General features: G+C 42.2%; 1 protein-coding gene, 2 long non-coding RNA genes and 1 other non-coding gene across 8 annotated transcripts; 2 read left to right on the plus strand and 2 right to left on the minus strand.

Moving 5' to 3' along the window:
* The first annotated feature begins 840 nt into the window (after window positions 1-840).
* FSD2 (fibronectin type III and SPRY domain containing 2) lies at window positions 841-30,199 on the plus strand. 2 transcript variants are annotated; one of them, XM_049905713.1, is made up of 12 exons: window positions 841-1,485; window positions 1,629-1,724; window positions 4,291-4,521; window positions 6,061-6,083; window positions 7,220-7,341; window positions 14,321-14,476; window positions 17,239-17,373; window positions 18,525-18,675; window positions 19,917-20,050; window positions 22,675-22,807; window positions 27,233-27,409; window positions 29,910-30,199. In XM_049905713.1, the coding sequence occupies exons 1-12, from the start codon at window positions 841-843 to the stop codon at window positions 30,160-30,162; spliced, it is 2,256 nt and encodes a 751-aa protein (XP_049761670.1). In that variant the 3' UTR covers window positions 30,163-30,199. The 2 variants fall into 2 exon arrangements, with proteins under 2 accessions (XP_049761670.1, XP_049761671.1); XM_049905714.1 differs by lacking the exon at window positions 17,239-17,373.
* A 2,320-nt stretch (window positions 30,200-32,519) lies between these two features.
* Window positions 32,520-40,205, minus strand: LOC126087870 (uncharacterized). Of its 4 annotated transcripts, none has more exons than XR_007519884.1 (5): window positions 40,098-40,205; window positions 36,875-37,141; window positions 35,861-36,017; window positions 32,785-32,813; window positions 32,520-32,660 (listed from the first exon to the last, which is right to left on the minus strand). It is a non-coding gene; the product is annotated as an uncharacterized LOC126087870 (long non-coding RNA). The 4 variants fall into 4 exon arrangements; XR_007519885.1 differs by having other exon boundaries at window positions 40,093-40,205; XR_007519886.1 differs by having other exon boundaries at window positions 36,875-37,073; window positions 40,023-40,205.
* LOC126057406 (small Cajal body-specific RNA 15) lies at window positions 34,261-34,387 on the minus strand. The gene has a single exon (XR_007512496.1). It is a non-coding gene; the product is annotated as a small Cajal body-specific RNA 15 (non-coding RNA).
* Window positions 40,206-40,256: 51 nt separating the features above from the next.
* LOC126057176 (uncharacterized) lies at window positions 40,257-57,932 on the plus strand. The gene is made up of 3 exons (XR_007512443.1): window positions 40,257-40,344; window positions 50,104-50,292; window positions 57,263-57,932. It is a non-coding gene; the product is annotated as an uncharacterized LOC126057176 (long non-coding RNA).
* Window positions 57,933-72,089: the final 14,157 nt, after the last annotated feature.

Here is a 72,089-nt window from a genome sequence, read left to right on the forward strand (position 1 = left end):
CAACCAGCAACATATGAGAGTGTTCACTTCACTTAACCAGCCTTGGGTATAATTTTTCTATCTTTAAGTATGTGTTGACTGGAATGGCAAAATGGCATTTTATCTTTGTTACTTATAAGAATGAAAGTTTTCCAAATGTTTGTGCACAGTTAACATTATGTCGTGGTTAGGTGCTGTTGAGTTGATTTCGACTCATATCGACCCAATGTACAGAGTAGAACTGCACCATATATTTTCTTGGCTGTAATCTGTATGGGAGCAGATTACCAAGTCTTTCTCCTATGGAGCCTCTGGGTAGGTTCAAACCGTCAGCCTTTTAGTTACCAGCCAGGTGCTTAACCATTGTGCAACCAGGGCTCCTTACAGTTAATATTATACATGAAAGCAATTCTTTTGTGAATTGTCCTTGCACAGTAACCTACTGAGGTCTTAAATTTTTACAATTAATTTGTACAATTTGTTTAATAATAATTGCCAGGGACTCCTCCCATTATTTTGCCTTTTGAGTTATTTTTATATACAGAAGCCTTTTGTTAGTCAAATGTGATTTTCTTTTGTAACGTTTTTTGCCTTTTTAAAACTTGTACAGCCCATCCTCCTGTAGAGTGCAGACCTTGCTTTACAGAGAGTTCAAAGCCAAGCCACAACTGAGCTGCTCAAATAACATTTAAAAATTGCGAATGAGTAGAACTTAGTGTAATGACCACCTACTGCAATGACCTTCTCAGAAGCTCATTTTTATTTCTCTTTTTGTATTCTCGGACCCAGGATATTCACTATTAACTGTCTAGGAAAGATCCCTCTTGTGCAAAGGTGCTGCCCAGGGCTTCCAGAACTACAATGGAGGAGGAACCTGGGGAGAAACCTGGTCTGGATTGGTCCACTGCTCCCAGGGACTTCCAATTTTATCACATGGATCTGTATGACTCTGAAGACAGATTGCAGATCTTCCCAGAAGGAAACACTAGAATGAGAAGAGAAGTAGTTCAAGCTGAAATGACCAAGGAGCCAAGAGCAGCAGCAAAAGGTAGGGCTCAAAGAGATCTTCAAGAGGAGGTGGATGAACTTGCTCATTTATATGGACTTGAAGATGATCACGAGTTAGGAGATGAGTTTGTTGGTGAAAACACACTCAGGGCGGGTGTTTCAGAATACCCTCCTTACGTGATGAAGAGGAGAGAGTCAGCGAGGGAGCAGAGAGACTGGCGATTTGGTGGAGAGGCAACCGAGGCCGAGGACCTGAGCTTTGGAGGGTGGGGCTCGAGAGGCCAGTGCCAGGACTTGAGGGAAGCCTATAGGTACACACGTGGCCGGTCCAGTGAGGAGTATGAATGCTATGTCATCCCAGAGGAGGAGGATGAGGAAGAAGCTCCCGACATCTTTTGTGTCACTTGCAAAACTCCAATAAGAGCTTGTGAGAAGGTTTTGGATGAACACAAGGGACATGAGGTGACTCCACTCGATAAAGCACTGGAAAACGCCAAGGTAAATAGGCCTCCTTAGTTCTTCCTCTTGATAATACATTTGTATCTCAATTATATCATCAGGGGATAAATTTAATACACTTTCTATAAAAAAGAGAGAAAAAACATCGAATTAAAGACTTCTTGTGATCCTCTGTTTGATAGGATGAAATTCACAAAAACATGTTCAAATTGGAAAGGCAGATTATTGAGATGGAAAATTTTGCAAGTCATTTGGAGGAGGTTTTCATCACTGTGGAGGTAAGAGTATGCTTAATTACCTTGTCATCCACACGTTGCTGCCATCATTGGCTGAGTCGACAGCTATTTCTGTTATAGGTTGTTGTTGTTAGGTGCCATCAAGTCAATTTTTGACTCATGGTGACCCCGTGTGACTGAGTAAAACTGCCCCATGGGGTTTTCTTGGCTGTGATCTTTACAGAACCAGATCACCAGTTCTTTCTTCCCTGGAGCCAGTGAGTGGTTTTGAACTGCCAACCTTTCAGTTAGCAGTCAAGTGCTTAACCATTGCTCCAGCAGGGCTCCTTTGTTATATGTTAGAGAATCTATTTTCTTAGAACATGAGGTATCACCGGTGGGGAGCCTTTCCTGACTGCCCCATACCCACACCCCTTCTTCTGGCCTCCCATAGCACTTTGGGCATATACCTCATGGAACAAATTACCTGTTTATATTCCCTACTGAACTACGAACTCTCAGAAGTTGGAGGCTGGGTCTTCTTTGTCTTTATATCCCTAGTCCTACTACAGAGTATGTTTCAGGATAGGCATTTTATATGTTTGTTGAATGGATAATGCTGAAATTTTCCAATCACGATCCTTCACCTTCATTAGCATCTTTCTCCTCATGCTCCTTACACGCAAATCACCAATTGCACGTGGCTTAGACCCCTATTCTAACAAAGATGATTTTAAGATGGCGTTATCAAGCAGAAGCCCCTCATTTGAACTTAGGCAGTAAAGAGGCAAATGGCTTTCTTTTATCTCATTTTTTTTTGTGCTAATATCTCAATCACTGAGAGAACCCCTTGGATGCTATTTGATGCTACCGGCTTGTGTAGCTGGAGATATTGGGGTTCCATGTAGTTTCCCTGTTCTCAGGGTTAATTCTAGGCTGTTGGAGATACTTGCAGTATTCACTACATGAAGTTATGTGTGGACCATCAAGCAGTTTTCAGTTGTTTTAATAGCCAATGTACCCAATTCTGCCTGTTAATGCCACTCAAACACAAACATATTTTTAGCTGTGTATGGACTTTAAAAGATAAGTTTACATGTTGTCTTTGCCTATTTAGGAATTTCCAGACTTCCCTGAGAGATCAGTAAGAAATTTAAGAATCTAGGGTCAGAATTCCCATCCTTTGAAGGCCCCTCTCCATTGCAACCCTAACATGGGGAAGAATGTGAGCTCTTGAGTCAAGGGACAAAGTTTCAAAACTTAACTACTGAAACAGAAGCTGCTGCTCTGTCACTTATGCCCACTGGTCATTATTTGAGTCCCTGGAGTGACACAGAACAAGATGAGTCCCTTTTTCATGGACCAGCTTGGACAAAGCATTGCAAGACACCCATCCTGTCTTTGATAAGTGTTACTTATTTTTCATAAAATTAATAAGTTTCTGTGCCTGTCACCAAACATGTCAGAGTTCCCGGGTATGTCTTAGGAAGTATGTCACATACCACTATGATACCAGAACTCAGTCTAGCCTTCCAGATGAAAAAGAGCAGGGCTGAGAGCCATAGGACTCCCCTTTCCACTCCTTTCCTGTGATGCTGTACTTCTATTAATGTAGCCTCAGATTGTATCAACAGAAGCACCTCACATAGATTAACTAAGCCCCAGGACCCTTTTCCAGGAATCTAGATCTTTGTTACCCCTGATACTAAAAGGGAGAGAGCTATTACACTGTGGAAGGCACAGAGAAGGCACAGCCCTTTCCCCTCCAAGGACAAAACTCCTTACACTCTGCTCTGTCAGATCACAGATTGGAGTAAAGTGTCTTCACCATCAGGAAGGACTCTGAGGTCATCCTTTCATTTTCAACAATGGAAGGTCATCTATTGCTTTTCCCTCTTTTCCACCATTCTATCAGGTCTTATGCATATAACAGGTGCTCAGTAAATACTCCTTGAATGATTGATACAACTCCCTTCTTTGGAAATGCCCTTGTCATTTGATGAGGATGATATCAGTCAGAACCTACAGTGCTTTCCTGGGCTTCCAAGCTGAGTAATAGGGAGTCAGGATGCTCTAATTAATATTTCTCACCCACTGTGCTCCAGGATTAAGTATTGTCACAACCCTTCCTCAGCCATCCTGCATTTTCTCATCTATTAGGTAGACCCACCTGGCAATGACCCTTATTCCCTTTTGCCTTTATCTCTTCCCTGGTTGATGAGGGTCTGTGTGATCCTGGTGTTTGTATGATCCAAGCATCAGGGAACAGAGGTGAGCAACATGAGATGTCAAGGGCTCAGAAAAAAGATAGGACAAACATTTCTGATGGCAGGCTGACTCTTCACTGATAATCTCCCTGGTCCATTGTTGTGTTGATGGGAGGTGGTTAACCTGGAAGAGGATTGCCAAATGCTGCCAGGAAAGAAAGCAGGACTTCATGTTAAGATTAACCCCAGAGTACTAGGCTGAAGACTCCTGTGTCCTAGCTCCCTCAGGGTCTACCCCAGCATCCTGAAGGAGGATGATAAGGCTGAGGGGCTAAAACAGCCCTGGACAGATGCACTTTCTAATGACTGTGGCTGACACACCACATGCACAGAAATGATGACTGAGGTCAACTGTCTTGCAGGAGAATTTTGGAAGACAAGAACAAAACTTTGAGTCACATTACAATGAAATCTTAGAAACACTTGCTCAAAAATATGAAGAAAAAATACAAGCTCTGGGGGAGAAAAAGAAAGAGAAGCTGGAAGCCTTGTATGGTCAGCTGGTCAGCTGTGGAGAAAATCTTGAAACCTGTAAAGAACTGATGGAAACGGTAGAGGAGATGTGTCATGAGGAGAAGGTCGATTTCATAAAGGTCAGTAATGAAATGCAAAGAAAAGAAATGAAATAATGAACTGGAATGACAGTTAGGGCTGGGGTAGGCTAGGTTGTCCTCTTCCCACCTGGTGGTGTCAGAACTGATGTTGACAGTCAGCATCCATTTGATTCCTTTGGATGTTCATGATGGTGAAGTTGTCACCCTCTCTCTCAGCATAGCTACACCGTGAGTGGCAGAGAAGGCTCACAAGTTGCTGACCCATTCCTTCTACCGTTGCTGAGGTAACAGCAGAGTCTTTGCCCCTCTGTTCTGGTTACCCACAGACCTGTCCCCTCATCCTAGAGCTGAGCAAAGACAGCGCCCTGAGACTTTTCTGGCCACCTCAGATAGCCCTTTAGAGCTCTGAGGAGAAAGTTGTCCAGGCTAAAAAGGCACATCAAATTTCCCAGATACAAGTGTGTTGTTGTTGTCATTAGCTGCCATCAAGTTGGCCCCCATTATGGCAACCCCATGCACAACGGAATTGGACCATTGTGATCCATAGAGTTTTCACTCGCTGATTTTCAGACATAGATTGCCAGGCCTTTCTTCCCAGTTTGTCTTAGTCTGGAAGCTCCACTGAATCCTGTTCAGCATCATAGCAACACACAAGCCTCCACTGACAGGCAGGTGGTGGCTGCACTTGAGGTGCCTTGGCCGGGAATCAGACCCCGGACTCCCACATAGAAGGTGAGAATTCTACCACCGAACGACTACTGTCCTCTAGTTAAAAATGTACAAGCTCTAAGTCTTACTTCATAAACTCAGAAATGCATAAAATGCATTAATTTTCTCAAAATCACAAAGCCCTTACGCAGCTGGCTGTGGGAGTTTCAGTCTCAGAACGGGAGTCCCCTTTCTTCACGAGGTCCCACAGGAATATGGGGGCAGATGTGGTGTCAGGACGTGGGGGAGGGACCCGAAACTTCCATATTTCTGTGGCTGTCAAGTGTGGCCCCTCATTCTTCATACCTCAAAGTCCAGCAGCCTCTCCTTCCTGCCGTGCCTGGGGGGAAGGACCCATGACTAAAGCAGGAAAGAGATTTGGCACCGTTAGAGCCATACATGCCTTTTGAACCAGGTTCCACTGTAGATCAACGACATAATCCAGGATGAGGAAAAAGTAATATACATAAAGATGTTCTTCTCACCATTATTTATAATGGCGAAAAATGGAAAACAACCAAAATATCCAACAATGAAGGAACAGCTAAGTAAATGATGGAGTTTCCACTCATTGCACTGTTATGCAGTCTTTCCCGTTGATGGTCCAGAAGACCATTTGTCCTGTGGAAAGAGCTTACAAAATGTTGACGGGAAAAAGCAGCAGATATAAACTATGTGGCTGCAAGTGCAATCACATAAAATATGGAAGAAAATGCACAGGTGATGAGATATGGCTGATTACTTCAGGCTGGTTTTTTTCTTTTCCTTTAATTCTAAGTTTTAAAAACATCCTTATATTACTATCTAGTTTGAGAAAGAAATTTATTTCCAAAGACAATTTAACATGTTCTCCTTTTCTGTTCCTTTTAGGATGCAGTGATTATGGCTGACAGGTAATACTTTTGTTCTGACATGTATTTTATTTTCCACCTCTAGATATCCAGATTTGCTACATGATTTCCAGCCATAAAGGTCAGCTGTTCAAATCCACCAGCTGCTCCTTGGAAACCCTATAGGGTCACTAGGAGTTGGAACTGACTCGACGGCAATGGATTTGGTTTCAATGGATTTATATGATTACAGTTTCAGCTTTTGTGTCTGACCTTAAGAATAAAATAGTACTGGCTTTGGAATGGAGGCTTCTTAGATGGTGTGGGTTCATGAGGAGCCTCTAGTCTCAAATGTCAAAACCTCAAGGCTGGAAGAGAGTGTATGGTGAGGCCCAGCCAGCAAGCCTAAGGTCAGATCGCCTCTGCAAGTCACTTGTTTGACCTCGGAGGGAACTGAATCTGGAGAGGCTGTGACTGCCCAGACTCTTGGGGCCAGAGAAAGCACACATGTTTTTAGAGTCAGTCAGACAGGAGTTCAAATCTTGCTACCACTATGACATTGGACAAGTCAACTCCTTATCTACAAACAGGGATAGTTTTGCAATCAGTAAATAAGACAATGTTTGTAAAGCAACATGAACATAGAAGGTCAAAGATACAAGGGTTAAGAGATGAGTTTTGGCAAAAGACAGACTTGGTTTCAACTCTGCCTTTGCCCTTGCAAACCCTCTGACTGCTGGGAAGCAGGTCCATGGAGACCCAGAGCCCTATGCCACAGTCAGCAATTTCACAGCACTTGGCCATGTGAAAAGGAAGCCCCATAGAGTCTGAGCCTTAGCATGTGCCCTCTGAATGGCTTGGGGCCTGGGGTGGCGTGGGCATGGAATTTTCCATGGTCGGCACTTCAAGGATCTTCCAGAGGGTGTGGATCTGGATTCCATGGTCAGGAACCCCTCAGACACACCCCTGTCTCTGCTCCTTCCCCTGAAAGGCACAAACCAACCCCACCCACCCCTACTGATGACCTTTTAGGTCAGTCACCAAAGCAGATGGTAGAAGGCAGCCAACAACATGTTAAAATAAAGAAAACAGTTCAGCAAAGAGGCCCTCTTCCTTTATTCCTAGTGACCCAGCACTACAGACATACTCTAAGGAGAATGCCCCTCCATTCTTGTGAATCTGTCTTTTTATACCAACAGACTTGGGAAATTTCTGAAAACAAAAACAGACGTGGAACTTTCTACCCAGCCTGACTTTGAAGACCAGAACTTGGACTTCTCAGACGTGGAGCAGCTGATGGATTCCATTAACATCATCCCAGGTGCATAGCTTACATCCAAACCAAACCAATTGCCTTCAAGTTGACTCCAAGTCATGCAAACCCCATGTGTATCAGAGTAGAACTGTGCTCCGTAAGGTTTTCAATGGCTGATTTTTTCAGAGGTGCCTATGGGTAGACTTGAACCTCCAATCTTTCGGTTAGCAGCTAAATGTGTTATCTGTTTGCACCACCCAGGGATTCCACCCCTGTACATACTTCATAGCAATTTCAGATTTTTGTAAGCTCTAAGTAAAAAACTTCAAAGGCTAAAGAAATCATAAAGATTTAGAAACAGGTACTTTTTTCCCTGTAATTGTGTGGTTTTATTTTTATGTTTTGTAAGGGTTAGAACAGAGGCCATCTCCCAGAGGTAAGTGTCCACTTTCACTGTTTTAGGGCCTCAGTATTTGGCCCCAGGTACCATTAAAATGTGTTCCATTTGCAGCCCTCTCAGCTTCATAAGCACCTGCCTTCCTGCTGAATTTACACCAAGCAAGCAGCCAAATTTTTTTTCTTAAGTGTAATATTTATGTTCCTCCTGGAGAGAGGCAGGCTGATGTGTGAGAGTTTCAAAGTTGAGGTACCTAACTCCTATCAGAATGATAGGCCCAGGACTGAGCCTTGATTCCATCTTAGCTTTTACTTATTTCCCCTGTAACCCTTAAACCATTAGTCAGACTTAAGTATAAAACAAAGGTAAATTTTTTTCTCTGTGGTTAAACTAATGATGTGGAAAGAATGTTCCTGAGGGAGGGTCTTGACACAAGACCCTTATCAGGAACCCCCTCAGCAGCCATCAGAAAATGTTTTAAGATAATTACCTTGTGACCACGCTGTAAAACCCCCCTTAGTCATATATTTAAAGGAATCAATCCAAATAGCCCACATTCAATGTTTCCAACCAATCACTGTCAAGTCCCCCTACCCCCACCCCACTCCGAGTTGTCCCTCCTCCTTTTGGTTACCCAATCTCACAACTTCCAGTCAGATGTTGTATTTTATTTCATAAATATTCCTCTGTGTCTCTACCATTTTAGAGTGTTTGGTGAGATCAGACATGTCCCCCGTTCAACTGTTTTGAATCTTCAATAATCTCCTTTAACAGAGTATGATTTCTTACTTGTTGACACTGATCACATGCTTTTTGGTCACCTAGGAAGCTGTTTAGTATATAGAGCTGGGTGAGAATCCCAGTTCTGCCATTTTTAACTCTGTGACATTGAACAATTTACCTAACCTCTCTGAGCCTTGGTTTCCTCACCTGTAAAATGGACATTATAATGCCTCATGGGGACATGGTGAGACTTAAATGAAGAAATATATGTACAACACATCACACAGTAGTAGGTAACTGTTTAAAATATTACTGTGATTACTTATTTCTTACAATAATACTAGAATTCAGACTTCTTTATTCACTTTCCCTTCCTTATCAACACCCAACAATGTGATTGTAAACAATGTTGTGTATATCATTTCAATTTTTTCCTTTGCCTATATTTTTAAAATAAAAATGGGATCATGCTGGTTTTAATCTGCTTAATGAATCATGCTGTTTTATAATGTGCTTTTTTTTCAGCAATTATAATGAATATTTTCTCAAAAAGGTAAATTCTTCTCTAATATCATCTTAATGACTATATAAGAATTATATTACATGGAAGTACCTTAATTTGTTTATATTAGTCCTAAATTATTGTTGAAACATTCATTTCTAGATTTTTCATCATTACAAACCATCCTTAATAAATCTTTGGGGCCACTCTTAGACTCACTGGGTCAAAGGAAGATTTTACTGAGCTATGATGCCCATTGGATGGTCCTTTTCCCCTGTTAGGATAGTTCTCTACCACTTGTCTGTCAGTTTGTCGTACTGTGGTGGCTTGTGTGTTGCTATGATGCTGAAAGCTATGCCACCAGTATTTCAAATACCGACAGGGTCACCCATGGTGGACAGGTTTCAGCAGAGCTTCCAGATTAAGACAGATTAAGAAGGACCTGGCAGCCTACTTCTGAAAAAATTGGCCAGTAAAAACCTTATGAATAGCAAGGGAGCATTGTCTGATATACTGCCTGAAGATAAGCCCCTCAGGTTGGAAGGCACTCCAAATATGACTGGGGAAGAGCTGCCTCCTCAAAGTGGAGCCAGCCTTAATGATGTGCATGGGGTAAAGCTTTCAGGACTTTCATCTCCTGATTTGGCACAACTCAAAATGAGAAGAAACAGCTGCAAATATTCATTAATAATTGGAATGTGTAATGTACCGAGTATGAATCTAGGAAAATTGGAAGTCATCAAAAATGGGATGGAATGTATAACATTGATATACTAGGGGTTAGGGAGCTGAAATGGAATGGTATTGGCCATTTTGAATCAGAGATTCATATGGTCTACTATGCCAGGAATAACACATCAAAGAAGAATGGCATGGCATTCATCATTAAAAAGAATGTTTCAAGATCTATCCTGAAGTACAACACTGTCAGTGATAGGATAATATCCACATGCCTACAAGGAAGACCAGTTAATATGGCTATTATTCAAATTTACTTACCAACCACTAATGCCAAAGATGAAGATAATGAAGATTTTTACCAACTTATGCAGTCTGAAATTGATCGAACATGCAATCAGGATCCATTGATAATTACTGGTGATTGGAACAATAAAGTTGGAAACAAAGAAGGATCAGTAGTTGGAAAGTATGGCCTTGGTGATAGAAAGGATGACAGAGATCACATGATAGAATTTTGCAAGATCAATGACTTATTCATTGCAAATACTTGTTTTCACAACAGAAACAGTAACTATACATGTGGACCTATCAGATGGGGTACACAGAAATCAAATTGACTATGTCTGTGGAAACAGACAATGGAAAAGCTCGATATCTTCAGTCAGAAAAGGCCAGCGGCCAACTGCAGAACAGACAATTAATTGCTCATTTGCAAGTTCAAGTTGAAGCTGAAGAAAATTAGAACAAATTCATGAGAGTCAAAATATGATTGTGAGTATATCCCATCGGAATTTGGAGACTATCTCAAGAATAGATTTGACACATTGAACACTAATTACCAAAGACCAGATGAGTTGTGGAATGACATCAAGGACATCATACATGAAGAAAGCAAAAGGTCAGTAAAAAGACAGGAAAGAAAGAAAAGACCAAAACAGATGTCAGAAGAGACTCTGAAACTTGCTCTTGAATGTAAAGTAGCTAAAGCGAACAGAAGCAATGACGAAGTAAAAGAGCTGAACAGAAGATTTCCAAGGGCAGCTTGAGAAGACAAAGTAAAGTATTATCATGAAATATGCAAAGACCTGGAGTTAGAAAACCAAACGTGAAGAACACACTCAGCATTTCCCAAGCTGAAAGAACTGAAGAGAAAATTCAAGCCTGGAGTTGCAATTTCGAAGAATTCTATGGGCAAAACATTGAACAATACAGGAAGCATCAAAAGAAGATGGAAGGAATATACAATCACTGTACCAAAAAGAAATTGGTCAATATTCAACCATTTCAGGAGGTAGCATATGATCAAGAACGAATGGTATTGAAGGAAGAAGTTCAAGCTGCACTGAAGGCAATGGTGAGAAACAAGGCTCAAGGAATTGACAGAATACCAATTGAGATGTTTCAACAGACAGATGTAGCACTGGAGGTGCTCACTCGCCTATGCTAAGAAATTTGGAAGACAGCTACCTGGACAAATGACTGGAAGAGATCCATATTTGTACCCATTCCAAAGAAAAGTTATTGAACAGAATGCAGAAATTATTGAATAATATCATTAATATCACTCCTAAGTAAAATTTTGCTGAAGATAATTAACAGTTGCAGTAGTACATAGACAGGGAACTGTCAGAAAGTCAAGCCAAACTCAGAAGAGGATGTGGAATGAGGGATATCATTGCTGATGTCAGATGGATCTTGGCTGAAAGCAGAGAATACCAGAAAAATGTTTACCTGTGTATTATTGACTATGCAAAGGCATTCAGCTGTGTGAATGATAACAAATTATGGATAACATTGCGAAGAAGGGAAATTACAGAACACTTTTTTGTGCTCTTGCAGAACTGATACATAGACCAAGAGGCAGTCATTTGAACAGAACAAGGGGATACTCTGTGGTTTAAAATCCGGAGAGATGTGTGTCCAAGTTGTATCCTTTCACCATACTTACTCAATCTGTATGCTGAGCAAATAATCCAAGAAGTTGGACTCTGTGAAGAACAGGACATCTGGAATGGAGGAAGACTCGTTAACAACCTGCGATATGCAGATGACACAACCTTGCTTGCTGAAAGTGAAGAGGACTTGAAGCACTTACTGATGAAGATCAAAGACCACAGCCTTCAGTATGCATTATACGTCAATATAAAGAAAACAAAAATCCTCACAACTGGACCAATAAGCAACATCACGATAAATGGAGAAAAGCCTGATGTTGTAAAGGATTTCATTTTACTTGGATCCATAATCAGCACCCAGGGAAGTCAAGAAATCAAAGCACATATTGCATTGGGCAGATCTGCTGCAAAAGACGTCTTTGAAGTGTTGAAAAGCAGAGGTGTCACCTTGAAGACTAAGGTATGCCTGACCCAAGCCATGGTATTTTCAATTGTTTCATATGCATGTGAAAGCTGGACATTGAATAAGGCAGACCAAAAGAAGAACTGTTGCCTTTGAATTATGGTGTTGGTGAAGAATACTGAATACAGCATGGACTGCCAAAAGAATGAACAAGTATTTCTTGGAAGAAGTACAGCCAGAATGCTCCTTGGAAGTGAGGGTGGCAAGACTTTGTCTCATGTACTTTGGACATATTATCAGGACAGAGCAGTCCCTGGAAAAGGGCATCATGCTTTGTAAGGTAGAGGGTCAGTGAAAAAGAGGAGGACCTTCAAAAAGATGGATTGACACGGTGGCTGCAAATGGGCTCAAGCATAACGATTGTCAGGATGGTGCAGGACCAGGCAGTATTTCGTTCTGTTATAAATAGGGTCACTATGAGTTGGAACCAACTAGATGGCACCTAACAACAACAACAAAGATAATTCTGCCAAAATAATCAGGTCTGTTCATTTGGAGACCTCTTTCATAGCCACCACCTGTCTGTAAGTGGAGGCTTGCATTTTGCTATGATGTTGAACAGGTTTCAGAGATTTCAGACTAACACAGACGAGGAAGAGAGGCCCAGAAATCTACTTCTGAAAATTAGCCAGTGAAAACCCTATGGATCACAATGGTTTGATCCTATTGTGCACGGGGCTGCCATGAGTGGGGGCCTACTTGGCAGCAGGTAACAATAATCATTTGGAAGGAAAAGCACTATCAATCACATCAGTCCTTGAGAGACACTGACAGTTATTCTTCACCTCCTTGTGTCCAGACCCCTTGTGGACCCCCTCCCTCCTGCTTGCATCAGTTGCCTCCTGAGGGGTCTAACAACTCCCAGAGCCATCCCTCCCCTTGCACTCATCTTTTGGCGACAAGACTGTATAGAAGGGCATCTTCCATGCATCTAAAATTTGTCTTGTGGGGATATCAATTCCCTGTCTTCCTTTGTCATGTCATGGCCTTCTAGCCTGTCTTAGTCTGGGTTCTCTAATCTGTTGCCGTCAAGTCAATTCCAACTCATACTGACCCTATAGGACAGAGCAGAACTGCCCCATAGGGTTTCCAAGGAACAGCTGGTAGGTTTGAACTGCTGACCTTTTGGTTAGCAGCTGAGCTCTTAACCACTGCCCCACCAGGGCTCCATGGGTTCTCTAGAGGAGCAAAAACAGTGAAGCATATGTAAATACATAGAGAAATTTACTCGAAGGAAATGGCTCACACAGTTGTGGGGGCTGGCAAGTTCCAAATTTGTGGGTCAGTGACAAGTTGATGACCTCTGCTGGCTCAGGTGTTTGCAGGAGTTGATGAACCCAAAATCTGTAGGTCAGGCAGCAGGCCAGAGACTTCTGCAGACTTATGTCCCAAGAACCAGAGGTCAGGCAATGAGAAGAGTATGGAGTCAAGAAAGACAGCGAGTTTTGCCAGAACATTCATTTGTATACTGCGGGCAGGCCACACCCCCAAGGAAACACCCCCTTGAACTGATTGGCAGCTCACATCCGATGATCACAAAATGTAAAGTGATTACATAGTGTCTGCCAAACCACTGGGAATTATAGCCTAGCCATGTTAACAACATTAACCATCACACGGCTCCTGACCAGAAAGGAAAGGACTGAACACAGCAAAGGGAATTCCTTTAAGTTTAAGCTGTGCTCTTACTTGAACTGATTGAATTCAAGCTTTGATACTAAAGATATTCTTAAAAGCCTGGGATGGAGGGAGGTGTTTCCATGAGAAGAGAATTGTGGAGGAAAAACACTCCTTGATTTTCTTCTTGATTGTGTGTGTGTCTGTGTGGGGGTGGGGAAGGCCAAGGTATTAATCTACAGAGAAGAAAAAAATAAACTTGATAGACTCTGAAGAAGTTGGTTCTGAAAAGCACAATTGGCCAATCCCGACGTTCTCTCATTGTAACGTGGAAGATGGTTGCTGGGCAGCTCTGCCAGTAGAAGCAGGGTGTCCTTGTTGAAGGCTTCTTGCCCTTTGGCCACACCAGTACTGGGGGCAGTAGTGCTGTAGTCCTCATCATACTGTCTGTTCAGTTGGCATAGAAGGGCCAGAAAAGCCGCGACCTGGGGCAGGACTGACAGACTACCACTGTCACTGCCCACTCTTCCCTGAGGGTTCGTGGATTTGTCAGAGCAGGAATGGATTACTGGTCATTCCTTGCAGGCTCATGGTTGGAGGTTTTGCCTTCCCTTCCCTGTCCACTCTGGGCAGGCTACCTCTTCCATGCCCAAAGGCCACAAATGGGAAGTGGCAAGTGGTCCTGTGGAAGGGCCTGCTCCCATCCCATACTTCTACTTAAGGCTTCTCATTTGTTTCTAGTTTTTCCCCTCCTTTTCCTTTTCTAGCTCCTTCTGCACCAGTGATAAACCCACAGGCCCCAAACTCAGCCACAGGCTCCTCAGTCCGAGTGTGCTGGAGCTTATACTCTGATGACACTGTGGAGAGCTACCAGCTGTCCTGCCGGCCAGTGCGAGATGGCTCGCCCCAGGAGGACCAGGCAGGTGAGGCTCTGCCAGAACGCAGTCCCGCTCACAGACACCTGGGCCCTACCTTCCTGGCAGTTGGGAAAATGAAGGTGGGCTGGATCTGCAAACCCAGCTCCATGGAGCTGTTGTGATCTGGGAATCACAAGGAGTTCTGTTTGGCCCAAGGGTGGGATGCAGCCAGGTAAATAGCAGTGGCAGAAAGGGCTGGGAGTTGTGGCTTGACTGGGGGGTGGGGGGGGGGGCCAGGTGGGCATGAGGCCAGGCTAAGGGCTTTGGAATGTATCTACAGGCCAGCAGGTCAGAGTTGTGCTTGGGATGGGTATCTCGCCACGCAGTGTACAGGAAGGACTGGGGATGCCCCTTGCTGGCAGGGCTCGAGCAGTCCCTGGCTATGAGTTTCAGCAGCTCCAGCATGATCTTCTCAGAGCAATCCCGTGTTACAGGAGAAAGTAGAGGGCTGGTCTGCAGACCCCCATGAAGGATGAGGGGCCTCTGCTGCCTGGAAGATGTGCTGATGACCAGATCCACATTCCCAGATCACAACAGTTCATGGGAATGGTCTCTGGCCACCATTCCAGACAGCCCCTGGACCATCATCTTCCCAGGGAATGGGGCTGGTTGGCGTGGGGCTAGTGTTGGGGTAACCCTCCCCAACCCCAATAATCAAGAAACCATTCTCCTGTTGAGAAACACAAGGGCCCCAGCTGAGCATCTGAAGGGACCAGGGGATCAGGACCAGCCTAGCAGGACCTGTGCTGTGTGTATGGAGTCAGGCTGGAAAGGGACTTATAGATCTCCATTTTATGGATGAAGAAACTGAGGCCAGAGAGAAATGAGCTGTCCACGGGAACACAGTGAGTTATGGCAGCACCAGGACAAAAATGCTGCCTTCAGGCTCCCTGCCCAGAGCGCTGCTCATCGAACCAGGCCTTGCAGGCAGAGGATTCTGAATACTGGGAGGTGAGGGCAGAGTTTCTTCCCAGGGACCAGTAAGTATAGGGAATCCTTGAGAAAAGTCAGGGTGAGTTTAAGGCATGATGAGGAAGGGTGGAAGTGATCAGAATAAGGAATAAAGAAAGCACAGGGGCAGAGGGAGAGCTTTGGAAAAGGAGGTTGGACCACCTGGAGCAAAGGAGAATGAAGAACACCAAAGACATATGGTAAAGATGAGCCCTAGACAGAAAGGGCCACATAAACCAGAGACTCCATCAGCCTGAGACCAGAAGAGTTAGCTAGTGCCTGGCTAACACCGATCACTGCTCTGACAGGGAACACAAAAGAGAATCCCTGATGGAGCAGGAGAACAGTGAGATGCAGATCTCAAATTCTCATAAAAAGACCAGGCTTAATGGTCTGACTGAGACTAGGGAGATCCTGGAGGTCACAGTCCCTGGACCCTTTGTTAACCCAAGATTGGAACCACTCCCAAAGCCAACTCTCCAGACGGGTTGGACTGGACTGTAAGATAGATAATGATACTGGTGAGGAGTGAGCTTCTTGGTTCAAGGAGACACATGAGACTATTTGGGCGACTCCTGTCTGGAGGCGAGAAGAGAAGGCAGAGGGGGACAGAAGCTGATTGAATAGACGCGGGGAATAGAGGGTAGAGAGGAGGATTGTGCTGTCTCGTTAGGGGGAGAGCAGCTAGGAGTACATAGCAAGGTGTGTATAAGTTTTTGTATGAGAGACTGACTTGATTTGTAAACTTTCACTTAAAGCACAATAAATTAAAAAAAAAAAAAAAAAAAAAGGAGGTTGGGGACCAAGAATCAGATATGATTCATCATAGCTTTTGCCACGAATCAACCCTGCTGGCACCTCTGCAGACACACAGAAGCCATTGTGTTGGGGTTATGTCGTGACAATTTATGAAGATCTTTTAAATGTTATAAGGAACTGATACCAGAGGATGGATTGATGCGTTATCACTGCCTTTTAAGAGTCTGGGTGGTTTGGGCTTGTATCAGCTGGCTTTTGCTGCACAAGAACAACAGTCTGCATAACAACATTCCCAGACACACAACTTAGTGGCTTGAAATGGCTAATATTTATTTCTCACACTTCTTTGGGTTGGCTGGATAGTTTTTCTGGTCTGGGCCACCTTGGTTGGGGCTGGATGCCCTAGGATGGCCCTACTTACCTATCTGGGGCCTCAGCTGGGATGGCTGGGGTGATGTGGATGACTGAGGGTTCCCTCCATGTGGTCTCTCATCCTCCAGGAGGCTGGCTTGGCCCTGTTCACAGGGTAAAACAACAACAAAAATAGTTGCCATCAAGTCCAACTAATAGTGACCCCACGTGTGTCAGAGTAGAACTGTGCTCCATAAAGTTTTCAGTGGCTGGTTTTTCAGAGGCAGATTACCAGGCGTTTCTTCCAACGAGCCTCTAGATGGGCTCCAACATCTAATCTTTTGATCAGAAGCTGAGTGTTTAACCATTTGTACCATCCAGACAGCCATGTTCACATGGTAGTGGAAGTGTTCCCAGCAGCAAGAGGTCAAGGCTGTATGTGCTACATTTTCCCAGCCTCTGTTTGCATCACACTTACTATCATCCCATTGGCCAAAGCAAGTCACATGACTAAGCCTGGTCTCAAGGGACAACAAGCAAGCCTGCACCTGTTAATGTAAGGAGTAGAAAAGTCACATGCGGAGGGGTGTGCACCCAGGAATGGAAGGAATGTGTGGCCATTTTTGTAAGTGGATTCAGCGTAATGAATTTGGAGCCATTCCGCCTATTTTTAGGATTGAATTCTTGTCTTTTTTTTTTTTTTCCAGCATTTACAGTGACTGTCAAAGAAACATATTGCTCAGTGACAAACCTTGTGCCAAATACCCAGTATGAATTCTGGGTCACAGCTCAGAACAGGGCTGGCACCAGCCCTGCCAGCGAGTGTGCCATGTACATGACAGGTAATGGGCCTTCATCACGGGGACAAAGGAGTTGCATGCTTCTAGACATGGCAGGGGTCTTAAATTCATTTGGAAGGGGAGGAATAGTAGTGTGTTTCTTTTTTTTAATTTAATAAAACAAATCTGCATGCCTGTTGTCTTTGTTTCTTAGTGCTGCTGTAACAGAAATACTACAAGGGGGGTGGCTTTAAAGAACAGAAACTCATTTTCTCATAGTTCTGAAGGCTGAAAGCCCAATCAGGGTCTCAGCTGTAGTAATTTCCTCCTTGTCAGTAGCTCCAGAGTTCCCTGGTTCCTTGGTGATCCTCACGTGGCATCTGCTTCCCCCTTGTATACGTGGGCTTCTGTGTCTAATCTGTTCTTTTTATAACTCAGAAGTGATTAGATTTAGAACCCACCATAGACTGGTAGGAGCCCTGGTTGTGCAGTGGTTAAGCATTCGGCTGTTAACCAAAAAGCCAGCAGTTTGAATCCACCAGCTGCTCCTTGGAGACACTATGGGGCAGTTCTACTCTGTCCTATGGGGTCGTTACCAGTCGGAATCAAGTCGATAACAACAGGTTTCTTCTAGACCGATATGGCCTCATTAATGTAACAAAAACCCTATTTCCGAACAGAATTACATCCATAGGTCCAGAGGTTAGGATTCCAACACGAATTTTAGGAGAACACAATTCAATCCATAACACCTGACATGGCAGAGATATTTTCTCATGGTTGGTCTTAAAATATCAAAGATGCTGCTTTCAGTCACACTTTCATTTGAACCTTGCAACCGGTCTCCAAGGACCCGTGGTGGTGCAATGGTTAAGCGCTCAGCTGCTAACCAAAAGGTCAGCAGTTCGAACCCACCAGCCACTTCACGGAAGATGTGGCAGTCTGCTTCCATAAAGATTAAAATTACAGCCTAGGAAATCCTATGGGGCGGTTCTACTCTGTCCTATTATAGGGTTGCTATGAGTCAGAATCAACTCGATGACACACAACAGCAAACAATCTCCACTCCAGGAATATCTGAAAGGCAGTCCCTGGTTTGCTTTTTTATTGCACTGAATCTTTTTTGTCCAGAAGCAGATGTTTGTCCTTGGCTCTGAACAAGTGGCTGGAAACGCACAGGTGGCTGCTCATCTCTCCCTTTCTCCCCCATTTAGCACCTTCTCCTCCCATCATAAAAATCAAGGAGATAAGGAGCTGCGAAGAGGCTGCACTGATTTGCTGGGAATCTGGGAACCTGAATCCTGTGGACTCGTACACAGTGGAGCTGACCCAAGCAGAAACATCAGAAGCCTCAGGAGTCACTGAGTGAGTCACAAGGGCCATTTGCTGGACGTCAGAGGCCTCAGCACCTGACACAGTAACAGGGCTTAGGAAAGGTATGGCATCTAAAGGGAAGGTCAGAATTTGTGATACAGCCCTAGCCAAACTAATTTTAGGTTGCTTAGTTTTCATGAGAAGTAGCTGGAGCGCTATTCTTGAAGGTGAGTGAAAATGAGTGAATGAATAAAAGTTTAAACCTCAAGTTCGTTTTTTTTTTTTTTTTAACCCAACTAAAGTTTACCGTTCATTAACAAGTATCGAGCGCCTATGTGGGGCCAGGTCCTGTGCCAGCACTGGTGAGCTAGGCAATCAAATTCTCTGCCTTTATGGAGCAGACAGTTGAGTGGGAAAAACAAATGAAAAACAAGAAGAAAACAAAGGCATAAATGCTGAAGACTTCTCTGTCTCGCAGAACTGAAATAGTTGGCAATCACAAGAATATCATCTTTGGCAATTCTGGGTGTGTATAAGGTCCTGGGTGGTGGAAACAGTTTGTACTCTACTGCTAACTTAAAAATTGGTGGTTTGAACCTACCCAGTTGTACCACAGAAGAAAGGCCTGGTGATTTACTTCTGTTAAGATTACAGCCAAGAAGACCCTCTGGGGCAGTTTTAGTCTATGACACATGGGATCACCATAAGTCAGAATCTACTTTCCACAGCAACAGGTTTCATTTCTGTATAGGACCATTTGAATAAATTGGAGTATTCCCAAGAAGAATAGGGGGCCACAGGATTCACAGCAGTGGGCTTCTGTAAAATGGGCTGCCTGGCCCTTTCAGCTCTGATCAGAGTCATTTATCCATAGACATGTACTGAGGGCCTGGTGTGGGCTCAGCACTGTACTAAGGTAAGGGTACTCAGCCCCTGCCCTCGGAGCGGTTATGATCCTAACAGACAGATGAGGACACACTAGATTCTACCGCATGCATGCCTCCACTGACGAAGTGGTCAACACATTCTGGGTGCTGCAGAAACCAGGATGAGGATCTTGGGAGGGGAGATAGGCACAAACCCAAGGAGTAACAACGAAGTGAGAAAAGTGAGAGGCAACACCCAGGAGTCGAAGCTTGGTTTGGCTGTGCTGCTATGGGTCAGAAGGCAGGGGGCACAAAAGTGAGTTAAAAATTCCAGCTTCAAACGAGATGCCTGGACTGCTCAGACTGGGTCCAGCTGCTCGGACTGCACCAGCTACATGGTGACTGCGGCTCTGCTTCCTTACCCAGGTCTGTCGTGGGCATCCCCACCTGCGAGTCCCTGGTGCAGCTGCAGCCCAGGCAGAGCTACACGATCTACGTGAGAGCCCTCAACGTGGGAGGCCCCAGTGCGAGGAGCAAGCCTGCTGTAGTCCATACCACAGGTCTGTGCCCTGGGCCACACAGCCAGTGCTGCTATGACTCCATTGGAAACAGATGAGTATGCATAGATATGGAAACATGGCAAGGCAGGGCTGGATGGAGCGCAGGGGCCATCGATGCCCTGGGGTCCCATATCACAGATGGGGAGACTGAAGGTCCAAGTCACAAAGCAAGTTAGTGGCTAAGCAAGTATTAGAACTCAAGGCTCCTTGCTTCCAGGCTGTTGGGTTTCTTTCTCCACCCCTCTCAGGTAGACTAAACGCTTGTCACACTGGACCTGGATGGCCTAGCCACTTCATATCTCACACAGGTTGAACATCACCCCTGGGATGGGGTCTTTATGAAATTCCCAGGAAGAGCCATTGGCCTTTGCTCACCTCCCTGTTCCTGCTGTCAACACAAGCATCTCCCTACCCACAGGCCCAACCTAGACCTGTCTGGCCCTAGTAGGAGTCCCTGGGTGGCAAAAGTGGTTAAGCGTTCAACTACTAACAAAAAGGCTGGTGATTCGAACCCAGCGAGAGGCGTCTCAGAAGAAAGTCCTGCTGATCAGCCTCTGAAAGGCCACAGCCTTGAAACCCATGGAGCACAGTTATAGTTTGTATACATGGGGTTGCCATGAGTTCGAATCAACTAGATGACAGTTGGTTTGATTTGTTTGGTGGGTGTCCACATCCCCAATTCTAGCTCCTTCCCCCTTCTCACTGGTCATCGGCATGTCATAGAACTGTCACGTCTCATGTCTCAGTCTTGAGTCAGCAGAGACATGGCTGAAACATTCTGCACGTTTCCTGTTCTCCCAGCACTGCTGTGGCTCCAGGGTCTGAGGTTTGTCAGGGCGTGCTGAAGGCAGGTAGTGCTTCCCACACCTCACTGAACAAATCCAGCTCAGGCTGACTGGGTAAGGAGCAGAAGCAGTGAGTCTGGCCCCAGAGTTTAGGAGACAATATTCCCTTGACTGGGATCTTTCACTGAGGAACATTGTGTCAGTTTGTCTTCTTTTCTGATGCCAGGAATTTGGCAGAAAAGGTATCTATTGTCCCCACTTCACAGATTGGAAGAACCAAGTTAAATGGCCATGGAAGGTCCCAGAGTCAGTAGGGGTTAGCACTGGGATTAGGACTCAGGTTTTTCTTTGATATTATATTGGGGGCTTCCTTTGGCTGGCTGGCACCTCTAATTTCCTGTGCTGACTTGGTGTTTTGAAATGTCAAATTCTGGCTGTCTCAATAAAAGAAAACAGAGAGAAAAAGGTATAGCCAGCTCTCGATTATTCAGACTTCTGTGGATTAGTTTGTTCAAATAATTTTTTTAAGAATTTAATAATGAAAAAAACAGGAATGAACATGAATCAGCAAAACCATTATCCATCCAAAAATGGTTCTTGTTTGGGACTAGAGAACACGCAGTAAGGGCCACACCTTGTGTTGGTTGCAAGGTGGGGAGTACCTCCCCCCTGCCAGTTGGATTGGTAACAAATCAAATTTCCAGCAGCATCAAGTTGTGTAGTTGTGAGCAGCTTGATGGAAATTCTGTGAACTAGCGTTTCAGCGAATGAGAAGTGATAAAATGGGAGGTCTCCTATTCTAATACAAACTTGAGAAAAGAAGAGCCTGGCTAAAAGGTCATAATGAATTATATGTTCCGAAATAAGGAGCGCTGGTGGCTCAGTGGTTAAGTGCTAGGCTGCTAACCAAAAGGTTGGTGGTTCGAACCCACCAGCCACTCTGCAGGAGAAAGATGTGGCAATCTGTTCCTGTAAAGATTACAGCCTTGAAAACCCTATGGGGCAATTCTACTCTGTCCTATAGGGTGGCAATGAGTCGGAATGGACTCTACAGCAATGTTTTGGGTTTTTTTTTCCCCTCCAGGTACCGTGCTAAGTAAGCAGTGTACAAGTCTTATTCAATCTTCACAATTACTCTTGGAAACATCTATGATTATTCCCATTTTGTAGATGAGGAAACAGAAGCTCAAGGTGTTTAAGAAATCAGCTGGCAAATGATAGAACTCAAATTTGAACCTCAAACCCCTCTGATTCCAGAGGCTGTGCTCTTGAATACTATGCTATAAATGCCTACACATGGACAAGAGTTTTTGTAACCTACCTGCTAAGGGAGATAGAAATCAAGGGAATTCTTATCAATTTGACAGGGATTAGCAAAATTCAACTTTCAGTTAGGGCAACGGGAGAAAAGGAAAGAAATCATAACCCAAAAAAACCCATTGCCATCCAATTGATTCCGACTAATAGCGACCCTACAGAACTGACGCATAGGGTTTCCCAGGCTTTAATCTTTAGGAAGTCGACTGCTACATCTTCCTCCCACAGAGTGGCTGGTGGGCTCGAACCGTCAAACTTTCAGTTAACAACTGAGCACTTAACCACTGTGCTACCAGGACTCCCATAGCACAGTACTAGGCACATAATAAGTACTCAATTTATGTTAACTGTCATCATTATTAATATGGTTGTTATTATTATGCAAAGTCCAGGTTTACGTGTAGCATACAGGAAGATAAGCTAGCAAGTGTAGTAAAACCCTCCGCCCACAAGGAGGGCGAAGGCTGAGAAAAAAGTGAAATGATTGGCTAGGGATCTGCTGCGTACTTCCTTCCCTCACAGGCAGCTACTTTCACCTAAACAAGGACACCTGCCATCCCTGGCTGACCATTTCTGAAGATGGATACACAGTTGTACGAAGCGAAAGGAAAGCCGCAGCAAGGGAACAGCTACCCAGCAACACCCAGTTTACCAGGTACTGTGGACTTCTCAAATGTACACTGTCATTCAGGTAAAATCAGTTTAGGGCAGATAAAGGGAACAAACTGAAAGGAAAAAAAAAAAAAAAAACCATTGCGATTGAGTCGATTCCGACTCATAGCGACCCTATAGGACGGAGTAGAGCTGCCTCATAGAGTTTCCGAGGAGCGTCTGATGGATTTGAACAGCTGACCTTTTGGTTGGCAGCCATAGCTCTTAACTACCGAGCCCCCACAGATCCAAAGGGAACAAGGAATTCCAGAAATGAATGAGAAGATAGGGGCTTAGCGGGGAGGGGGGCGAGAGAGGGCGTGCAGAAGACATCTGGCTGGTGCAGGCAGAGGGGTGCTTTGTGGCGTGTCCAGAGGATAAGCCCTCGGCTGCCAGAGGCGTGGGAGTCTGAGAGGTCATGAAGTGATGAGATTGGCTTCTCGCTGTCATGGGTGGAAGAACAGAAGCAAGGACCAGAGCTCCCAATGCCTGTCTCAGTGCTCTTTCTCCTAGGCTGTCATGTTTTATAACAAGACTCTTTGTGAAAACCTGGCAATGGAGTGAGCCCATACCAATGTTGGTAGTTAAAGCCATCACTGTGCTGGTGTGTGAACCTGAGGGAGGAATGGCCCACCAAAGATGCAGGGCTGTCTAGCTGTTGTTAGGACCTGACAATCAATGTTGAAATGATTGATGTATACCTTACTTCTTTCCAAAGACTTTTAAGAGACTTAGAATACAGTGCAAATATACAATATTAAACTAGAAAAAGCAATGGAAGAAAAAGAACACAGGCATGTTAACGTCAAGGGCTAGTTCATTTTCCAGGGTGCACAGTAAAAGTAGTGTTCAGCTTCCTGGTAGCCAGGGCAAAAAGGCTTCTTGGTAGGTTGATGTTAGAGTGAGAGGATTATCTAAGAAATGGGCTCTCCTATGGAGGCCGGAAGTACCACTTATGGAAAATCAGTTCAGCCCTCCTGCCTGGATCACGGACTGCCCCCTCCACTGGCTCCTCCTCTGACCCTGGCTTCTTGCTGGCCTTTTTACTGCACATGTGTTAAATGCTTACTATATATATTTTTTTATATATAAGTGTTGGAGCGCTGGTGGCACAGTGGTTAAGGGCTTGGCTGCTAAGCAAAATGTCGGCAGTTCAAATCCACCACCTGCACCTTCGAAAGCCTACGGGGCAGCTCTATTGTCCTTTAGGGTCACTATGAGTCAAAATCGACTCAATGGTAACAGGTTTGAGTTTTTGATTCATATGTAAGTGTTAGGGTGAGGTTGCAGGACTCTACAGGCTACAGTGGAAAACAGCTTTCTCCTTTCTCGCCTCTGCCCACTCAACCCAGAGTCGACAGGGAGGAGGAGGCATGAATGGCAATACAGGTCTTACATGACTGGCACGAATGCAGATGTTTAAAGCTGACTCTTTTTCTTACGCACCCCTTTGTGGGCTCCTTACAAATTCCCCTACTGGGCCCCTCTGGCTGCAACTGTTAACACAGACAGTCCCTCTCCCTCTGTGGCCCCTCACAACCCATCAGCCTCTACATCCAGCACTGCACCTCCCACCACTTTCTGCCGAGGTCTCCTGGACCCTCACAGGAAGCAGTCTTGGACAGGATCCCCTCAAAACAACATTGGGACAGCACCCCGATGGTGGGTTCCATTCACAGCTGGTCTCTGGAAAACATACACCTTTGACCCAAAAACCTCTGCTAATGTCACTCTTTCCTTGTGTGAATAAGAATTTCTCTGGGACAACTCAGCCTCAGGTACCTTCCACTTCAACCTTGAGATGTTGCACTAAAAGTTGCAAAACCAGGTTTTGGCCACCTCCTTTGCAAGTCCTGCTTAGGTGGTCTAGTATCTCACCTTGAAATACGGGAGTACTTACCACCTATTGTTTTGTTCTTGGCTTTTTGGTGTTCAGCTGAGCTGAGTTAGAGAGTCCCATTTTAATGTCCCATTACCAGTATATCTGTTGCCCTGTGAAACGCTGTGCTGTGTGTGGGGGTAGAGAGATGAAGATACAGTCCCTACCCACTTGAGGCTCATATAGACAAGGGAGGGAGACACATGTAAAAGATATACATATAAAAGAGATGGACAGGGCACTGTAGGAACCTCAAGGAGGAAGGCTTCTTGGAGAGGCAACAAGGCAGATAAAGGCATTCCAGGCAGAGAGAACAGCATCTACCAAAGAAGGGCTCCAGAAAGATCATGTTTGGAGAGCTACGGGAAGTTTAACCCATCTGTAGTATAGGGTCCATAATAGGAAGAGGGGGAAGATGAAGCAGGAAAGATGGATAAGGTCCAGTGAAAAAAGTTTGGATTTTATCCTTTAAACCTGTTGCCATCAAATTGATTCTGACTCATAGCAACCCTATAGGACAGAGTGGAACTGCCCATAGGGTTTCCAAGGAGTGCCTGGTGGATTCAAACTGCTGACCTTTTGGTTAGCAGCCATAGCTCTTGATCACTGTACTACCTGGCCTCCTTTAGTGTGATGGTAATTACTGGAGGAGTAAAGCAGGAGAATGACATAATCAGATTTAAGTTTCAGAAAGATGGTGAAGTGTGAGCTGCAGAGGGAGGGAGAGAGGCAGATGAGAAGCAAGGAGACCAGGGAGGAGGATATGGAGGCCTTGACTAAACCAGCAGTAGTGTGGATGAGAAGAGCAAATGGATGCAAGAAATATTTAGGACATAAAACCAAGAAGGCGAGGTGGCCAACTAGTTATGGGACAAGAGGGAGAAGGATGAGTTGGGACTATATCATATTTACAAAGTGCTTACCAAGTGCTAGATGAAGGCTCTATACGGATTGTCTAATTTACTCCTCACAACAGCCCCATGAAGTTGATACTATTATCAGCCCCATTTGTCAGATGAGAAAACCGAGGCACAGAGAGGTGAAGTAACTTGCCCAAAGACATACAGATACTAAGGGTTACAGCTGGGATTAAACTAGAACCTGAGTTTATAACCGCTACATTATTCCTTAGTTTTCTGCCTTGGGTTACTGGATTACTGATCTATGATATCAGTCAATTAACCAAAATGGGGAAAACATAAGCAAGAGTATGTACCTCTCCCCCCACACCCCAATCACAAACTGGTAGGTAAGAGGTGGTAATGTAATGATTTCAGTATCGGACATTCTAGATTTGAAACAACTGGTAGAAATGTGGTGCTTGGAATAGAGATGGCCTCATTTTATAGATGAGAAAACTGAGATGGAGGAGCTAACATGCAACAAGTTATACAACTACCTGATACAAGGGATTCAGACTTACCTCTGTCTCCCTGACTCCAGAGCTCTGTGTGTCCCACTGCACCACATAGCCTCCCCTTTATTTTAAAATGTAAAATACAACTATGGCTCAGAGTCTTCTCATCAACCCTTGTGGTGGTCCAGCTGGGTCACTGTGAAGCCCAGTTGGTTGGGCCAGAGCAGGGTCTGAGTATTGCTCAGAGCAGGATTTTCTGAGACCCTCAAAGACTCTTCCCAGACTTGTACCATAGTCAGGAATGCTACTGAGACTTAAGACCTTTCAGGGACTATAACCATGGACAGTTCCTGGAGGACAGGGAAGAAACGTCCTTCTCAAAGCTTTGCTTTGGTATTGAGAAGTCAGGGGTTTTGAAAGTAGAGAGAATATTTTGATGACAGCTGAACAAATCTTTCTAGGGATTTTGGGGGCTACCTAAACTCTAATATAGGAGGCTCTTGAAGAAGACAGAACCTTCACTTTGGTGATACTGACATGATCTGGTCTCCAATGAAAACCTTCCTCAGTAGAGGGATTTATTGTTACAGAACAAAATATAACTATGACCTTTGTAAGTATAACTGCTCCCCGTTGAACCACGAAGTTAGGTTTTGATGACTTGTGAGTAAGGAATTTGCTCTTTTGCTCTTTTTGGGTCTGCCTCTGGAATCTGAGTGCTTGTCCTCTGCCTGGAGTCATCCCTAATATAAACGTTACTTCAGAGACCCTCCATGCTAGCTCTGTACCATTAGCAAGGGCTGGCAGGTTCATGAATTTCAAGCGTATGATTCCCTTGATGATGCTGCAATCTCTAAGTGTCCAACCTTCTTCAGGTGAACCAAACCTTGACTTTTGTTACTACAAAAGTCCCAATCATTTTTTTTTAAAGCAAACAGAACCTTTTCTATTGGTTTAATGTCTCCTCCTGTCCCATTATCAAACAGTGTAATAATTCTCTTCTAACCCTTAGTTATCAGGAAGGTGAGCTTTGAAAGCTCAGTTTGCTGCTTTACAAGTGAACAGTGTTCAGAAACACCTGCCTCCACATCTGTAGACCCCCTATTGACTAACCCGAGCAGTTGATGTCATTCATCTGCACAGCCAGGCTTGGGTCACCCCAAATCACACATGCTTCCACTTTCTAAAACCAGGTGTGTTGCTGTCATGGGAAATCTAATTCCAGTCCAAGGGCGCCATTACTGGGAGGTCGAGGTGGACGATTGTTTGGACTACAGTGTTGGTGTGGCCTTTGAAGATGTCCCTAAACAGGAGGACCTGGGTGCAAACTGCCACTCCTGGTGCATGAGGCATACATGTGCATCATCAAGGTAAAGTAACATCTGTACACCCAAGATTAAAAATTACTTCTGGAAGATTAGAGCGAGAGGTGTTCACTAACAATAGTTAAGGACCACATTATGTTTTACAAAACATTCTACGGTATTTCAAGACTTGTTTCCAACCACTTTCCCTTAAAGTCCAGGCGAGAAGAAAAAGAGCAGTTTTGGGCTACTCTTCTTTTTAGAAATACCTAAAATTCATGGAGAGCTTATTATGTGTCAAGCACTGTTCTACACCCTTAAGTGCATTATCTCGTTTACTTCTTACAATTGTATTATCCTATTTTAAAAATAAAAGAGCTACACCTCACAGCAGTGAGGTAACCCACTCAACACGGGGATCAGAGCTTGGATTCAAATCCAGAAAGACTAGCTCTAAAGACAAGATTCTTAACCACTAAGTGATTGATTGTTCACTTATGCTCAGCTTCAGTGTTATTAAATGGATACAGTTTGACTTGAAGGCCCAATTCCATCTCTTTAAGTAAATGTGGTCAAGAGGCTTAATGGCTATACCTAATTCTGATTTGCTTCTGCGGCTAAGCACTGTTTTTACACACCGGGAATTGTTCTGGAGTAGATCCATAAAGCTGGGGAAAATGTCATGATGTCCAGGCCAGTGGACAACTTTTTCAGATTTGGAAGGCCATGGTTACAATTCTCCTTCACCTTGAAGATTGAAAAACAAACAAACAAACAAACAAAAACACTGCTTTCCCAGCTCCCCCTCCCACCCCAATCACCTTGGAGTATGGAGCCTCTGACCCTCACTGACTTGCTAAATGCTTTTAATGTTTCGCCTACAATGTTCTGTGCCCATGATCCTCCATTGTGGTTATTCGTTTGTCATGTCCAAGATAAGTGGGAAGACCAATTTTCATCCCATAATATATTTAAACTATAATGGACTCTACTAAACCTCAGATGCAGTTTAGAGGATGTAAGATATTCCTATTTACTGAGCCATATGCCTTATTTGTGGAAACCCTGGTGGCGTAGTGGGTAAGTGCTACGGCTGCTAACCAAGAAGTCGGCAGTTCAAATCCACCAGGCGCTCCTTGGAAACTCTATGGGGCAGTTCTACTCTGTCTTATAGGGTTGCTATGAGTCGGAATCGACTCGACGGCAGTGGGTTATGCCTTATTTGGAAATCCTGGTGGCATAGTGGTTAAGTGTATGACTGCTAACCAAAAGGTAGGCAGTTCGAATCCACCAGGCACTCCCTGGAAACTCTATGGGGCAGTTCTACTCTGTCCTATAGGGTCGCTATGAGTCGGAATTGACTTGACGGCAACGGGTTTTTTTTTGGGGGGGGGGGTTATGCCTTATTTGGCGATTCCCCTGAAATAACACTAAAAATCAAAAAGTCCCCTCTCCTTTAGAAAGGTAAGAACAAGGGACAGAAAAGCCGAGAGCACAAAGGAAGACAGTAGGAGTCTGTGTGTAGTAGGAAGGATAGAAGGAAGTTATAAGACAATAAAAGAGTGATGGAAACAAAGCTAGAAGAATGAAAAAGGAAGGGCAAAGAAACAGGCCAAACACTAGTGCAGAAGTTTCTTGCAGTCCTACCTTGGAAAGGTGTAGGGACGTGTGTGTTTTAGGAGTGGAGGGTGAATGTAAGGTATCCTAGTTCCCTCGTATTTTTGGTTCATAGTCTCAGTCTCTATTCGTGGTGGGAGGGAAGACATCATTTAGCTTCCAGTGCCTGCTCAGTTTAGAAAAGAAGCTAAGAGGACAATCAGGTGAACTGGGATAGAGACAGGCTGCTTTGCTCTGACACATTTGTTTAGATCAGATTCCAAGTGTTCATCCCAGTAGTCTGGGCCAGGACGCTGGCACACAGCGCTCTTCAAATGTCTACAGGCAGCAGAGTTAGGAAATTCCGGTAGCTGGTTTTGGCTTCAGCCATTTTTCAAAGCACATGGGATACAGAGCATGGTTGAAGGGTGCCAGTGGTATACAGTCCTGAACGGTGACAGTACCCCATCCGCCCCCCACTCAGTTTGAAAGTTGGAAGAACTGGTTGCCTTAGAGTTACTTGTACACAGAACAGCTTACTCCAAAAGGCTTGCTAAAAATGACTTACAAATCTGAACCTTGGAATCAAAATGTTTAAAACTTATCCTGTATCTTGTCCTGTAAACCTGTAAAGGCTATAATCTTTACCAAAGCAAATTGCCACATCTTTCTCTCCAGAGGCTGGTGGGTGTGAACTGCTGACGATTTTTATGCAAAATTGATGTCTTAGGTTAAGAGGTTGCTCAAGAACAAAAGGAGTTTAAAAATGTAAATTTTTTAGGATAAATTTTAGGAAAAGAGATATAGGTCAGAGGATAGTTTTGGAAATGTCCTGTTATTTTGGTAGTCATTTAATAAAAGAAAATAACACAATCACAGGAGTATTTGAATAAAACTAATATGAAATGTTCTATAAGTAACCTGTCTACAGAATTTCTGAAGCATTGTTATACCAACATTTGATTTTCAGGCATAAGTATGAATTTCTGCACAACAAGATGACTCCAGATATAAGAGTAACAGTTGCCCCAAGGAAGATTGGTGTTCTATTAGACTATGAAAATTCAAAACTGTCATTTTTCAACGTGGACATTTCTCAGCATCTATACACATTCAGTTGTCAGCTTCACCGATTTGTGCATCCCTGCTTTTCTTTGGAAAAGCCTGGGTGTCTAAAGATCCATAATGGCATTTCAATGCCACTGCATGTCGCTGACTATTAGACCATTCTTATGCCCAGCTTCCTGTCTCTCTTCTGTATCTACCATCTCCCAATCACTCATGCCTCAGCTGGCTGAACTTAACATTCAAGCACCATGCACTCAGCACACTTTGGCCTTGTCATTATTTGGCAGACTGGTATGCTGACACTCATTCTACCTCATCTGGATTCTGGTCCCGCACAGCACCACCTGTGTGATGCTAGGTTAGTTGTTACCAGTCCCAGCTGTAAGATGAGGGAGCAGACCAGATAAACTCAAAGGTCCTTCAAGTTGTCAAAATGTATTAGTCTGTTTGTGTATAGCCAAATATCTTGAGTCTCCAAGGCCCACAGAGCTCAGACTGGGGGTGGACAGCCTAAGCAGCAATACTTAAGCCTTTGTGGTTCCAGCACTCTGGCAGTATTTTCTCAGCCAAGAACAGGCTCAAGACGGCAAGAGGTTGCCCACAAAGAGGATCTGGGGAGGCATGTGCCTCTCTCCATGGCCTTGTTGTGCACTGTGGAGTCGATTCTGATTCATAGCAACCCTGTAGGACACAGTAGAATTGCCCCACGGGATTCCCAAGGCCATCTTTACTGAAGCAGCCTGCCACATCTTTCTCTCATGGAGTAGCCGGTGGCAGTTCGAACTGCCAACGCTTAAGTGAATAGTTAAGTGCTTAACCACTGCGCCAGCAGGGCTCCTTCCATGGCCTTCTACCCTTTTCCCAGAGTTAGCAGTACTGTGGTGAGGTTTCCCCACTGTACACTCTTTATCACGCCCTGTATCTCTCCTTCATAGCACTTGCACCACGATAATTTTGTAATTACCTCTGTAATGCTTAACTTCACAAAGGCAGGAGGGACCGTGTCTGTGTTGTTCATCACTGATCTCCAGGGGCTAACACATAACAGGTGCATACCAAATATCTGAATCACTGACCATCTTCTTCAACCAACTATTGCTTGTCAGCCCCTCACTGCTCTCCACATGAGGGGTGGGAGGGCTCTTTCAAAACCATAGCAAAGGACCTATGGCCAGGAGATGGAGAAAACGCTGAAGGGAGGTGGCATGAAGGAAGCAGACGAACGCCTGTGGCTTGACTCCAGGACTGGGGACAATGGAGCACCACTCACTACTGCACACTTGCTCGCATCACACAAGTGTGGTGCTTTCACTGTGTGTCGAGGAGGTGGGAGAGGGAGGAGATGGGGAAAAATAGAAAACACTAGTTGCAACTGATTTAGGAACTGTGCTCTAATGTAAAGACAACCAGATTTGAAATCCAAAAGACCTGGGTTTGATTGCTACTTTGTAGCTACTGTGCCTTATGAACCTGGAAAAGTCACATTATCTCCCAGAGCTTCTGTTTTCCTTTATACACAGGGAAAGTAATCCTGTCTCACAGGTGAGGGCGACTGATGACAAATGTGAGGGTGCACAACAGTATGTGACATACGGCAAATGCACAACACTTCCGGAAAAGAAAACATCAGCTCACCAGAGTGCAAAGCCAACCACTGGTGGGGGAAACGGTCTCTAGCCAGGGCTGGCTGGCATCCTGTTTGCTGCCCTATGCCATTCTGTGCCCCACTGCCCAGCCCCAGCAGCTGCATTGCTGCTTCTCCAGTTGACCTTCCCAGTTGCCACTTACCGCTCTGCACACAGCACAGTTCAGAGCTCACCTATGAGTCAAACTGTGGAGCAAATGACTCCATTTGTGAAGCAATTATCAGAGAGACAATTTAGTATTGTGCCCCGGGTATGTCTCTCTTAGCACAGATATGCTAATCTCATCACTTAAAGCTTTGTGTTAGATAAAAAATATTTTTCATTTTAAAACTTTCATGTTTTCTAGTATACTCAAAGTCTAGCACACTGAATACCTCTTATCTACTATCTCAAAACTTTGCCCATCAGTATAAATAGCAGTTCATATTCCCGAATTAATAAGTCACCGTAACAATCTTATAGCTTCTTACGCACGCGCACACGTGCGCGCACGCACACACACACACACACACACACACACACCTGCCCTGCCAAGCTGGATCACCCACTCTGACATGAGGAAGGTACAGCAGATGGAGGCACAGAATGGTTCAAGGTATAAATTAAAATACATGTACATCTACATAAGCGCTTGCAGCATTTGAAATAGACACTGTGGAGTAGGAAGGAGGACACCATAGTTAAGGCAGGTTTGAGTTCAGGGTTCTAACAGGCTTTATGGAATACTTTACACATTCCCCCATAAAACTCTGTAACTCACCAGTTTCTGTCTTTACTACTAACACATAGAAAAAGTTACTACGGTTACTCCCACTACAGCTACTCCAACTGGCTCCATAATAAATGGATTAAAAACTCAACAATCATAAAGTTTTAATAAAATTTTATTTGACCAAGAAAAAACTGCCTAGAATTCGCTCTGATGTTTAAAATCCACTGAATTTAAATAAGGTAGATGACCATTCTCAAGCATCGCAAAGAACCTGTTTAAGCATCTTTCTTCTCTCCTACAAAAAGAAAAAATAAATCTAGAACAGAACCAAACACAACTTTTGTTTTTCTGGAAAATATTCCAAATCCATACTATGAATAATCTGTCAAAACTAAATTTCAACAAGGGGCAGGATTTACCTTGAGGCCACATTCACCCACAGATATATCTGTTAAAAAACAAAACAGAAAGATTTTTTTAAAAAAGTAAGACCATGGTAGCCACAACCTGTTATTTATATGACTAAGAGTTCTAACTCCGTGATACTGAGCAGTTAAAACAAAAGATATCAAATCTGTTCTTTTCTTAGCTTTATCTTTATCTCTTTATAACTCTTGAGCAAGTCATTCACATAAGCTTCAGCTTCCCATGTTAACAAAGGGGAAAGAGAATATTTAAAACAATTCCTAGTCACCTTTCTGTCAATTAGGAGAGTACGATTCTCATGGGTTCCCTATGTCTTTCTCATCTATAACCTTACTATTTCCATTTTCTACAGTAAGACAATGGAAAGTGTGTAATTGCTGTTGGTAGATAAGTAGGTCTTAAATTTACTTTGTAAAGCAAATCTCTGTAACTGATGTTAAGGCTTACTATACAGCTACGGAAACCCTGGTGGCATAGTGGTTAAGAGCTATGGCTGCTAACTAAAAGGTAGGCGGTTTGAATCCACCAGGTGCTCCTTCGAAACTCTATGGGGCAGTTCTACTCTGTCCTATAAGGTCGATACAAGTTGGAATTGACTCGATGGCAACGGGTTTGGTTCTGGGTATTTTATAGCTACAGTAATTAAGACAATATGGTATTGGTGGAGGGATAGACAAATCAACAGAATAAAATAGGAAATCCAGAAACAGACCCACACAAACATGCTCAACTTATTTTTGACAAAGGTGCAAAAGCAATTAAATCTTGGTGTAAACTAACGTGATCTTAGCAATTCAGAACATTCAGAATTTCACTAAAAAAATCTTTAAGGGCCCTTATTAGATGGAATTGGGAAGCTGGTTAGAGACTTGGAATACAAAATGATATTGGTTTCTGGTAAAATTAAATTGTCTTTTATTTGAAAAAGCGTATGTTTAATGTAGAAACTGTTGAGATGGTGTATGTTTTGTTTGGTACATTTTCAACATAATAAAAAAATTTAGATTATAAAAGTGTGTGTTTAATAATTGACTTCCTACTGGTTCAAACAATGATAAGCAAATGCTTGCACACAACCGATAACACATTTCTGAAGCATGTGTCGGGTTGTCAGTATAAAGCAGGGCAAATGCGTGGGCAATGGGGCCTTTTTCTTGATACTCCTCATCTCCAAATTTTGTTAGACTCGTCATCTTACGTGATTCACACACTGGAAGCTGCCCACGTACAGGTTATCGTGATGTGGTCTTCTGTAAATGATTCGGCATTCTCTATCCAAGGAGCTTAGCTACCAGAGCAGGAAAGGTCCTCTCCTCCACTTCCCAAAATGATTTCTCTAATTTCTGGTCACCTTTCTGGCAATTACTTTGGTAAGATTCTTATGAGTTCGCTGTATCTTTCTCTATCCTTTCTCATCTATAAACTTACTATTCCTAGTTTCTAGAGTAAAATGCTGCAAACTGTCTAATTACTGTTGGTAGATAAGTAGGTCTTGAATTTATTTTGCAAACAAGACCTGTTCTGTCTACCTTTTCATCTAGGAGGCTAAAAGCAGAGTCACCTTGATGTCAAGGACTCTATTTTCTTAGTCTCCAGAAAAACATGACCAAGTCTAGCCTTTAAAACACTGCCCTTTAGCATGCCGAGATATTTAAAGAATGATAATTCCATTAATTCTATTACAGTAAAACCTGTGAAAGCTAGAACCTGTGTAAGGTGCAAACCTGTCAGAGAAAGAAAACTCAAATATTTTCCACTAAAACCACCAATAGAAAAGTGGTTAAGACTGTGCCCTGTCAAAGGGAGGCCTGGAAAAACAAGGCAGTCCCATCGAGTTCCAGCTCTCATGGGTTTCACTCTACTTTTATAACTTCAAGCTATACTGCAACCAATGGCTAATGAATCTAAAGCAAGGGATGAGTCTGTGCTTTGGAAAGGAGCCCACAGCAGGTCAGCATCTTTCCGTCAGTCTGGAAGTCTCCTGAACAGAGCATGACAATGACCTGGGCACAGTGACTGACCCCATGTTAGTCATTCTTTCAGAGCTTCTTTTAAACAAGAGCTGACTCTTACTGAGTGCATCATGTCCTACTATTTCACCGCTTGTTTTTCTGCTACCTCCAACCTCAGAAAAAAAATTAAGCCCAACTCACTGATTGATTGCTTTTTCTCCGACTTTTGACAGAATCAGATTTTTTCTGCTCTATTTTTACCTTACTCAAATCCTGGTAGAACTATCATTTATTTGGATAGGTGCAAATTAACTACACAGCTTGCAGGATATGCAAATAACATGCAGCCACTCAGACATAGCCAATAAAAGTATTTTTATAGTATGAACTTGGGTTCTAATCTTGCCGTTTCACCCATTTTCATTTCTAAACCTAAATATGGGGTCTCTTCTTTGAAAGTAGTTTAGGTGATGCCCTTACATTCAAACAGACCAGACTGGAGATAGGAATAAATATAATCCATTCACTGGGAAACCACCTAACCAAGAAAATTGAGGTTTCCTAGTTGTGCATTTTAACAAAGCAGAAATATACTTTTTAAAGACAAATTTATGGGAATATACATTAAGTCAGAGCCTTGGTGATGCGGTGGTTAAGCAACTGCTAACCAAAAAGTCGGCAGTTCAAATCTACCAGCTGCTCCTTGGAAACCCTTTGGGGCAGTTCTACTCTGTCCTGTAGGGTTGCTATGAGTCAGAACTGACTTGACGGCAATGGGTTTGGTTTGGCTTACACGTTACCTCTTGCAAACCCTCCCACTTGCTTTCACATCCCAAACACCCACCCAATTAAGGGGGAAAGGAGCAGGGAGAGAGAAGGAAAACACAAGAATCACTATCAAAAGGTAAGGATAGCACTCTAAAGAAAAGTGTAAGCTACCTGATATGGTCTTTTGCATAATTTACAATTTATACACCAGCTATAGATTCCTAGGCACCTGGAATGGACTCCCTTTTCTTCGTCCACGTAACTAATACTTATAAGCTCAAAAGTCACTTCTTGGAGCACTCCCTCATTCTTCCCTCTCCTAGGCTGACTTAAGTGCCAAGTAACTCACCTCTCTCAGAATATTTAAAGGATGTACTACAAACATTGACTCATCTCCTCCACTTGACTGTAAGCAAATCAAAGCCAGGAACTGTGCCTTAGTTATCTCTGTTCTGAATAATCAGAACACAGAAATAACAGCTTCTGCTCTCAAGGAGCTCATATACCTGCAAAGAGAAAACAGGAAGACACCAGAGTGTTTTCCAAGAAAAAGCCTCTTCATTAGAAAGTAAAGCAGCTTTCAAATTTGTAGGTTGGGAAGGTGGGGTTTTAAAAATATGGACCAGTGATTCTCAACCTTTCTTCTGCCCCCAATATACCTGAGGGATCTGACACGTAGTCCCATTAGTAGCAGTGCTCCACGATGACTTCAAAGCCGGGAAGGGGAAAGGGGCATTAAAGAACTGGGAGTGGGGATGCAGGGAAAGGAGAAGATATTCATGGTTTTAAAATGCCACCCCACCCTGAAGTACTTCAAGAGACCTTTGGCACTGCCTTTTAAGATTTATAGTCTTGATTATTCTTAAGAGTCCAAAGATCCACCCATGTATATTCTAAATGTTCTGAGTCATAAAGTTGGTTCACGTGTCCTGAAGCCTGGTGAGTGCAAGTTAGGTCCTTAGTGACTGCATACGCTAAACTGTCCATCTGATACTCATAGCACAACAAGGCTCTATGGCTCTCTGCTAGTTTTAGAATCTAAGACTTTTACAGAGAAAATTTTATGCCCTAAAAGTAACTACAAACTTAGGGTGGAGATCTAACACAGGCATCCCTCTTTATCGAAATCGCGGGTAGAATTTTCAGATAGTGAGAATTCTATTTCTGTCATTTTAAATGGAAAAAATGTGTTACCAGCCCTTCAAAGAACTTCAAACCAATTTCCCTAAATAACCAAATATAACTATGCAAGGACTTCTGCATAATATAAAGCATTTTAAACGTCAACTACCTAGTTATTTAACAATTACTAGCTCAGTAGTAGGTATGTTTCTGTGTAGTTACTTATCCATTGAAAAGTTACCTTAGTTCTGGTGGAGAGAGAAGGGCAATGGAGGCTGTAACGTGCTGCTGGTCACAGGTGGGGGAAGGTGAGCAAGGGTAAACTGGCCAAGGGGGTGGGTGACACAGAAATTGCCTGTGGTTTGTCCATGTTCAAATCCAAGGAACTGGTGAGGTCTTTTCTTCTTAGCCCCTGTTTAGGAGTTGGTGTGAACCATCATCTGAAGCCATATGCAAAGCAATGGGACGAAAGCAACACAAAATGGACTTCTGTGTGTGCTCCCCTTGCCTGCGATTATATAAAAAAAATAGCTTGTGGAAATACAAGAGTGTTATTATCCCATTTTCAAGGTGATGCTTCTGCTCACAATCACTCATAACAGCAATTACCTGTCTTTTTTGTCTAAAATTTCTTTGAAAGATTTGCATAGAGTAGTTGTTTAAGTGCTACGGCTGCTAACCAAGAGGTCAACAGTTCAAATCCGCCAGGTGCTCCTTGGAAACTCTATGGGGCAGTTCTACTCTGTCCTATAGGGTCGCTATGAGTCGGAATCCACTCAACGGCAGTGGATGGTGGGTAGTTGTTCTCAAAGTATGGTCAGAAGGCTCTGTGGAGGACCCTGAGATCCTTTTAGGGGGTTAGTGAGCTCAAAACTATTTTCATAATAATGTTGTTAGCTACTGTTGCGTCAGTCCCTGATTCATGGCAACTCTATGCACAAAGGAATGAAAGGCTGCCTGGGAGAAAGGCGTTGTGGGTCAGACCGTTGGGATCTACAGGTTTTCACTGGCTGACTTAGGGAAGTAGACTGCCAGGACTTTCTTGTCTGTTTTGGTCTAGAAGCTCTGCTGAAATCTGTTCAGCATCATAGCAAGCCTCCACTGACAGATGGGTGGTGGCTGCACTTGAGGTGCAAACTGGCTGGGAACTGAACCCGGGTCTCCTGCATGGAAGGTGAGAATCTACCACTGAACCACCACTGCCCCCTTTCATAATAATACTAAGACATTATTTGTCATTTTCACTCTCATTCCATGAACGTACATCAGAGTTTAACCAGAGGCTACAAGACGTGTAAGGACACTCATCACCCTGCTGACTACTGGAGTGTATGCTTGTATATTCTTATGTTTAAAAAAACAGTAATTTTTTGTTAATACCTATACCCAGTACACCAGTGCCGTCAAGTCAATTCCGACTCACAATATCTCTCTCTCTCTATATATATATCCCAATATATATAACCCACAAAAACAAAAGCTCTTTGGAGTCCTCAAATACTAAGGGAGTGCTGAGACCGAAAAGTCTGAGAACTGCTTATATAGCACATTCACGGCTCCCTCAAAATGAACATTTAGCTGAATGAGTTTTCCTCAGTAGTGAGATTCCCCTATGCGATGCCAACAGTTTTCAATATCTGTTAATGTGTGGGTTGCTTTTTTTTTTTAGCTTTTGCACATGCTTGTCCACTTTTCTATAAGACATTTAATTACGTGAGAAAGAAGACAGCGATAATGCACAATACATCAAAACAGCATGAACATTCAAGCAATATTATCTAAGAAGACAGCTGAGGTTTGCAGTGCACTCTACAGCTTGTTACCTGGATTGCAGGCAATTTACAAGTTCTTTATAGCTGGTTTCTGATTCAGATAGAGTTCTGGGTAAACATTTCCACAGGTTGTTACAGCATATATTCATAGTGAAAGCTCGTATTAATTAGATATACGTCTTTCAAGGTGAGGACATATTTTGTTTAATGAATCCCAGGCCTTTCTTTGTAACATATGCAACAGGTAATGAAAGTTCCATCTACACACTTTGTTACCACACATATGTTGCTGAATGAGAAATGACAGGAACAACATATAGACTCACCACCATCAACAGAGTATCTAAAATGTAGATGAGTGACATAGTTCTAATCCTAGACAATACTGACTTTGCCTTTGATGGACTGACACTGCGTCTAAATGCATATCGCCACCCTTTTCACATCCCGCCCCCCAAAATGGATGGTTTAGCAACCCAAACAGTACAGAAAGACTTTTGGGTTAGAATGATGAAATCTCGCCTCTAGTCTTAGCTCCAGCACTAACAAGCTGTGTGGACTTCAGCCTGTCTCCTCTCACTAGCTTCAGCTCAAGCTGAAAGGAGGGGATGACCTAAATGACTTTGTTTGCCTCTAACACCAAATGGATTTTGCTGGCAGATTCATAAACCATAAAAATGATCTCTGTGACAGAAAGGGCTATGTAAGCCAGAGACTCCATCAGCCTGAGACCAGAAGAACTAGGTGGTGCCCAGCTACCACCAAGGACCGCCCTGACAGGGAACACAGAGACAGTCCCTGATAGAGCAGGAGAAAAGTGGGGTGCAGAACTCAAATTCACATAAAAAGACAAGACTTAATGGTCTGACTGAGGCTGGAGGGACCCCGGAAGACATGGCCCCTGGACTCTCTGTTAGCCCAAAACTAAACTCATTAGCGAAGCAAGCTCTTCAGACAAAGATTAGACTGGACCATAGGACATAAAATGATGCTCGTGAGAAGTGTGCTTCTTAGCTCAAGTAGATACATGAGACTAAACGGGCAGCCCCTGTTCCAAGGCGAGATAAGAAAGCAGAAAGGGACAGGAGCTGATTGAATGCGGGAAATCCAGGGTGGAAAGGAGGAGTGTGCTGTCACATTATAGGGTGAGCAACTGGTGTCACATAACAATGTTTGTAAAATTTTTGTATGAGAAACTAACTTGAACTGTAAGCTTTCACTTAAAGCACAATGGAAAAAGGAAAAAAAAAAAAAAAAAAAAGATCTCCGTGCCTGTTTTCAGACGAATCCAACAGGTGCTACTGCCTCAAGCAGGAGTCACCGAATTAGAATGTCTGGGTTTGCACAGGCACTCACGTTAGGGCTCATGCCTTGAGACGCAGGATAGCACCACCTACCTGAAAATTGAAAATTTTCTCTTAAACTTTACTCAGTGTCAGTGCGTATTTCTCCTGTCCACATCTAACCCCATCATAGCTGTGTGGGCTACCAAGCTCGTTTTTCAGACGAGGACGAGAAGGCTGAGCACAGTGAGTTAGGAATGAGGCCCACGGCTGATGGCTCTGACCCTGTGACAGATACCCCGACCACTCCTACTCCCGTTCCACGCGGCATTACCAGAAACCCCACACGCCAGCCAGCCGGCCAGCCAGCCTGCAAGGATTCCGGTGTCACCCGCCCCGCCGACCTTACTCTACGCGACGGACGCTGCCAGGACTCTGGGATCCGCTCTCCGCCTCAGCATCTCACACCCGCGTGGAAAACAGCCCCTTCGGTTTTCCGGGGAGGTGGGAAGAAGTCCCGCCCCCAACCGTCGCACCAATGTGACGTCAGATGACGCGTCCAGACGCGGAGCGCAAGCTCGGTTGAAGTCGGTGGGTTGTTCCGTCCTCTGAAGTAACGCCGTGGTGCTGTCATGGCCGACTCAAGGACCACCTGGGTAGGACCTGGTTGTTGCTAGGCCGACGGCCGCAGGGAGTGGGAAGAGGGCCGGGGGGCGTGCAGCGAGGTCTGAGAGGACGGCTTGGAGACGTCCGTCTTCTCAAAACCTCCCGTCTCGCTCCGTGGCGCTCTCCAGAAATCGAGGCCTGCCCCCTACAGCTGCCTGTTTTTTGTATATTTAGTTTCGTTTTTACTGTGTCTCTAGCCCCATAAACCCGTACCCGTTGCCGTCAAGTCGATTCCGACTCATAGCGACCCTGTAGGACAGAGTATAACTTCCCCATAGAGTTCCCAAGGAGCGCCTGGTGGATTTGAACTGCCAGCCTTTTGGTTAGCAGCTAACCGTCCAAGAGATTGAGAATTTACTGTGGACTGTTGGGGCTAGGAAGATAAATTAAAAATGAAAGATGCCGTCAAAGAGTTTAAGTAGGGAAGCCAAGACCTAACGATAAATAGCTGTAGTGCAAGATCTGAGCTAATTCAAACATCATTCAGTTGGATCAGAAGCTTTGTGGCCATTTGAGCTGCTGTACTTTGAAAAACCAAACCAAACCCGTTGCTGTCGAGTGGATTCCGACTCATAGCGACCCTCTAGGACGGAGTAGAACTGCCCTATAGGGTTTCCAAGGAGCGCCTGGTGGTTTCGAACTGCTGACCTTTTGGTTAGCAGCTGTAACTCTTAACCACTGCGCCACCAGCGTTTCTGCACCTCAAAAAGTGGGTAGGATTTGAACGTGCTGTCAGCATTCTAGGCAAAACAAACATCACAAGACAGCGCTGGTTGCATTGAAAAATAAATTAGGATAGAGCAAGAAGGATCTTGATTGCAGCCTGAAGAGTTTGGACTCTATTCACTGTATAAAATAAGGGGCAAATCAAAACGATTCAGCAGGGGACTTGTGCTTTGAAAATTTTGTTAGCTGTCTGAGACAAATCTCTTTATGTTACTCATTCCAGTTACGTACCCTTAAATCCTATTTGCTGAGCGTGTGTTGTGCTTTTTCATCCCGGTGTCTGCTCACACTGCCCTCTCTGCCTGGAATGTCACCGTCAAGCTGCACGGTTTTCACCTGTCCATTTTCTGTTGTGGACGTTGTTCTATACCATAGGGAGGAAAAAGAGTTGTTCAACTTATTTTATAACATTAGCATCCCTGGGTACCTCACCTCAACAAAGATAGCACAAGAGGACACTACACACCAAACTCACAGAGATATAAATATAGCATAGATATTAAAAGATTAGTAAATGTTAGAAATGATCTAACATTAGAAAATATGTTACTGTAACTCCTTAATAGTGTAGAGGGTTATATTACCATCTCAATGGATAGCAAAACATTTTAGAAAAAATTCAATCGTTTGATTTAAAAGAAAAAAACTTGGAGCAAAATGGAAATCAATAAATAGTAACTTGATAAAAAGCACTTCCCAGAAATCTAGTAAACATCATATTTAATGATAAAACATTAGAAGCATTCCCATTACAGTCAGGAAAAAGCAAGACTTTTACTTCTAATATTCAACGTTGTGCTGGATTTTCTAGCCAATACAATAACACAAGAAAAAGAAAAATACTAGGAAAGGGAGAAGTGAAAATATCATAATTTGCAGATGATATGATTGTCTTTCTAGAAGAATATGAGAGAATGAAATGACAAACTATTACAGCTAATAAGATAATTCAGCAAGGTGGCTAAATAACATATAAAAACATATTTTACTTATACACCAGTAATAAAATAGAAAAAAAAGTCCCCATTCAAAGATACCAAATTGAACTGAACATCTATTATTTTCTTTCTAGCTTTATTTTAGTATTATGAGAATTAGGTTCTATACTTTTTAATTAAGGTTTTCTTCTTTGTCAAGTACATGATCAATGTACCCCATATTGCATAGACATAGAAAAAATTATATCCTCTACTTACAATTGAAAGGTTCTATGCCTCATTACGTCAGGTTTGTTGGTTTTAGTATTCAAGCTTATTGGTTTTAGAATTCCATTCCCTGATACGTTTCCTAGATCAGTCTAATTCTAACAGAGATGTTAAATTTTCCAACTTAATCATACTTTAAACAAGTTTTTGCATTTCCAAAAGGTTTTCTTAACGTAAGGAAGTTCCAGGTTAGGACCATTGCCTCTTATCTCACATCCTTGGGTTTTCTTCCTCCACATCCCTGCCTCCTTCCCTAATCAGATGGTAAGTATTGAGCTCCTATGGTATACCTCCATTTCTTCCTATACTGTAACTCGTTAAAATTTTAGAATTATGGAATAAAACTTTGGCATCAAGTTCAAAAGTCTTGCTTTATAGATAAAACAAGCACACAGTATTATCTCAGTCATATTACCTAGGTGAGCTTTATCTAAAGGATTCCCATCATTTTTGTATCTGTAAAATTTAGCCATTGTTTGGACTCTTGTTTCTCTCAATGCTAATTTGAATCTGAGAGGGAGATCGACACCTGGATGGAAAGAGGAGGCCATAACACTTTTCTCAGTGTGATGGGTGGAGTGGAGAGCCTGGATCCTCAATGTGTAAGGATGTTTTTGAAATTAATTCAAGACATATATGTAAACATAGGGGCATTAGGGAGGCAAGTGAAGAGAAAGGAAACCCAGTACAATAGAAGAGCACTCTGGGACAAGTCACTTGAATGCTGTGTCCTGTGCTCCACTGATGTTAGAGTAAAGGATGTAGGATTCTTTCTCTGCAAGTGCATCCTCCTCCTCCACCTCACCAGGAAAATGAAGACCACTGGATAGTCAGCCCTGCCCCAGCCCCAATTTCCAACGTTGAAATCTTATTCTACATTGCTTCCACTCGCTCCTTACTTCCTTCACCTTTCCAGAGGGAAGAGGGCCTTCTCCTCTGTCCGAAGCTAGATTTTTTTTCTCCCGCGAAGATGGTGTACCTTGCCCTCTCATCCTCACTTGGCTTTGCTTCATTAACTAATGTATATTTTGTTGTCCTCTTGAGAGCCCAACCCAAAGAATACTTATCCCTAGATTTCTTCTGGCATTTGAAGTGGCTAACTAATCCTTTTTTAAGAACAGCTGTATTCAGCTATAATTTATGTACCATACAATCCACCCTCTTAAAGTGTACAATTCAATGGCTGTTAGTATATTCACAGGTATATGCCACCATCATGGCAGCCTATTTTAGAACATTTTCATCACCACAAAGAGAAACTCCTTTATCATCCCCTCCCCACCCATCCTGAGCCGTAGGCAACCACTAATCTACTTTCTGTATCTCTAGATTTGCCTCTTCTGAACATTTCATATAAATGGAATAATACAATATGTGACCTTTTGTGTCTGGTTTTTTTCACTTAGGATAATATTTCCAAGTTTCATCCATGTTGTAGTGTGTATCAGAACTTCATTTCTTTTTACAGCTGGATAATATTCCATTATATTTTATCTACTCATCAGTTGATGGACATTTTGGTTGTTTTTACCTTTGGGCTATTGTGAATAGTGCTTCTACAAACACTCACGTACAAGTTTTCGTTTAGACCTATGTTTTTATTTTCGTGGGTATACACCTAGGAGTGGAATTGCTGGATTATATGGTAGTGCTATGTTTAACTTGATGAGGAGCCACCAAAATGTTTTCCAAAGCAGCTGCAGCATTTTACATTCCCACCGGCAATGTGCAAGTCTTCTAGTTTATTTTTTTTCATGTTTCAGGTGATCAGTAAGCCCTTTCATTCTAAAGACTCTTGCCCCTCAACTCTGAGAAATTCTCTGTCTTTTTTATCATTCCCTTTTATTATATATATTCTGGAATTTCCATTAACTCAAGTTTGGACTTCCTGATTGATTTTCTCTTTTTTCTTCTGTTCTATCTCTTTCTTTTTGTTCTGTTTTTTTTTGAGATTTCTTCAATTTTTGTCCTTATACCTTTCTGTTGATTTAATTTCAGCACTAGTTTCAACTTTTAGGAGCTCTTGTTCTTTGTTACTCTTTCATGGTATCCTGTTATTGTTTTAAGGGAACAACTCTCTCTTTCCCTGTATGTTCTCTTATGTTCCCTGAATTAACTGTGTCCTTCAGGGTCTGTTTTCTTAATCTTTATTCTATACTGAAATCTTTTCTCAAATGTCTAGGGGATGGAGATCTTGACTGTTCATGTTTAAGAATAAGACAGTAAACAGATCATGAGTTTTCTGTACATGGGTGGGGTTCGTCAACTGGCCAAGATGATGGAGCAGGACAGCTGGCATTTCCTTTAAATGGAAGAATGCAAGGTATTTCTATGGAGCCATTAAATTTATCTAGAAAATAACTTTTCAGTGTTTTATGTGTATATGTGTTTTGGGAAGCTCTGGATGTTCTCTGCTTCTCTTACCACACACTCGATCCTTGGGGTTGATACTTGGCTGTATGACATTCTGCATGCAGGAGTAGGACAGAGACAACTTTTTCGTGTGTAGATTCTCAGTCCTATATCTCATTCTTGTACTCAGTTGCCCCTGGTATTTTCTTGTTCTGGATCTTTCTAGGGTTCTGTAGGGTGAATTGGTTTCATCCTTGGTTGTATCTTATAACCGCCTCAACTTCTTCTACTTTCTACTAACAGTTATTACTCCCCCACCTTTCTATCTTCTAGAATTTTTTTTAACCCTCTTTTTCACTGATGGTCCTTTTCCCATTCTCTTATTTAGATCTTTATGTCTCTTTTATTTCTTAAGTATTATTTTAGAGGGGTCATAGGAGAGTGATCAGCTACTAACCTACAGATTGGTGTTTTGAAGTATACAAAACATTACTAACAATGCAGAAGAGAAACTAGATAACTGGGAGCTCCTAAAAATCAAACACCTATGCTCATCCAAAGACTTCACCAAAAGAGTAAAAAGATTACCTATAGACTGGGAAAAGTTTTTAGCTATGACATTTCCCGTCAGCATCTGATCTCTAAAATCTACACGATACTATAAAAACTCAACTACAAAAAAAGAAAAATAACCCAATTTAAAAATGGGCAAAGGATATGAACAGGCGCTTCACTAAAGAAGACATTCAGGTAGCTAACAGATACATGAGGAAATGCTCACGATCATTACCCATTAGAGAAATGCAAATCAAAACCACAATGAGATTCCATCTCACTCCAACAAGGCTGGCACTAATCCAAAAAACACAAAATAATAAATGTTGGAGAGGTTGTAGAGAGACTGGAACACTTATACACTGCTGGTAGGAATGTAAAATGGTACAACCACTTTGGAAATTGATTTGGCGCTTCCTTAAAAAACTAGAAATAGATTTACCATACAATCCAGCAATCCCACTCCTTGGAATATATCCTAGAGAATTAAGAGCCTTTACACGAACAGATATATACACACCCATGTTCATTGCAGCACTGTTTACAATAGCAAAAAGATGGAAACAGCCAAGGTGCCCATCAACAGATGAATGGATAAATAAATTATGGTATAGTCACTCAATGGAATACTACGCATCAATAAAGAACAATGATGAATCCGTGAAACATTTCATAACACGGAGGAATCTGGAAGGCATTATGCTGTGTGAAATTAGTCAGTTGTAAAAGGACAAATATTGTACAAGATCACTATTATAATAACTGGAGAAACAGTTTAAACAGAGAAGAAAATATTCTTTGATGGTTACGAGAAGGGGGAGGGAGCCCACGAGAAGAGGGAGGGAGGGTGAGAGAGGTGTTTTCACTAATAAGATAGTAGTTAGGAATTATTTTAGGTGAAGGGAAAGACAACACAATACAGGGGAGGTCAGTACAACTGTACTAACCCAAAAGCAAAGAAGTTTCCTGAATAAACTGAATTCTTCAAAGGCCAGTGTAGCAGGGGTAAGGGTTTGGGGACCATGGTTTCAGGGGATGTCTAAATCAATTGGCTTAATAAAATCTATTAAGAAAACATTCTGCATCCCACTTTGAAGAGTGACATCTGGGGTCTTAAACGCCAGCAAGCAGCCATCTAAGATGCATCAATTGGTCTCAACCCACCTGGATCAAAGGAGAATGAAGAACACAAAGGACACAAGGTAATTATGAGCCCAAGAGACAGAAAGAGCCACATGAACCAGAGACTACCTCATCCTGAGACCAGAAGAACTAGATGGTGCCCGGCTATAACCGATGACTGCCCTGACAGGGAACACAACAGATAACCCCTGAGGGAGCAGGAGAGCAGTGGGATGCAGACCCCAAATTCTCATAAAAAGACCAGACTTAATGGTCTGAGACTAGAAGGACTCCAGAGGTCATGGTCCCCAGACCTTCTGTTAGCCCAAGACAGGAACTATTCCCAAAGCCAACTCTTCAGACATGGATTGGACTGGACAATGGGTTGGAGAGGGATGCTGGTGAGGAGTGAGCTGCTTCTTTCATCAGGTGGATAGTTGAGACTATGTTGGCATCTCCTGCCTGGAGGGGAGATGAGACAGTTGAGACTATGTTGGCATCTCCTGCCTGGAGGGGAGATGAGAGGGTAGAGGGGGTTAAAAGCTGGCGAAATGGACATGAAAAGAGAGAGTGGAGGGAAAGAGTGGGCTGTCTCATTAGGGGGAGAGTAATCGGGAGTATGTAGCAAGGTGTATATGGGTTTTTGTGTGAGAGACTGACGATTTGTAAACTTTCACTTAAAGCACAATAAAAACTATTAAAAAAAAGAATTATTTTAGGTGAGGGGAAAGACAACGCAATATAGGCGAGGTCAGCACAACTGAACTAAACTAAAAGCAAAGAAGTTTCCTGAATAAACTGAATGCTTCAAAGGCCAGTGTAGTAGGGGTGGGGCTTTGGGGACCATGGTTTCAGGGGACATCTAAGTCAATTGGCAAAATAAAATCTATCAAGAAAAAATTCTGCATCCCACTTTGGAGAGTGGCTTCTGGGGTCTTAAATGCTAACAAGCGGCCATCTAAGAGGCATCAATGGGTCTCAATCCACCTGGAGCAAAGGAGAATGAAGAACACCGAAGACATAAAGTAATTATGAGTCCAAGAGACAGAAAGGACCACATAAACCAGAGACTACATCAGCCTGAGACCAGAACTAGATGGTGCCTGGCTACAACTGATGACTGCCCTGACAGGGAACACAACAGAGAATCTCTGAGGGAGCAGGAGAGCAGTGGGATGCAGACTCCAAATTCTCATAAAAAGACCAGACTTATTGGTCTGACTGAGACTAGAAGGACCCCAGAGGTCATGGTCCCCAGACCTTCTGTTAGCCCAAGACAGGAACCATTCCCAAAGCTAACTCTTCAGACAGGGATTGGACTGGACTATGGGATAGAAAATGATACTGTTGAGGAGTGAGCTTCTTGAATCAAGTAGACACATGAGACTATGTTGGCATCTCCTGTCTGGAGGGGAGAAGAGAGGGTAGAGGGGGTCAGAAGCTAGCTGAATGGACACGAAAATGGAGAGTGGAGGGAAGGAATGTGTTGTCTTGTTAGGGGGAGAACAATTAGGAGTATATAGCAAAAAATATATATATAGCAAGGTGTATATAAATTTTTGTATGACTGACTGACTCGATTTGTAAACTTAAAGCACAATAAACATTAAAAAAAAAAAAAGATTGGTATTTTGAACTCACCCAGGAGCTCCACAAAAGAAAGCCTGGAAACTGCTTCTGTAAAGATTACAGCTAAGAAAACCCTGTGGAGCAGTTCTACTCTGTAACACATGGGGTTTGCTATGAGTCGGAATCGACTCGACAGCAGTGGGTTTTATTTAGGAAAGTGAGAAGATAAATAATGTTTTCAATCTTCCAAGTATAATAAGGCATTCCTAAATCATTACTTTTTAGAAATGATTAAAAACAAAAGTCCATCAAATGAGCCCTGGTGATGCAGTGGTTAAGCACTTGACTGCTAACCAAAAGGTCAGTGGTTCAAACCCACCAGTGGCTCTGTGGGAGAAAAGACCTGGCGATCTGCTCCTGTAAAGATTGCAGCCTAGGAAACTCTATAGGGCAGTTCTACTCTGTCACACAGGGTTGCCAGGAGTGGGAATCAACTTGACAGCATGCAACAACAACAAAAGTCCACAGTGGAATACTAGGCATTCATTAAAAATGATGGGGATTGAATTTTTGGCATCAATAACTAGGCAACATACAGTATTTTTAAAAAAACTGTTACAGAGGAAGAAATTATAAAAATATAAATTACACACATAAACATGAGGGAGGGGAACCAACCAGTTACAACAGTGATTATAGCTGAGGGGAATCCCAGTTCTTTGTTTTTATTTTTTTACACATCTCTGTATCTTCTCAACTCTTTTACATTTGGCATGTTTTAATAGCCAGTATATATATCTATAAATCTGTTTTTGAAGTAATGAATATCCTTGTGCAGAAAATTTTGTGTATATCTTGTTTTAAGGCTGCTTCCTTAGGATAAGTACCCAGATGTAAAGCTATTGGTCAAAAAAATAAATAGTTTTGAAGCTTTTTATACATATTTTCAAATTTTGTCTCATGAAAAACTGCAAATATATATTCACCAGCAATGTTTGACAGTGCCCAGTTTCCTAGACTGTCACTGGAACTATTTGGAAAACAGCCTCAGTTTTAAGTAACATTTATTTGTGATTACAAACAAATCTGAATTTACATGTTTATTGCCAGATGTTAATTATTTTAATTGTGTGTTAATGTTTTTCTTTTGCCTAATTTTCTCTTCAGTTTTTCACCCAGCATTTCACTTTTTTTAAACTTTTCTGTAAGGCTTTTAAAATAGTGTTTTGAAAATACTAACAAAGAGAATATTTGTCTTATTAAGTCTTCCCCAAGTTTGCTTTGTATTGTGTTCATAGTGATTTTTTTTTTTAAGTAGGAAACCTGTAAGTGTGTGGGTAGAAGTATCTATCAGTCTTGTCTTTTGTGGTTTTATTCTTTGATTTTTTGCTTTTGTTTCTATGCCATGAAAGTGTTTTTCACTTAAAAATCAGATGATGGTGGCAGTAACCAAAATGTATTTAGCACTTAACTTTGCGTTAGTTCATTTAATCCTCATAACCCTGTGAGGTGGGCATTATTATCTCCATTTTATAGATCAGGAGACTGAGGTAGAGAGGTTAAATGACTTACTCAAAGTAACACAGCTAGTGGGTGGTAGATTCAAGATTTGAACCCAGATAAATGCTCAGTTACATTTGTCTTCTAGTTCGTTTCTTCAGTCATTTGCCAAATGTTCCTACTATATGCCTGGTACTGCTCTACGCTCTGGGATCCTATAGTGAGCAAGACAGAGTTTTGTGGAGTCTTGTTCTGGTGGAGGAGACAGATACTATACAAACAGCACATACACTGGAACTCTTTTCCCAGTCTCAGGCCTTTACAATAGTGACACATTTCCACACTGAGCCCTCTTAGACTTTAGGCATTACAGATTTGGGGCTTATATTTGAAACTCCTCTTTGCTTTACCTGTTTATGTGTTGTGGGGTTTTCTGTTTCATTCTCTTCAGCAGCAGCCAAGCAAAAGCATATGTCTCCTGACCAGCTGTGATGATTAAGGTTATGTGTCAACTTGGCTAGGCCATGATTCTCAATGGTTTGGCAGATACTGTGTAATCAGCCTCCATTTTATGATCTGATTCGAGCAGCCAATCAGTTGAAAGGGGAGTTTCCTTGGTGGTGTGGCCTGTATCTAGTATATATGGATATTCTGGCAAAGTTCGCTCTTTCTTGATCCTGTATCCAACTCGTCATCCTCTGACTTTTTGTTCTTGGAAAGTGAGCCAGCAATCATCCACCTGACCTGCAGATTTTGGGATTTGCCAGCTCCCACAACCCCGTGTGCAGCAGCATTCTGCCTGACCTGCTGATTTTGGATTCATCTGTCCCTGCAACCACGTGAGTCAGGAGAAGCCTCCAGCCTGACGCCTGACCCACAGATTTGGGACTTGCCAGCCTGCACAACTGTGTAAGCCATTTCCTTGAAATAAATCTGTCTATATATTTATATATATGTTTCACTGGTTTTGCTCCTCTAGAGAACCCAGCCTAAGACACCAGCCGTAATGTTGGCCTCTCCAGGGCCCTCCTTTGCAGTCTCACTCATGAAACATTACGTCGTCATTTCTGGTTGCTTTCTGCAAGGCAAGTCTCATCTTCATGGCACTAAAGAAGTTGCTTCTTCCAAACTGATTTTTGTACACACTCTAAAGGTTTGTTTTGGTTTTAGCTCTTTTTATTGTAAAAAATGATGTTATCAAACAATATCATTAATATCACATGCCAGCAAAATTTTTCTGAAGATCATTCAGAAGCAGCTGCAGCAGTATATCGACAGGGAACTGCCAGAAATTCAGGCCAAATTCAGAAGAGGACGTGGAACCAGCGATATCATTGCTGATGTCAGATGGATCCTGGCTGAAAGCAGAGAATACCAGAAGGATGTTTACCTGTGTTTTACTGACTATGCAAAGGCATTTGACTGTGTGGATCATAACAAATTATAGATAATATTGAGAAGAATGGGAATTCCAGAACACCTAATTGTGCTCATGAGGAACCTGTACATAAATCAAGATGCAGTTGTTTGGACAGTACAAGGGGATACTGATTGGTTTAAAGTCAGGAAAGGTGTGTGTCAGGGTTGTATCCTTTCACCTTTCACCATAGCAGCTCTGTATGCTGAGCAAATAATCCAAGAAGCTGGACTATATGAAGAAGAATGGGGCATCAGGATTAAAGGAAGGCTCATTAACGACCTGCATTATGCAGAAGACACAACCTTACTTGCTGAAAGTGAAGAAGACTTGAAGCATTTACTAATGAAGATCAAAGACCACAGCCTTCAGTATGGATTACACCTCAACATAAAGAAAACAAAAACCCTTACAACTGGACCAATAAGCCACCTCATGATAAATGGAGGAAAGACTGAAGTTGTCAAGGATTTCATTTTACTTGGATCTGCAATCAATACCCACAGAAGCAGCAGTCAAGAAGTTAAAAAATGCTTTGCATTGGCAAATCTGCTGCAAAGGACCTCTTTAAAGTGATGAAAAGCAAAGATGTCACGTTGAGGGCAAAGGTGCACGTGACCCAAGCCATGGTATTTTCAAGTGCATCATATGCATGTGAAAGCTGGGCAACGAATAAGGAAGATCGAAGAAGAAACTGATGCCTTTGAATTGTGGTATTAGCAAAGAATATTGAAATACCATGGACTGCCAAAAGAATGAACAAATCTGTCTTGGAGGAAGTACAACCAGAATGATCCTTAGAAGCAAAGGTGGCAAGACTGCATCTTACATACTTTGTACATGTTGTCAAGAGGGATCAATCCCTGGAGAAGAACCTCATGCTTGGTAAAGTACAGGGTCAGTGGAGAAGAGGAAGACCCTCAATGAGGTGGATTGACACGGTGGCCGCAACAATGTCCTTGAGCGTAACAGCGGTTGTGGGGATGGTGTGAGACCAGGCAGTGTTTTGTTCTGTTGTGCATGGGGTCACTGTGAGTCGGAGCTGACTCGATGGCACCTAACAACAACAACATCGTAAAAAAATTCTTTTTCTCTCTGGTTTGCTTTCTTATAGATAGTTATCAGAAGAATCACTTTAATTAATATTTGGAGCCCTTCTTTATCCACTCCATAAAAATGTGACAGTTAAAACAATAAATTCCTAAACTCAGTTCATCAGATTTTAAAATGATTTGTCTTCTGGTTGAGGCAGTATAGGGAGGGAACCAAGAGTTAGGGATTTAACCTCAGATTGTCTAAACTCAAATTGTAGCTGTACAACATCTTACCAATGTAACCTTAGTCTAGTTGAGGAGCTAGACCCAGTTCTCTCAGCTATATATGAAGACTAAGTGAAACTATCCATGTAAGCACATGGCACAGTGCTGGCACATAACAAGTTCTCAAGTTTTGCTTATTGCTATCATTGCTGCAATTACAAGAAGGAATATTGCTGAATATGCACAATTTTATTATTGCCGTACAGGACAGAGCTTTGAAAGTCCCAGGTGAGAAATAAAAGGAAGTAATGATGATAGGGAATCCCTGGATGGTGCAAAAGGCTAACGTGCTCAGCTGCTAGCTGAAAGATTGGAGGTTGAAGTCTATCCAGAGGCACCTCAGAAGAAAGGCCTGGCAAGCTATTCTGGAAAATCAGTTATCAAAAACCCTATGGAGCAGAGTTTTACTGTGACATACCTGGGTTCACCATGAGTTAGAGTCAATTCAATGGCAACTGATGGTGGTGGTGGAGTGATGACAGACCATGAGAGATGGGTTAGGAACACAGGTGGAAGTAAAGAATGCAAAGATACTGAGGTTGATGCTTTTCCAGTGTCTGTCTGTGCTTGCCCTCTGTACAGTTCTGTGTCATCTGGAAACAGATAACTGCAGTGAACTGGCAACTGTTCTCTCAAGCAACAGCAACCTGACCCACTTGAATTTGGGTGCAAGTTTTGTGCAAGATAGAAAATCCCAAAGAGTCTCCAAGAAAATTTCTAGAGCTAATAGAGGAATTTAACAAAGTTGAAGGTTACGAAGTCAACAAACTAAAATTAACTGAGTTTCTAACTTGTGCTCATCAAAAGAGTAAAAAGACAACCTACATACTGGGGAAAAAAATTGGGCTACGACAAATCCCATCAGTGTCCAGTCTCTGAAATCTACAAGATACTGCAAAACCTCAACAACAAAAAGACAAATAACCCAATTAAAAAATGGGCAAAGGCATCTAAGATGCATCAGTTGGTCTCAACCCACCTGGAGCAAAGGAGAATGAAGAACCAAAGACACAAGGAAAATATGAGTGCAAAAGAAAGAAAAGGCCACATAAACCAGAGACTCCTTCAGCCTGAGACCAGAAGAACTAGATGGTGCCTAGCTACCGCCAATGACTGCCCTGACAGGGAACACAACAGAGAACCCCTGATGGGGCAGAATAAAAGTGGCATGCAGACCTCAAATTCTATTCAAAAGACCAGACTTAATGGTCTGACTGAGACTGAAGGGACCCCAAAGGTCATGGCCCCTGGACTCTCTGTTAGCCCAAAACTAAAACCATTCTTGAAGCTAACCTTTCAGACAAAGATTAGACTGGACTGTAAGACACAAAATGATACTGGTGAGGAGTGTACTTCCTAGCTCAAGTAGACACATGAGACTATGTGGGCAGCTCCTGTCTGGAGATCAGATGAGAAGGCAGAGGGGGACAGGATCTGGTTGAATAGACACGGGAAATACAGGGTGGAGAGAAGAAGTGTGCTGTCACATAGTAGGCAGAGCAACTAGGGTCACATAACAATGTGGGTATAAGTTTTTGTATGAGAAACTGACTTGAATTGTAAACTTTCACTTAAAGCACAATTTTTTAAAAATGGGCAAAGAATATTAACAAGCACTTAACCAAAGAAGACATTCAGGTGGCTACCAGATACATGAGGAAATGGTCATGATCATTAGCCATTAGAGAAATGCAAATCAAAATTACAACGAGATACCGTCTAACCCCAACAAGGCTAGCATTAATCCAAAAACACAATAAATGTTGGTGAGGTCGTGGAGAGACTAGAACACTTATACACTGCTGGTGGGAATGTGAAATGGTACAACCACTTTGGAAATTGATTTGGCGCTTCCTTAAAAAACTAGAAATAGAAGTAGCATATGATCCTGCAATCCCACTCTTTGCAGTGTATCCTAGAGAAATAAGAGCTGTCACATGAATAGATATATGCACACCCATGTTCATTGCAACACTGTTCAAAATAGCAAAAAGATGGAAACAACCTAGGTGCCCATCAACAGATGAATGGATAAACAAATTGTGGTATATTCACACAATGGAACGCTACGCAATGATAACAACGAGCCTGCAAAACATCTCATAACATGGATGAATTTAGAAGGCATTATGCTGAGTGAAAATGGTCACCAAAGGACAAATATTGTATGAGACCACTATTATAAGAACTCAAGAAAAGGTTTAAACACAGAAGAAAACATTCTTTAATGGTTACAAGGGTGGGGAGGGAGGAAGAGAGGTATTCACTAACTAGATAGTAGGTAAGAATTATCTTAGGTGAAGGGAAGGGCAACACACAATACAGAAGTCAGCACAACTGGACTAAACCAAAAGCTAAGAAGTTTCCTGAATACAACCAAACACGTTGAGGGACAGAGCAGCAGGGGCAAGGGTCTGGGGACTATGGTTTCAGGGAACATCTAGTTCAATTGGCATAACTAAGTTTATTAAGAAAATGTTCTGCATCCCATTTTGGTGAGTGACATCTGGGGTCTTAAAAGCTGGTGAGCAGTCATCTAAGATAAATCAATTGGTCCCAATCCACCTGGAGCAAAGGAGAATGAAGAACACCAAAGACATGAGGAAAATATTAGCTCAAGAGACAGAAAGGGCCATATAAACCAGCGACTTTTCAGCCTCAGACCAGAAGAACTAGATGGTCCCCTGCTACCACCAATGACTTCCCTGACAGGGAACACAACAGAATCCCTGCTGGAGCAGGAGAAAAGTGTGGTGCAGAACTCAAATTCACATAAAAAGACCAGACTTAATGGTTTGACGAAGACTGGAGGGACCCTGGAAGACATGGCCCCCAGACTCTCTCTTAGCCCAGAACTGAAACCATTCCCGAAGCCAACTCTTCAAAGATTAGACTGGACTATAAGACATAAAATGATACTCATGAAAAGAGTGCTTCTTAGATCAAATAGGTACATGAGACTAAATGGGCAGCTCCTGTCCAGAGGCAAGATGAGAAGGCAAAAAGGGACAGGAGCTAGGACATGGGAAACCCAGGGTGGAAAGGAGGAGTGTGCTGCCACATTATAGGAAGAACAACTACAGTCACATAAGAATGTGTGTATAAATTTTTGTATGAGAAACTAACTTGAACTGTAAACTTTCACTTAAAGCACATACACACACAATTAGTTGAGTTTCTATATACCAGGAATGAGAAATCTGAAAGGGAAAATTTTCCATTTATGATAGCATCCAAGAGAATAAGATAGCTAAGAATGAATCTAACCAGGGACATGAAGTACTTATACAAAGAAAATTATAAAACACTGCTGGAAGAGATTAAAGAAGTTTTAAATAAATGGAAAGATGTCCATGTTCTTGGGTTGGAAGAATTAATATTGTTAAAATGTCGGTGCTACCCAAAGCGATTTATGGATTCAACTCCAATCCCAATCAAAATTCCTACAGCCTTCTTTACAGAAATGGAAAAACCAATTCTCAACTTTATATGGAATGACAAGAGGCCCTGAATAGCTAAAGCTATGTTGAAAGAGAAGACAAAGTAGGAGGACTCACACTTCCTGATTTTAAAACATATTATACAGCTACAGTAATCAAAAAGTCTGGTATTTAGTATTACAAAAGACACAGAGACCAATGGAATAGAATTGACAGCCCAGAAATATATCCACACATCTATGGTCAACTGGTTTTTGACAAGAGTGTTAAGTCCATTTGATGGGGAAAGAAGAGTCTCCTCAATAAATGGTGTTTGGAAAACTGGATTTCCACATGCAGAAAAATGAAACAGGATGCATGGCTCACCATACACAAAAACGAATTCAAATGGACTAAGGACCTAAATGTGCTAACTAAAACTGCAGAATTCTTAGAAGAAAAAGCAGGGGCAACACTCTCAGGCCTAACTTTAAACAATGGGTTATCTAATATAATAACAAAAGCACAAACAGCAAAACACAAAATAAATAAAATGGGACCTCATAAAAATTTAAAACTTTTGTTCATCATATGATTTTACCAAAACAGTGAAAAAACAAGCTACTGACTGAGAGAATATCTTCAGAAACTATATTTGATAAGAATATAATAACCAATATATATATATAAAACTTTGACAACAACAAAAAGACAAATAACCCAATTATAAAATGGGCAAAGGGCTTGAATAGACATTTCACCAAAGAGGACATTCAAATCCTTTGCCCATTTTATAATTGGGTTTTTTGTCTTTTTGTTGCTACCAACCACATGAAAAGATGCTCAACATCATTAGGTATTGGAGAGATACAAATCAAAACCATAATGCAATACCATTTCACTCCCACTAGGATGGCCAAGATTTAAAAAAAAAAAACACAGAAAATAACAAATGTATGTGAGGATGTTGGGAAATTTGAACCCTTATCCATTGCTGATGGGAATGCAAAGTGGTACAGCTACTGTGGAAAACAGTGTGGTGGTTCCTAAAAAAACTAAAAATAGAACTACTGTATGACCCAGAAATTCCACTTCTAGGCATATACCCAAAAGACCTGAAAGCAGAGACTTGTACACCAATGTTCATTGCAGCACACAGTGTTCATTACAGCCAAAATGCCTGTCAATAGATGAATGGATAAAGAAAATGTGGTACATACATGCAATGGAATTCTACTAAGCCAGTAGCAAATACGAAGTCTTGGTTCATCTAATGATATGGATGGACCTTGAAGACATTATGCTGAATGAAATAAGTGAGTCACAAAAGGACAAATATTGTATGACCTCACTTATATAAAAAGACAAGAAAAGGCAAATGTGTTGAGATCAAAGTTTATCAGTGGTTTCCAGGGGCAGGAGAGGGAGGTAAGGGGAGGAATTAACGGTGATGGAAAAACTGCATTAATTAAGGGTAGGGTTGCACAGCCGATTATTGTAATTGCTGTCAGTAAGTTATACACCTCTAAAAAGTTGAACTGGCAAAAGTTGTGTGATACATTTATGAAGACAAAAAAAAAATTAGCTGCTGAAGCTGGTATGTACACAGTTAAAAACCTCATTGGATTTGGTTCCTTGATTTGGAGGTTTACGGTCATGGTTTCGTGGGACATTCCAGTTGATTGACCTAATAACGTGTTTAATGCTTCTGTTCCACCTCCTAGTTCATTGTATAGTGCCTGGAGTCTTAAGAGCATGCAAGCAGCCATCCAATTGGTCTCGTCGACTTGCCTGAAGCAACAGAGGAAGAAGGAGTGTCAGGAATAGGAGGATTTGGAATGTACGGCTAATTGCCTCCATGAACAACTGCCTCGTTTGCCATGAGACCAGAAGAACTGAATGGTGCCCAGCTACCGATACTGAACATTTTGATCAAAGATTCTATACAAGAATCCTGATCAAACAGGGAAAATGCACAACGAGTTTCAAATTCTCGTGTACTGCAGACATTCTGGAGCCAGGGGGCTGAATGAATCCCTGAAACTACTGCCCTGAGGTCATCTTTAAAATTTAAACCAAAAATATCCCTGAAGTCTTAAAACCAAACAGTAGTTTAGCTTAACTAGTAAGAAAGGTCTCCCTTGAGCATTATGATCTTTTAAGAACTATCTATATGGGATCAAATTGACAACAGCAACTTGAAAGATTAGGTGGGAACCTTAGAGGGCAGTGAGTTTATGTTCATGGGGGAAGAACAACTCAGAAAAGGAGGATGAGAATGGTTGTACAACTTGAGGAATGTACTCAATGTCACTGAATTGTAGAAACTGTTGAATTGGTATATGTTTTGCTGTGTTTATTCGAAACAATGAAATAAATAAAATAAAAATGGTTTCCCCGTATGCATGTAGAGTAAGACTTACATTCCAATTTTGTTGAATTTTGACTATTTTTAACATTAGCAACTTCTACAGTATAAGAAAAGATTTAATTTGACCTTGATCCTTGAAGAATTCATCTTTTAGTGGCTACAGGTTTAGTGATATAGGATTGTAATTTCTACTCTATGGGTCCAATCTCATTTTTTAGTTCTGAAGTAAAAAATATTTATAAAAATATAGTTTTATAAGTGTTACATAAAGCCCTGGTGGCACAGTGGTTAAGAGCTCAGGCTGCTAACCAAGAGGTCAGCAGTTCAAATCCACCAGCTGCTCCTTGGGAAGCCTTGGAAAGCTCTGTTCTGTCCCATAGGATCACTATGAGTTGAAATCAACTCGATAGCAATGGGTTTTAAGTGTTACCCATACTGGTTTTTAAATTTTTTAATCAAGGTATTGATAAAGTATCAAAAACAATTAAAATTACTAAACTGAAAATAAAATTTGAAATAATGTAACCAATTGGGAAGAGAAAGGAGGTAGAGAGGAGCTGGGAGATAATTTCTTCATCTTACATAGAAGTCAACAGATCTGTTCACACTAGGCAGATGTAAAACAGCAGCGGCGTCAGATCTCGTGGAACTTCAGGGGAAGAGATGAGAATCAAGATCAGCATCAATATAAAGCTGATTCCTACGAGGTGAAGGTTGGACATACATCCATCCTCCAACCTTCTTCCCAGCTCTGACACTAGCCACCCCTCCCATGGCACTCTCTACTTCTCTTTTGGATCAATAATACATTGCAGTGGCCACACAGAACTCACAGACCATACTCACGATTATGGTCTTTATTCGGAAAGTAACAGGTTACAATTCAGAATCAGGATCAATTTGAGGGTAACAGGAACAACTGAGGATACAGTTCTTCGATCAGGACAGCTTCTACTCTGGCGATGCCCACAGACAGGCCTCTGGCTCTGGGCCCTGCTCAGGCCTGGCCTCTCACTCTCAGCCTCCACTCTAAGCCTAAGCCCTCACTCTCAGCTTGGGCCTGCCCTCTGCCCTGGTCCGTCAAGTGTTACAAAGCTCTTCAGCTTTGCTGGTAAGTGCTAGAGGCATCCCACTCTGCCAGGAAGCCTCCTGCCCAAAGGTTCTCTGTTCTCTCGCTCCATGGATCAACAGGCCCCTTTAGCTCTGCCATGCTTTGTGGACTGGGAAGCCCAGCATGCTGTCTTGAGCTGGTCTCCTGATTCTGCTGTCACCATTTCTCTGCTATGCTTGCCACCGCTTCTCAATGTCTTGCGCTATCTCTAGTGTTAGTTACAGCTCTGTCTCCTGGGTCTAGAGGTTCTCAGCACAGGGATCCTGGGTCCAAAGGACACGCTCCACTCCTGACTTCTTGACGGTAGTGAGGTCCTCTTCTAACCTCTGGGATTGGCTCCCTTTAAACCTAGCAGAATGGCAACACTGACAATCCCCTACAAGAGCTCCATATACCTTATTTGCATAGTCCCACCCTTCAAGGGTTTCATGTGCCTTATTTGTATTAGCAGCCTGTCTAATCCCCTTGGTGGGGCACAAGCACCTTATTTGCATAGTTCCACCCAATCATTTTGTGGAAGTTATAGGACCATGGCTAGAAAGGCCATATAATAGCAATTCATTGCACCGCAAAAGATCGTTAACTAGATGGTCAATATAACCCACTAAAAAACGATGATCAATATAAGAACCAAAAACAACAGATTTGGAAGGGAGGAGATGGGAGTAGGTGCTGTGAGTGAGTCAGCTCTTCACTTTCCATAGCACAGAGTTAATAGATGCTCTCTATTTCTTGATTTTTCAAGGTTAGGTGATAACCTTGCTACTTAGAGTTCTTAAAGTATCTACCCAAAAAACTAAAAATGCAAATAATCCCAAAAAGATCATAGATTTGATTCAATTACAGTAAAAACCCAAGAAGTTTTTATGGAACTTGACAAACTCTAAAATGGATGAGCAAAGACCAAGAATAGCCACGATGCTCTTAAATAATAAGCTGGGAGGCCTTACCTTACCAGATAGATAATCTCAGTATAAAGCTATAATAGTTAAGACGATGTGGTATTGGTGCAGAATTAGACACACTGACCAACAGAACAGAGTAGAGGGTCCAGAAACAGACCCATACATACAGATACTTGGTATGACAGAGGTGGCATTGAAGTCCAACGGGGGGAAGGAACAGCTGTTCCGTAAATGTATCTGGGATGATTGGCTATCAAATTGAGGGAAATCATGAACTGGGCCCCTATTTCATACCACACATAATTCTATATGGAATTAAAGCTAAATAAAAACTTTAAAAAATAGGAGAAAGTCTTTTTCACCTAGTGTGGGACAAAGGTAACACTTAAACAGTGTGAACAAATAGGGGCTGCATAAGCCTCACCCTGGCAACAGACCTCAAGAAAGGCGGGGGGCATGATACAGTCAGTCATGCATATGCATTGGGTCGAAGAACTACGGAACATTAGACCTTCCTCTTTTGGCCTTCCTGGATTGGTGAGAACATCCATGGAGAGGAGAGGGTGAGGCATGTCCCTGGGGACAGTAGAAGCCTCGTGCTACAGGAACCTCTCCCAGATCATGCCTGACGGATGCATCTCTTTGCTTGTATCTTTCTGGTTATATCAAATGGATAACTATAAGTATAGGTAGTCTCCATGAGTTCTGAGAGTCATTCTGGTGAATTATGGAACCCATCAGGGCAGTGAGAGCCAGCAGAGAGGCTGGCATTTGCCTATCTGGTAGGGGCTGGAAGGACAGAGTCCTAACTTGTGGAGACCTAACTCTCGGTAGTTAAGGTGAGAGAGGAAGTGCCACGTGGGTGGCTGGTGTCAGAATGATGAAGTGGGAAAGTGGGGATATGAGCTACCCTCACATTTTTTAAATTAGCCTTATGACAGTTATTATTAACACACCTAGGCAAGGAGTTTTTTTTATATATATATATATAATTTTTATTGTGCTTTAAGTGAAAGTTTACAAATCAAGTCAGTCTCTCACATATAAATTTATATACACCTTACTACATACTCCCATCTACTCTCCCCCTAAGGAGTCAGCCCACTCCCTCATTCCAGTCTCTCCTTTTGTGGCTGTTTTGCCAGTTTCTAACCCTCTCTACCCTCCTGTCTCCCCTCCAGACAGGAGATGCCAACACAGTCTCAAGTGTCCACCTAATACAAGTAGCTCACTCTTCGTCAGCATCTCTCTCCAACCCATTGTCCAGTCTAATCCATGTCTGATGAGTTGTCTTCAGGAATGGTTCCTGTCCTGGGCCAACAGGAGGTTTGGGGACCATGACTGTCAGAATTCTTCTAGTCTCAGTTAGACCATTAAGTCTGGTCTTTTTATGAGAATTTGGGGTCTGCATCCCACTGTTCTCCTGCTCCCTCAGGGGTTCTCTGTTGTGCTCCCTGTCAGGGCAGTCATCGGTTGTGGCCCGGCACCATCTAGTTCTTCTGGTCTCAGGATGATGTAAGTCTCTAGTTCATGTGGCCCTTTCTGTCTCTTGGGCTCATAATTATCTTGTGACCTTGGTGTCCTTCATTCTCCTTTGATCCAGGTGGGTTGAGACCAATTGATGCATCTTAGATGGCCGCTTGTTAGCATTTAAGACCCCAGACGCCACACTTCAAAGTGGGATGCAGAATGTTTTCTTAATAGAATTTATTTTGCCAATTGGCTTAGATGTCCCCTGAAGCCATAGTCCCCAAACCCCCGCCCTTGCTCCACTGACTTTCGAAGCATTCAGTTTATTCAGGAAACTTCTTTGCTTTTGGTCCAGTCCAGCTGAGCTGACCTTCCCTGTATTGGGTGTTGTGGGAAGGAGTTTTTAAACAAGATTAAAAGTGCTAATTATTACAGAAAATATAAATTTGGCTATCTTAAACTTAACAATATCAGATCATCAAACAACACCACAAAGAAAATGAGTCACATACTAGAATATATTTGCAACACATATAACCAACACAGTATTAGTAATCAGAAAATATTAAATATTTTCCAAACCAATAAGAAAAAACAAATACTTTATTTCATCCAGTCTAAGATTTCATCAATTGTAAGATGCACCACTATCTTATGTACCACCAAGAAATTGATGCATAACTTTCTTCTCATCACTTCCTTTAAGAGAACTTGTAGGGAAGAGCCAACAATTTTTCTTGGCAAATGTTAAGCTGTTTCTAAACATAGGGCCTTTATCATTTAGCCCATTCACATTGAAGATGCTTCCACTAGAAGTGTGCTTTTCATTGGCGGAAATGGATCCTATTGCTTTAGCCCTCTCAGCTTTGTTTTTTTTTTTTTTTTAATTGTGCTGTAGGTGAAAGTTTACAGCCCAAGTTAATTTCTCATTCAAAATTTTATATATATACATGTTGTTTTGTGACATTGGTTGCAATCCACACGATGTGACAACATGCTTCCCCTTTCCACCCTGGGTTCCATGTGTCCATTCATCTAGTTCCTGTCCCTTCCTACCTTCTCGTCCTGCCTTTGGATAGGAGCTGCCCATTTGGTCCTGTATATTTGAATGAACCAAGAAGCACGTTCCTCACATGTATTAATTTCTCATTTTGTAGACATGTCTAATCTTGTCTGAAAAGTGGCGTTCAGGAAGGGTTCCAGTTCTGAGTTAGCAGAGCATCCAAGGGCCATAGTTTCGAGGGTTCCTCCAGGCTCTGTGTCAGACAATTATGTCTGGTCTTTTTAAGTGAATTTGAATTTTGTTCTACGTTTTTCTCTTCCTCTATCCGGGACTCTCTGTTATGTTCCTGTCAGGGCGGTCATTGGTGATAGCCAGGCACCATCTAGTTCTTCTGGTCTCAAGCAAGTGAAGTCTCTCGTTCATGGGGTCCTTTAGTCCTTTCGACTAGTATTTTCCTTGTGTTTTTGGTTTTCTTCATTTTCCTTTGCTCCAGGTGGGATGGGACCAATAGATGTATCTTAGATGGCTGCCCGAAAATTTTTAAGACCCCAGATGCTACTCACCAAAGAGGGATGTAGAACATTTTCTTTATGAATTACGTTATGCCAATTGACCTAGATATCCCCCGACAATATGGTCCCCAGACCCCAGTCTCAGCTACTAACGTCCCTCAAAGTGTTTGGATGTGTCTAGGAAACTACTATACTTTTGCTTTGGTCCAGTAGTGCTGACTTCCCCCCCTGTTGTGTGTTGCTCTTCCCTTCATGGAAGTTGACACTTGTCTACTATCTAGTTAGTGATTTCCTCTCCCCTGCCCTCCCTACCCATGAAAGGATGCTTTTTTCTGTGCGTAAACCTTTTCTTGAGTTCTTGTAATAGTGGTCTCATACAATATTTGTCCTTTTGTGACACTCAGCATAATGCCTCCAGATTCATCCATGTTGTGAGATGTTTTTCAGATTCATCATTGTTCTTTATCATTGCATAGTATTCCGTTGTGTGCATGTACTGTAATTTGTTTATCCATTCATCTGTTGATGGGCATTTAGGTTGTTTCCAACTTTTTGCTATTGTGAATAGTGCTGCAATGAACACTGGTGTGCATATAACTATTTGTGTGAGGACTTTCATTTCTCTAGGATCTATTCCTAGGAGTGGGATTGCTGGATAGTATGGTATTTCTACCATGTGATCTCTGGAATCACTTCTGGCACCAAGGTCATATTTTCCAAATACCAATCTTTCTTCTTTTTTTTTTTTCCAAGTTTCACATTCCAATCACCAGTAATTATCAATGCATACTGATCACATGTTTGATCAATTTCAGACTGCAGAAGTTGGTAAAAATCTTCAATTTCTTCATCTTTGGCCTTGGTGGTTGGTGCATAAATTTGAATAATATTTGTGTTAACTGGTCTTCCTTGTAGGCATATGGATATTATCCTATCACTGACAGCGTTGTACTTCAGAATAGATCTTAAAATGTTGTACTTGAGTATAGATCTTGAAATGCAGTGCTGGAAGTGCTCACTTGTCTATGACAAGAAATATGGAGAACAGCTATGTGGCCAACAGACTGGAAGAGATCCATATTGATGCCTATTCCCAAGAAAGGTCATCCAACCAAATGCAGAAATTAGCAAACAATATCATTAATATCAAACGTGAGTAAAATTTTGCTAAAGATCATTCAGAAGTGGCTGCAGCAGGAAACTGCCAGAAATTCAATCCAGATTCAGAAGAGGATGTGGAATCAGTGATATCATTGCTGACGTCAGATGGATCCTGGCTGAAAGCAGAGAATACCAGAAAGATGTTTACCTGTGTTTCATTGACACTTCGCATTCGACTGTGTGGATCATAACAAATTATGGATAACATTGAGAAGAATGGGAATTCCAGAAGACTTAATTGTGCTTATGAGGAACCTGTACGTAGATCAAGAAGCAGTCGTTCAAACAGAACAAGGGGATACTGCATAGTTTAAAGTCAGGAAAGGTGTGTATCAGGGTTGTATCCTTTCACCATACCTATTCAGTGTGTATGCTGAGCAAATAATCTGAGAAGCTGGACTATATAAAGAAGAACTGGGCATCAGGATTGGAGGAAGACTCATTAACACTCTTCAATATGCAGATGACAACAACCTTGCTTGCTGAAAGTAAAGAGGACTTGAAGCACCTTACTAATGAAGATCAAAGATCACAGCCTTCAGTATGGATTACACCTTAACATAAAGAAAACAAAAATCCTCACAACTAGCCCAATAAGCAACATTGTGATAAATGGAGAAAAGATTGAGGTTGTCAAGGATTTCATTTTACTTGGATCCACAGTCAACAGCCATGGAAGCAGCAGTCAAGAAATCAAAACACGCATTGCATTGGGCAAATCTGCTGCAAAGGACTTCTTTAAAGTGTAGAAATCAAAGATGTCACCCTGAAGACTAAGGTTCACCTGACCGGAGCCATGATGTTTTCAATCACCTCGTATGCATGGTAAAGCTGGACAATGAATAAGAAAGACTGAAGAATTGACACCTTTGAACTGTGGTGTTGGCGAAGAGTATTGAATACACCATGGACTACCAAAAGAATAAACAAATCTGTCTTGGAAGAAGTACAACCAGGGTGCTCTTTAGAAGCAGGGATGGTGAGACTATGTCTCACATACTTTGGACATGTTGTCAGGAGGGATCAGTCCCTGGAGAAGGATATCATGCTTGGTAAAGTAGAGGGTCAGCAAAAAAGAGGAAGACCCTCAATAGATGGGTTGACACAGTGGCTGCAGCAATGGGCTCAAGCATAACAATGATTGTAAGGATGGCGCAGGACTGGGCAGTGTTTCATTCTTTTTTACATAGGGTCGCTGTGAGTCAGAACCAACTGGACAGCACCTAACAACAACAACACCATGGTATTTCTGTTTCTAGCTTTTCAAGGAAACACTATATCATTTTTTAAAGTGGTTGTACCATTTTGCATTTCCACCAGCAGTGCATAAGAGTTCCAATCTCCCCACAACCTCTCCAACATTTGTTATTTTGTGTTTTTTGGATTAATCCCAGCATTGTTGAAGTGAGTTGGTATCTCAATGTAGTTTTGATTTGCATTTCTCTAATGGCTAATGATCATGAGCATTTCCTCATGTATCTGCTAGCCACCTGTCTTAGTTATCTAGTACTGCTATAACAGAAATAACACAAGTGGACGGCTTTAACAAAGAAAAATTTATTTTCTCACAGCCTAGTATGCTAGAAGTCCAAATTCAGGGCATCAGCTCCGGGGGAAGTCTTTCTCTCTCTGTTGGCTCTGGAGGAAGGTCTTTCCCGTCAATCTTCCCATGGACTAGGAGCTTTTCTGTGCAGGAACTCCAGGTTTACAGGATGTGCTCTGCTCCTGGTGCTTCTTTCTTGTTGGTGTGATGTCCCCAACTCTCTGCTTGCTTCCCTTTCCTTTTATCTCTTGAGAGATAAAAGGTGGTCCAGGCCACACCCCAGGGAAACTCTCTTTACCTTGGATCAGGGAGGTGACCTGAGTAAGTGTTACAATCCCACCCTAATCCTCTCAACAATAAATTACAGTCATAAAATGGAGGACAACCACACAATACTACAAATCATGGCTTAACCAAGTTGATACACATATTTTTGTGGGGACATAATTTAGTCCATGACACTGCCTGAATGTCTTCTTTGGTCAAGTGTCTGTTCATATCCTTTGCCCATTTTTTAATCGGATTGTTTGTCTTTTCATTGTTCAAGTGTTGCTGTATCTTGTAGATTTTAGAGATAAGACCCTTATCAGATATGTTGTATTCAAAAATTTTTCCCAGTCTGTGGGTTCTCTTTGTACTCTTTTGGTGAAGTCTTTTGATGAGCATAAGTGTTTGATTTTTAGGAGCACCCAGTTGTCTAGTTTCTCTTCTGGTGTTTAGGCATTGTTAGTTATGATTCGTATACCATTTATGCCATGTATTAGGGCCCCTAGCATTGTCCCTGTTTTTTCTTCCATGATCTTTATATTTTTAGATTTTATATTTAGGTCTTTGATCCATTTTGAGTTAGTTTTTGTGTACGGTGTGAGGTATGGGTCCTGTTTCATTTTTACAGATGGATATCCAGTTATGCTAGCACCATTTGTTAAAGAGACTGTCTTTTCCCCATTTAATGGACTTTGGGCCTTTGTCAAATATCAGCTGCTCTTCATAGATGGTTAGATTTATGTCTGGGTTCTCAATTCTGTTCCATTGGTCTATGTGTCTGTTGTTGTACCAGTACCAGGCTGTTTTGACTACTGTTCTGGTATGATAGGTTCTAAAATCAGGTAGTGTGAGGCCTCCCACTTTGTTATTCTTCTTCAGTAACGCTTTGCTTACCCAGGGCCTGTTCCCTCTTCATAAAAAGTTGGTGATTTGTTTCTCCATCTCCTTAAGAAATGCTGTTGGAATTTGGATCAGGATTGCATAGAATCTGTAAATCACTTTGGGTAGAACTGACATTTTCACAATGTTGAGTCTTCCTGTCCACAAGCACGATATCTTTTTTCACTTATGTAGGTTTCTTTTGGTTTCTGGTAATAGCATCTTGTAGTTTTCTTTGTATAGGTCTTTTACATCCCTGATTAGATTTATTCCTAAGTACTTTATCTTTTGGGGGGCTATTGTAAATGGTATTGATTTGGTGATTTCCTTTTTGAAGTTCTCTTTGCTGGTATAGAGGAATCCAACTGATTTTTGTATGTTAATCTTGCATCTTAATAATTTGCTGAAAACTTTTATTAGTTCCAGTAGCTTTCTTGTAGATTCTTTGGGGTTTTCTGCTTATAACATCATATCATCTACGAATAGGAATAGTTTTACCTCTCCCTTACCAATTTGGATGTCTTTTATTTCTTTTTCTTGCCTTATTGCTCTACCTAGGACCTTGAGCATGATGCTGAGTAAGAGTAGCGATAAAGGGCATCCTTGTCTGGTTCTTGTTCTCAAAGGGAATGCCTTCAGTCTCCGTTTAGAAGGATGCTGGCTGTTGGCTTTGTGTAAATGGCCTTTATTATGTCAAGGAATTTGCCTTCTATTCCTATATTGCTGAGAGTTTTTATCAAGAGTGGGTGTTGGACTTTGTCAAATGCCTTTTCTGTGTTGATTGATAAGATCATGTGGTTCTTTTGTTTTATTTATGTGGTGGATTACGTTAATTGATTTTCTGATGTTGAATCATCCCTGCATACCTGGTATGAATTCCACTTGGTCATAATGTATTATTTTTTTGATATGCTGTTGAATTCTATTGGCTAGAATTTCGTTGAGGATTTTTGCATCTATGTTCATGGGGGATATTGGTCTGTAATTTACTTTTTTTTTGTGGTGTCTTTGCCTGGCTTTGGTATCAGGGCTATGCTGGCTTTATAGAATGAGTTCAGGAGTATCCCTTTCCTATGCTCTGAAATAGTTTAAGTAGTACTGGTGTTAACTCTTCTCTGAAAGTTTGGTAGAATTCTCCAGTGAAGCTGTCCATAGCCCAGTCAGTTTTTATTCATTAATTTACTAAACATTTATCAAGGTCTTCTTTGTGTTAGACCCCAGAACATAAAGATGAATGACATAGCCCCAGGTGTTGCTGGAAAATTATTACAATGTCTTGTGAACATGCTGCAATCGAGGTGTTTTCAAAGTGGTGTGGGATGACAAGGTTATTGAACACTGATTGTTTATATCTGCATTTTGAAAGATTTACTAAACAGACACTGAGGGAAAGACAATGTAGTCAGAAGGAACAAAGATCTCAAAAGTCTGAAAAAACAGGTTGGTTGAGTGAAGAAATGTGAGTACACTGATACTGGTAAAGTATGAAATGTAAAGAGAGGCGCAGGATCCAGCAATGGAGAAACTTCACGTGATGTGTTTTCTAGACTTCACACACTAAAACTGTTGATACTTGGAACCCATCATATTTCTAAATGGTGAGTGATGTGAGCAGATTTGATTCATAGAAAGAATTCTGGCTTGTGATGTAGGAAGCAGACAGAGGTCGATTTGATTTTTCAGTCATTGCATTATGGCAGAAGTTATTTCTGGTGTTTACACTGTTGATTCCTCAGTTTCACCCAGATTATTCACTTTGGATGAGACTCAAAGTGTACTTCTACCTAGCCACTGGATACCATGGTTAGAGTTCCCCCAGAGGAATCTTCTTCATTCTTCAAGTCCCTATTCAAATATCTCCTCTTTGACAACTACCAAGGGTTAATTTATCCTTCTATATTAAGCTTTAATAGCATTTGGCACATATATTTGTAATACTTGCCTTATTGGGTCTTTTGTTCTCACCATTACCTGTTCTCTAATATAAGCTACTTTTAACTTTGTAGTTAAATGTCTAGCACATGGTACACATTGTTGATTGAAGAATTGCAATAAATGTGTAGTTTTATTTCCAGCCAAGACAGAATAATAGGAACTAGATTTACCCTCCCACTTAAAAACAATACCACCACTGTTATGGATTGAATTATGTCCCCCCAAAAATGTGTGTATCAATTTGGCTGGGCCATGATTCCCAGTATTGTGTGGTTGTCCTCCATTTTGTGATTGTAATTTTATGTTAGAGAGGATTAGGGTGAGATTGTAACATCATTACTAAGTCACATCCCTGATCCAATGTAAAGGGAGTTTCCCTGGGGTGTGGCCTGCCTCACCTTTTATCTTACAAGAGATAAAATGACAGGGAAGTGAGCAGAGAGTTGGGGACCTCATACCACCAAGAAAGCAGTGCGGGGAGCAAAGTGTATCCTTTGGACTCAGGGTCCCTGCACGGAGAAGCTCCTAGTCTGGGGGAAGATTGTTGAGAAGGCCAACAGAGAGAGAAAGCCTTCCCCTGGAGCTGACACCCTGAATTTGGACTTTAGCCTACTTTGCTGTGAAGAAATAAATTTATCTTTGTTAAAGCCATCCACTTGTGGTATTTCTGTTATGGCAGCACTAGATAACCAAGACTACCACCAAAAAAAAAAAAAAAGACCAAATATATGAAACAACAGTTTTCAAGACACTGGGCAGCAAGCAATGAAGGACACGTACCTCTAAGAGATGAGAAATATGAGGTGAGCCCTGCAATTGCCCCACCTACTACCCTGAGAGAGTTCCCAGGCCACGGTTCAGTGAGGCGAAGCCCATCCAGAGCCAGTAAACTCGTTGAGTTGAAGAGACAGAGCTGAGAAACCAAGGAGAACAAGGCAGTTAGTTTTCAGGACAGGGTACCAGAGAGGAGAGAGCTGCATAGGAAGAGAACTTTAGAGATCTGCAGAGCACTCAGCAGAGTACTAATCAGCTCATGAGTGTGAAGAAATTGCCTGATAGGAAAAGAACCACCCAAAAGGAATAGAGCAAGCAATACCAGTGCTCACACAGGGCCAAGAATAATGCCTATTCCTACCAGTCAGACTGGAAAAACTCATACACCCAGTCCTCACTTATCAACATGGTTAGGTTCAAATACCAGGTTGTTATGTGAAAATCAGCATTATGTGAAAATGGAGGATTTTTATTTTCAGACCATTCATTTGTCCAATTTTTTTATTTTGAAAATATGATCACAGAATAATAGCTAAGATTTACTGATGTGCTCATCACTGTGACAAGTCCAGTTATGGATTATTCCTCTGCAGAGAAGGAGGCCTGGAGGAAACAAAGCTGGATAAAGCTGTGTGTGTGACTGGAAGACCCACGGCTTGACCATTTCACCTTTCTCCTATGCTGGGTCAGAGCTTCCCTCATGGAGCTGCCTCCAGAGCTCCAGTCCCACCCCAGCAAGCCCTGCATTCATCCCAGAGCCTGTTCTACCCTCCAGTACTGGCAAGTCACAAGGCTCGGGGCTTCCTGTGAGGGGTTGGGAGCCTGGCCACAGCCCCACCCTCACTGAGGTGAAAGCTTCAGGCCCATTTTGGGATGTCATTAAACTCTCACGCATTTCTTCCAAACACCCTCTCTGATGCCTCTTTCTTTCCTCACTTCCCCCCACCGCAATTTTGAGCTTCAGGGCCTCAGGCCGCATAGGAGCTGGGAACCCAGAACAGATGCCCACTGGCTCAGTCTGGAGGCCATGACCATGGAAGAGACCAACTCCCTGTGCAGCAGATGGATGCGGCGCCCCCACTAGCAGAAGGGCGTGGAGGGCGGGGGGCAGCGTGGCCCATCTCCAAGAGATGGCCTGGAGACCCTCCTTGAGGGAAGGGATGCTCCACAGCCGCTGCCACCATGTCTGCTGCCTTGTTAATGTGCTCTCACACTCTCTCCATTTAGGATGATGTTGGCTGTTGGCTTTATATAAATGTCATTTATTACGCTGAGGAATTTCCTTTTTATTCCTATTTTGTTGAGAGTTTTTATCCTGAATGGGTGTTGGACTTTGTCAAATTCCTTTTTTGCATCAATTGATAAGATCATGTGGTACTTATCTTTTGTTTTATTTATGTGATGCATTACATTGATTGTTTTTCTAATGTTGAACCATCCTGCGTACCAGGTATGAATCCCACTTGGCCATGGTGAATTTTTTTTTGATATGTTGAATTCTATTGGTTAGAATTTTGTTGAGGATTTTTGTGTCTGTGTTCATGAGGGATATTGGTCTATAATTTTCTTTTTTTGTGGTGTTTTTACCTGGGTTTGCTTTCAGAGTTATGCTGGCTTCATAGAATGAGTTTCAGAGTATTCCATCCTTTTCTGTGCTCTGAAATACCTTTAGTAGTAGTGATGTTATCTCTTCTTTGAAAGTTTGGTAGAATTCTCCACTGAAGCCATCAAGGCCAGGGGTTTTGTTTTGTTGGGAGTTTTTTAATTACATCTTCAATCTCTTCTTTTGTCATAGGTTTATTTGGTTGTTCTACCTCTGTGTGTGTTAGTTTAGGTAGGTAGTGTGTTTCCAGAAATTTGTCCGTTTCTCTAGGTTTTCAAATTTGCTGGAGTACAAATTTTCATAGTATTTTGCTATGATTCTTTTAATTTCATTTGGATCTGTTGTGATATCACCCATCTCATTTCTTATTCTGGTTATTTGCTTCCTCTTTTGTTTTTCTGTTGCTTTGTCTATGTGTTCCTTGGCTTGGTCTGCATTTTGCATGATCTTCTTGATCTCTTAAAGAGTCCTGTTTATTAATCTTTTGAATTCTGCCTCCGGTAACTCCAAGATTGTCTCTTCCTCCAGGAGGTTTCTTGGTCCTTTTTTGGGTCACTTGCTGAAGCCATCATGGTCTGCCTCTTTATGTGACTTGGTACTGACTGTTGTCTCTGAGCCATCAATAAGTTATTATATTTATTTTATGTTTGCTTACTGGGTCCTAGCTTCTTGTTTTGTTTTGATATGTCCAAATAGGCTGGTCCATGAGCTACTTTGATTACTGGAGTCTTTGAAGCTCTCACATCCTGTTGCCAGGTGGTTAGAGATGTTACTAGGTATGTGAACCCAGGAGTCTTTTTACTTTTCTTGTGCGGATTCAGCTCAGGTGTCCAGGTTGTCGGCCACCAAGTGTGTGGTGCAGGCTCTCATCTACAGCCCTACACAGGCAGGGCTATATAGGGGTGATTGGAGCAGGCACAGGTATCTGGTTGCAATAAGCGGTTATGTGCTGAGCAAGATAGGGTGCTGCTGGTTACCCCTGAGTGCCTGGGTGGAAGGCATATCCCTGTTCCCTAG

Source organism: Elephas maximus, chromosome 13 (genome assembly GCF_024166365.1).
Source record: "Elephas maximus indicus isolate mEleMax1 chromosome 13, mEleMax1 primary haplotype, whole genome shotgun sequence".
NCBI classification, from domain to species: Eukaryota; Metazoa; Chordata; class Mammalia; order Proboscidea; family Elephantidae; genus Elephas; species Elephas maximus.

What these genes read in the sequence shown, in the direction of transcription:
- FSD2 (XM_049905713.1), top strand. Translation starts at nt 841, where the DNA reads ATGGAGGAGGAACCTGGGGAGAAACCTGGTCTGGATTGGTCCACTGCT. An exon ending in AGGTTTTCATCACTGTGGAG is followed by an intron (nt 1,725 to 4,290) that starts GTAAGAGTATGC and finishes ACTGTCTTGCAG; the next exon opens with GAGAATTTTGGAAGACAAGA. An exon ending in GTGTGCCATGTACATGACAG is followed by an intron (nt 17,374 to 18,524) that starts GTAATGGGCCTT and finishes TCCCCCATTTAG; the next exon opens with CACCTTCTCCTCCCATCATA.